Here is a 72,089-nt window from a genome sequence, read left to right on the forward strand (position 1 = left end):
TTGAGAAAGTGTTGTCATCCAAGATTTATTATTATTGCTCGCTAGTTGATTATGCCATTGACATGAGTAAACATGAGACCTAAACGTTATTGTGAATATGGTTAGTCCATAATCTTTGCTGAAAACTTGAATGCAGACTTTACATATTTACAACAACAAGAGCAAACAGAGATTGTTTTTCTTTATCACTTTCAGTTTGTCAACTGAATTGCTTGAGGACAAGCAAAGGTTTAAGCTTGGGGGAGTTGATATGTCTCCGTCGTATCTACTTTTCCAAACACTTTTGCCCTTGTTTTGGACTCTAACTTGCATGATTTGAATGGAACTAACCCAGACTGACGCTGTTTTCAGCAGACTTTCCATGGTGTTATTTATGTGCAGAAACAAAAGTTCTCGGAATGACCTGAAACTCCATGGAACTTATTTTAGGAAAATATTAAAAATATTGGCGAAAGAATCAAGGCCAGGGGGCCCACCACCTGTCCACGAGGGTGGGGGGCGCGCCTGCCCCCCCCCCCCGGCGCGCCCCCTACCTTGTGGGCCCCCTGTTGCTCCACCAACCTCAACTCCAACTCCATATATTCGTGTTCGGGGAGAAAAAATCAGAGAGAAAGATTCATCGCGTTTTACGATACGGAGCCGCCGCCAAGCCCTAAACTCTCTCGGGAGGGCTGATCTGGAGTCCGTTCGGGGCTCCGGAGAGGGGAATCCGTCGCCATCGTCATCATCAACCATCCTCCATCACCAATTTCATGTGCTCACCGCCGTGCGTGAGTAATTCCATCGTAGGCTTGCTGGACGGTGATGGGTTGGATGAGATTTACCATGTAATCGAGTTAGTTTTGTTAGGGTTTGATCCCTAGTATCCACTATGTTCTGAGATTGATGTTGCTATGACTTTGCTATGCTTAATGCTTGTCACTAGGGCCCGAGTGCCATGATTTCAGATCTGAACCTGTTATGCTTTCATGAATATATGTGAGTTCTTGATCCTATCTTGCAAGTCTATAGTCAGCTACTATGTGTTATGATCCGGCAACCCCGAAGTGACAATAATCGGGACCACTCCCGGTGATGACCATAGTTTGAGGAGTTCATGTATTCACTATGTGTTAATGCTTTGGTCCGGTACTCTATTAAAAGGAGGCCTTAATATCCCTTAGTTTCCGCTAGGACCCCGCTGCCACGGGAGGGTAGGACAAAAGATGTCATGCAAGTTCTTTTCCATAAGCACGTCTGACTATATTCGGAATACATGCCTACATTGCATTGATGAATTGGAGCTAGTTCTGTGTCACCCTATGTTATGAATGTTACATGATGAACCGCATCCGGCATAATTCTCCATCACCGATCCAATGCCTACGAGCTTTTCACATATTGTTCTCCGCTTATTTACTTTTCCGTAGCTACTGTTACAATCACTACAAAACCCAAAAATATTACTTTTGCTACTGTTGCCGTTACTTCCATATTACTTTTCTACTAAATACTTTGCTGCAGATACTAAGTTATCCAGGTGTGGTTGAATTGACAACTCAACTGCTAATACTTCAGAATATTCTTTGGCTCCCCTTGTGTCGAATCAATAAATTTGGGTTGAATACTCTACCCTCGAACACTGTTGCGATCCCATATACTTGTGGGTTATCACCCTCTCTCTCCCCTATGGTCCAAGAGGCCCAATACTTTTCCCGGTGGGTTCCGGTAACCCCTCGGTACTCCGATAAATATCCGAAACGCTCCGAAACTATTCCGGTGTCCGAATACTATCGTACGATATATCAATGTTTACCTCTCGACTCTTTTGAGACTCCTCGTCATGTCCGTGATCTCATCTGGGACTCCGAACAATCTTCGGTCGCCAAAACACATAACTCATAATACAAATCGTTATCGAACGTTAAGCGTGCGGACCCTACGGGTTCGAGAACTATGTAGACATGACCGAGACACATCTCCGGTCAATAACCAACAGCGGAACCTGGATGCTCATATTGGTTCCTACATATTCTACGAAGATCTTTATCGGTCAAACCGCAATGACAACATACGTTATTCCATTTGTCATCGGTATGTTACTTGCCCGAGATTCGATCATCGGTATCCTCATACCTAGTTCAATCTCGTTACCGGCAAGTCTCTTTACTCATTCCGTAATACATCATCCCGTAACTAACTCATTATTCACATTGCTTGAAAGGCTTCTTATGATGTGTGTTACCGAGAGGGCCTAGAGATACCTCTCCGATACCCGGAGTAACAAATCCTAATCACGATCTATGCCAACCCAACAAATACGTTCGGAGATACCTGTAGAGCCTCTTTATAATCACCCAGTTATGTTGTGACGTTTGATAGCACACAAGGTATTCCTCCGGTATCCGGGAGTTGCATAATCTCATAGTCAAAGCAGTATGTATAAGTCATGAAGAAAGCAATAGCAATAAAACTTAACGATCATTATGCTAAGCTAACGGATGGGTCTTGTCCATCACATCATTCTCCTAAGGATGTGATCCCGTGCATCAAATGACAACACATGTCTATGGTTAGGAAACTTAACCATCTTTGGTTAATGAGCTAGTCTAGTAGAGGCTTACTAGGGACACTGTGTTTTGTCTATGTATCCACACATGTATCAAGCTTCCGGTTAATACAATTCTAGCATGAATAATAAACATTTATCATGATATAAGGAAATATAAAATAACAACTTTATTATTTCCTCTAGGGCATATTTCCTTCAGTCTCCCACTTTCACTAGAGTCAATAATCTAGTTCACATCGCTATGTGATTAACACCCAAAGATTACTAAGGTGTGATCATGTTTTGCTTGAGATAGAAGTTTAGTCAACGGGTCTGCCACATTCAGATCCGTATGTATTTTGCTAATTTCTATGTCTACAATGCTCTGCACAGAGCTACTCTAGCTAATTGCTCCCACTTTCAATATGTATCCAGATTGAGACTCAGAGTCATCCACATCGGTGTCAAAGCTTGCACCAACGTAACTCTTTACGCCGAACTCTTTATCACCTCCATAACCGAGAAATATCTCCTTAGTCTTCTAAGGATAATTTTGACCGCTGTCCAGTGATCTACTCTTGGATCACTATTGTACCCCTTTGCCAAACTCATGGCAAGGTACATAATAGGTCTGGTATACAGCATGGCATACTTTATAGAACCTATGGCTGAGGCATAGGGAATGACTTTCATTCTCTCTCTATCTTCTGCCGTGGTCGGGTTTTGAGTCTTACTAAACTTCATACCTTACAACTCAGGCAAGAACTCCTTCTTTGACTGATCCATTTAGAACTCCTTCAAAATCTTATCAAGGTATGTACTCATCGAAAGTCTTATCAAGCGTCTTGATCTATCTCTATAGATCTTGATGCCCAATATGTAAGCAGCTTCACCGAGGTCTTTCTTTGAAAAATTCCTTTCAAACACTCCTTTATGCTTTCCAGAAAATTCTACATCATTTCCGATCAACAATATGTCATTCACATATACTTATCAGAAAGGTTGTAGTGCTCCCACTCACTTTCTTGTAAATACAGGCTTCACCGCAAGTCTATATAAAACTATATGCTTTGATCAACTCATCAAAGCGTATATTCCAACTCCGAGATGCTTGCACCAGTCCATAGATGGATCGCTGGAGTTTGCACATTTTGTTAGCACCTTTAGGATAGACAAAACCTTCTGGTTGCATCATATACAACTCTTCTTTAATAAATCCATTAAGGAATGTGGTTTTGATATCCATTTGCCAGATTTCATAAAATGCGGCAATTGCTAACATGATTCAGACAGACTTAACCATCGCTACGGGTGAGAAGGTCTCATCGTAGTCAACTCCTTGAACTTGTCGAAAACCTTTTGCGACAAGTCGGGCTTTGTAGACAGTAACATTACCATCAGCGTCAGTCCTCTTCTTGAAGATCCATTTATTCTCTATGGCTTGTCGATCATCAGGCAAGTCCACCAAAGTCCACACTTTGTTCTCATACATGGATCCTATCTTAGATTTCATGGCCTCAAGCCATTTTGTGGAATCTGGGCTCATCATCGCTTCCTCATAGTTCGTAGGTTCATCATGGTCCAGTAACATGACTTCCAGAACAGGATTACCGTACCACTCTGGTGCGGAATGTGCTCTGGTTGATCTCCGAGGTTCGGTAGTAACTTGATCCAAAGTTTCATGATCATTATCATTAGCTTCCTCTCTAGTTGGTGTAGGCATCACGGGAACGGTTTTCTGTGATGAGCTACTTTCCAATTCGAGAGAAGGTACAATTACCTCATCAAGTTCTACTTTCCTCCTACTCACTTCTTTCGAGAGAAACTCCTTCTCTAGAAAGGATCCATTCTTAGCAACAAAGATCTTGCCTTTGGATCTGTGATAGAAGGTGTAACCAACAGTTTCTTTTGGGTATCCTATGAAGACGCACTTCTCTGATTTGGGTTCGAGCTTATCAGGCTGAAGCTTTTTCACATAAGCATCGCAACCCCAAACTTTAAGAAACGATAGCTTAGGTTTCTTGTCAAACCATAGTTCATACGGTGCCTTCTCAATGGATTTAGATGGTGCCCTATTTAACGTGAATGAGTCTGTCTCTAATGCATAACCCCAAAACGATAGTGGTAAATCGGTAAGAGGCATCATAGATCGCACCATATCTAATAAAGTACGGTTACGACGTTCGGACACACCATTACGATGTGGTGTTCCAAGTGGCGTGAGTTGTGAAACTATTCCACATTGTTTTAAATGAAGGCCAAACTCGTAACTAAAATATTCGCCTCCACGATCAGATCGTAGAAACTTTATTTTCTTGTTACGATGATTCTCCACTTCACTCTGAAATTCTTTGAACTTTTCAAATGTTTCAGACTTGTGTTTCATCAAGTAGATATACCCATATCTGCTCAAATCATCTGTGAAGGTCAGAAAATAACGATACCCACCGCGAGCTTCAACACTCATCGGACCGCATACATCAGTATGTATTATTTCCAATAATTCATTAGCTCGCTCCATTGTTCCGGAGAACGGTGTCTTAGTCATCTTGCCCATGAGGCATGGTTCGCAAGTATCAAATGATTCATAATCAAGTGATTCGAAAAGCCCATGTGCATGGAGCTTCTTCATGCGCTTTACACCAATATGACCTAAACGACAGTGCCACAAATATGTTGCACTATCATTATCAACTTTGCATCTTTTGGCATCAATATTATGAATATGTGTATCACTACGATCGAGTTTCAACAAACCATTCACATTGGGTGTAAGACCATAGAAGGTTTTATTCATATAAACAGAACAACAATTATTCTTCGATTTAAATGAATAACCGTATTGCAATAAACATTATCAAATCATATTTATGCTCAACGCAAACACCAAATAACATTTATTTAGGTCCAACACTAATCCCGAATGTAGAGAGAGAGTGCGATGGTGATCTTATCAACCTTGGAATCACTTCCAACACACATCGTCACCTCGCCCTTAACTAGTATTTGTTCATTTTGCAACTCTTGTTTCGAGTTACTAATCTTAGCAACTGAACCGGTATCAAATACCCTGGGGTTACTATGAACACTAGTAAAGTACACATCAATAACATGTATATCAAATATACCTTTGTTCACTTTGCTATCCTTCTTATCCGCCAAGTATTTGGGGTAGTTCCGCTTCCAGTGGCCATTTCCTTTGCAGTAGAAGCACTTAGTTTTAGGCTTGGGTCTAGCTTTGGGCTTCTTCATGGGAGTGGCAACTTGCTTGCCCTTCATCTTGAAGTTCCCTTTCTTTCCCTTGCCCTTTTTCTTGAAACTAGTGGTCTTGTTAACCATCAACACTTGATGTTATTTCTTGATTTCTACTTTCGCCGATTTCAGCATCGCGAAGAGATTTGGAATTATTTTTGTCATCCCTTGCATTGTATAGTTCATCATGAAGTTCTAGTATCTTGGTGATAGTGACTAGAGAACTTTGTCAATCACTATCTTATCTGAAAGATTAACTCCCACTTGATTCAAGTGATTGTAATACCCAGACATTCTGAGCACATGCTCACTAGCTGAGCTATTCTCCTCCATCTTATAGGCAAAGTATTTGTCAAAGGTCTCATACCTCTCGACACGGGCATGACTCTGAAATACCAATTTCAGCTCTTGGAACATCTTATATGCTCCGTGGCGTTCAAAACCATTTTGAAGTCCCAGTTCTAAGCCGTAAAGCATGGTGCACTAAACTATCAAGTAGTCATCATACCGAGCTTGTCAAACGTTCATACCGTCTGCATCAGCTCCTACAACAGGTCTGTCACCTAGCGGTGCATCAAGGACATAATTCTTCTGTGCAGCAATGAGGATAATCCTCATATCACGGACCCTGTCCGCATTATTGATACTATCATCTTTCAACTTAGTTTTCTCTAGGAACATATCAAAATAAAACAGGGGAGCTATACGCGAGCTATTGATCTACAACATAGATATGCAAATACTATCAGGACTAAGTTCAGGATAAATTAAGTTCAATTAATCATATTACTTAAGAACTCCCACTTAGATAGACATCCCTCGAGTCATCTAAATGATCACGTGATCCAAATCAACGAAACCATGTCCGATCATCACGTGAGATGGAGTAGTTTTCAATGGTAAACATCTCTATGTTGATCATATATACTATATGATTCATGTTCAACCTTTCGGTCTCCAGTGTTCCGAGGCCATGTCTGTACATGCTAGGCTCGTCAAGTTTAACCCGAGTATTCTGCACGTGCAAAACTGTCTTGCACCCGTTGTATGTGAACGTAGAGCTTATCACACCCGATCATCACGTAGTGTCTCGGCACGACGAACTGCCGCAACGGTGCATACTCAGGGAGAACACTTATACCTTGAAATTTTAGTGAGGGGTCATCTTATAATGCTACCGCCGTACTAAGCAAAATAAGATGCATAAAAGATAAACATCACATGCAATAAAAATATGTGACATGATATGGCCATCATCATCTTGTGCCTTTGATCTCCATCTCTAAAGCATCGTCATGATCTCCATCGTCACCGGCTTAACACCTTGATCTCCATCGTAGCATCGTTGTCGTCTCGCCAACTATCGCTTCTACAACTATCGCTAACACATAGTGATAAAGTAAAGCAATTACATGGCGATTGCATTTCATACAATAAAGCGACAACCATAAGGCTCCTGCCAGTTGCCGATAACTTTTACAAAACATGATCATCTCATACAAAAACGTATATCACATCTCTTTGTGTTCGGTGGAACCAGTATCATGAACGTGGTCATGTAAGGTTGGTCCGGGCCGCTTCATCCAACAATACTGCCGAATCAAAATAAGACGTTGGTGGTAAGCAATATGACTATTATCGCCCACAACTCTTTGTGTTCTACTCGTGCATATCATCTACGCATAGAGCTGGCTCGGATGCCACTGTTGGGGAACGTAGCATGCAATTTCAAAAAAATTCCGATGATCACGCAAGATCTATCTAGGAGATGCATAGCAACGAGAGGGGGGGAGTGTGTCTACGTACCCTCGTAGACCGAAAGCAAAAGCGTTCGCTTAACGCGGTTGATGTAGTCGAGCGTCTTCGCGATCCAACCGATCAAGCACCGAACGTACGGAACCTCCGAGTTCTGCACACGTTCAGCTCGATGACGTCCCTCGAACTCTTGATCCAGCAAAGTGTCGAGGGAGTGTTTCGTCAGCACGACGGCGTGGTGACGGTGATGGTGATGTGATCCGCGCAGGGCTTCACCTAAGCACTACGACAATATGACCGGAGGAGTAAACTATGGAGAGGGGCACCGCACACGGCTAAGAGAACAATTGATGTGCTTTGGGGTGCCCCCTTGCCCCCGTATATAAAGGAGGAGAGGTAGGAGGCCGGCCCTAGGGGCGCGCCATGGGGGGAGGGGAACCGACTTGGACTCCTAGTCCTAGTCGGCCCTCCCTTCCTTCTTTCGGAGGGGGAAGGGGGAAGGAGAGGAGAGGGAGAAGGAAAGGGGGGCCCCGCCCCCTCCCCTTGTCCTATTCAGACTCCCCTTGGGGGGGCTCCACCCCCTTGTGGGCTGCCTTTTCTCTCCCCTATGGCCCATGAGGCCCAATACTTTCCCCGGCGGGTTCCGGTAACCCCTCGGTACTCTGATAAATATCTGAAACGCTCCAAAACTATTCCGGTGTCCGAATACTATCGTCCAATATGTCAATCTTTACCTCTCGACTATTTCGAGACTCCTCTTCATGTCTGTGATCTCATCCGGGACTCCGAACAATCTTCGGTCACCAAAACACATAACTCATAATACAAATCGTCATCGAACGTTAAGCGTGCGGACCCTACGGGTTCGAGAACTATGTAGACATGACCGAGACACATCTCCGGTCAATAAACAACAGCGCAACCTGGATGCTCATATTGGTTCCTACATATTCTACGAAGATCGTTATCGGCCAAACCGCAATGACAACATACGTTACTCCCTTTGTCATCGGTATGTTACTTGCTCGAGATTCGATCGTCGGTATCCTCATACCTAGTTCAATCTTGTTACCGGTAAGTCTCTTTACTCATTCCGTAATACATCATCCCATAACTAACTCATTAGTCACATTGCTTGCAAGGCTTCTTATGATGTGTATTATCGAGAGGGCCCAGAGATACCTCTCCGATACCCGGAGTGACAAATCCTAATCTCGATCTATGCCAACCCAATAAATACCTTCGAAGATACCTGTAGAGCATCTTTACAATCACCCAGTTATGTTGTGACGTTTGATAGCACACAAGGTATTCCTCCGGTATCCGGGAGTTGCATAATCTCATAGTCAAAGGAATATGTATAAGTCATCAAGAAAGCAATAGCAATAAAACTTAACGATCATTATGCTAAGCTAACGGATGGGTCTTGTCCATCACATCATTCTCCTAATGATGTGATCCCGTTCATCAAATGACAACACATGTCTATGGTTAGGAAACTTAACCATCTTTGATTAACGAGCTAGTCGAGTAGAGGCTTACTAGGGACACCGTGTTTTGTCTATGTATCCACACATGTATCAAGTTTCCGGTTAATACAATTCTAGCATGAATAATAAACATTTATCATGATATAAGGAAATATAAAATAAAAACTTTATTATTGCCTCTAGGGCATATTTCCTTCACATTTTGTGCTGCCTTCAAGACTTCAACAACGGTGTCCCGGAGGACGACAACGACAACGACGGCGCGGCACACTACCTCCGCCGCCGTTGGAAATAGTTTTTTGGGGGTTTAATACTGTATCTCGATCATATGAATATAAATTTGCAGTGTGACTGAATGAAAGATATGGTTTGAACGAACTTGCATTTTCCTCTCTTAATGTACAAACTTATCAAACGATTTTCTGTTGAAAAAAACGTCAATGGTTTTTAAATATAAAGCACTCATCGCAAACATTTTAGTTAGAACACCCATATGCAAACCGACAGCTTCCCCATGAAGCCAACGGAAAATGTGCCGAGCAGGATTTCTGCAGCTCTTGATCACAAACGTTTTAGATAGAACACCCGTATGCAAAGTGAGAGCTATGGTTTTCCCCCTTAAGTCAAGGGAAAATTCACAGTGCAGGATTTGTGCATCCCTTCAACGCAAACGGTTGTTTTGGATGACCCGTGTGCAACCACATACAAACAATTTGGTAAGATTTGCATATGTCATATTGGGTATGTTGCCATTTGTCAAACTGGAAAGATTGACATTTGTTAATCTAGTAACATTGCCATTTGTCAACCTTGTAACACTGCGATTTGTCAAAATATGCAGCTAAAAATCACTAGCACTATCTAATTTTTCCAACTAAAATTCAGTAATTAAGCATAGATTTCATTCATAGATTAAGCAGTCGTTCTTTATACAACTAGTTCAACTCGACAGCTGAACAGACCAAACTTTTCCCCAATTGTTGCCAACCATGTACTGAAATAGCTAGTTCAACTATATATACTAGCTAATTTTAAGTACGTTGTACAGTTCCACCACATCTATAGTCAGATGAACTCAACAAAATAGCCCCTAAATACTACTACGGAGGGGCTTTGTACTACTTCCGGCAGCCTCTCCTCTGCCGAGCGCGCTCAGTAAGAGGCGGAGGAGGAGGAGCCTATCGATGAGTTGGACAACTGCAATACGGTGCCTGCCGCTCCTGCACCTTCAGCGACGCTCACCTCGAACGCCCTCTGCCGCTCTAGATGACCCCTCTCAAAGCGGTGGTTCTCCTCGTAGATCTCCTGATTCCTTGCCTCCGAGGCGGCGTGTGCTGTGGCCACGGTGGCGGTAAGGCTCTTTGCGTGCTCGACGAGGCGCTCCTCCTCCTCCCGCAGGAAATCGGTGTAGCGCGCAAGGTTGCTGACGCACGTGTGGGCCTCCACCTCGGCCTCCCGCCTTCGGGCGGTGGTGGCGGAGCGGGTGATGACCCCGGCGGTCGACAGTGGACTGGCGGCCACGACGGCCGATAATGGGGTGGCGGCCACGACCACCACCTCCCGCCTTCGGGCCACGGTGGCGGAGCGGGTGATGGCTATGGTGACCGGCAGTGGGCTGGCAGCCACGACGGCCACCTCCCGCCTTCGGGCCGCGGCAGCAGAGCGGACGATGGCCCTGGCTTTCGACAGTGGTGTGGCGGCAACGGCGGCCGGCAACAGCTGCCGACGGGCAGCGGGGGCGGAGCGTGTGGTGGTTGTTCCGCGCACACCCAACAGGGATGCCATGCGCACTACACTACACCGGGGACTGCGCCACTGCCGTGGTGTAGCCTCCCAGCTGGAGCTGTCCTCTGATGACGGCGGAGTGGCTGAGCGACAACGATAGACCGGTGCAATTGGCGATTGTGGGAGAATCAGACGAGATAGGCTACAGGGAGGGGGAAAATGTGACGCACGACTCGCCGGCTGTGAGGGTTTATATAGCAGGCCGGTAAGCATTGCGATTTTGGGGGATTTCACCGAGTCGGGCGGGAAGCTTGCACGGGAACCTGTGAGGTTGCATGGGAACGGGCTCACCGACGATTCATTGGAGCCACTTCTAGCCACCGTTTGGCCAAAAGAACGCCCCCGCGTGCTGCGCAAGCTTGCATTGTAAGCCGTCTGCGGCAGCGGGGTGACAAGACGTGCGAGAGGAGGACGAAAGGCCACGTACACATACGGTTAATAAAAAAACATTTGCGATTTAATTACCTACAATACCCCCATCCTTGTTTATAAGTAGGATTTAACTAATAAAATACGAATGCATGTCGGCAAAGATTATATAGTTGGGTTTGTATTTGAACATAGTTTCCAATTATATAATTTTTATAACATGCAACATTTTGTTGGTTAAATTTAAGGGCAAAGTATGGCACAGAATATAAAGGGGACTATAGACCAAGACAGAGGTAGTAGCACACGGCCGCTCTCTGCGCAGCGACGCAACTGTCGGCCGGCTTGTAGGCGACCATTTCCTGCGTGTTCAACTGCTCTATGCGTGTGGTTGCTTGCGGTTGCGGCGGCCACGGCGCGCTCTGCTCACATCCCACCGAGCGCGCTCTGCTCTCGCATCCCTCCGGGTGCTCTGCCCTCGTCCCTCCATGCGTGCTCCCAGTGTTTGGGGTTGGCGCACGATCACGCACGTTCGTGTGCATGCGGTTGCGCCGGGCGCGGCGCGACGATGCAGTTACCCCCTGCAAAATGCCATGCAGACGCACCGAGAATCCAAGTCGTCCGGCCCCCATTTATTCCTGCGGCCATTTACCTTTCATCTCTCGCGTCACATGACACAATAAGCACACCCACGACGACACATACAGAGAGAACATCCAGCGGTTCCAATGGCGCTCCATGTGGCTCCAATGTCACTCCCAGCGTCCGACGATGACAACGGCGGTCAGTTCACCACGCATCACGTAGTGGACACCCACGTGAGGGGGAAGGCCCTCTCGGTAGTGTACACGAATGATCTGGTCTCGGTGGAGCGCTCCATCCAAACTATGGAGCAGTTCCTTGCCGAGGACAAGTACCAAGTGGTCGGCTTCGACCTCGAGTACACCATCGGTCGTGCCGGGCACGATCAGAAGGTTGCCATCGCCTAGTTATGTGTGCGACATGATGTCCTCGTCTACCACTACCACCTGGCCACAAGGCCTTGTGAGCATTTCTCCAGGTTTGTCAAGACCTCCGACTACAGTTTGGCTACGGTTGTCGGTGTCAAAACCGGTTGATCTCGGGTAGGGGGTCCCGAACTATGCGTGTGAGGATCAAAGGTAACATGATACGGGGGACACGATGTTTACCCAGGTTCGGGCCCTCTTGATGGAGGTAATACCCTACTTCCTGCTTGATTGACTTTGATGAGTATAGGGATTACAAGAGTTGATCTACCTCGAGATTGTAATGGCTAAACCCTAGATGCCTAGTCTGTATGATTTGTGATAGCCTCTACGCACTAACCCCTCCGGTTTATATAGACACCGGAGGGGGCTAGAGTTGTACAAAGTCGGTTTACAGAGAAAGGAAACTACACATCTGGCCGCCAAGCTTTCTATCCACGCAAAGGAGAGTCCCATCTGGACACGGGGGAAGGCCTCCTATCTTGTATCTTCACGGCCCATCAGTCCGGCCCATGTCACATAGCCCGGCCATCCGAGGACCCCTTAATCCAGGACTCCCTCAGTAGTCCCCGAACTTGCCTTCAATGATGATGTAGTATCCGGCTTTATGTCTTCAGCTTTGCAAGGCGGGTTCTCCATTATACTTCAGATTGACGATAGTTCGGCTCCACATTAAATATCATATTCTATTGATTCCTTGCTGCCGTCGCCTCGGCTTCCACGTGTCAAACGAATGCGAACGGTCTAGGTGTTTTTTTACAAATAACCCCTTGACCATGCAGGGAAGGCGTCTATTTAAGGAGATTAGATCTCGGATGCCATTCCACACCACGCGGAAATCCTTAGAACTCGCCATAGGAAATCGTCCAAACATGGCTGGCGCTCCTAGCTCTTCCTCATGTCCCCATGGCCCTCAAAAAGGCGACTGGGAAAGCTTCTCGATGTCCCGCGCCCATCTGAATAAACTTCAGATGCAGGGATTTCTTCCTCCCGTTGATCTAGTCTCCGTTCGGGCTGGATTAACTTCTCTCAATGGCGAAGCCCTGGCGGAGAATTTCCCCAATCTTTCTAAAGAGGAGCGGGTGTGCTTCATTTCCTTCCTTTTGAGAGGCGTAGGATTCCCTATCCACCCTTTCCTCAGAGGTCTCCTGGAGTATTATGGCCTCCAACTGCACAATCTGACGCCAGGCTCCATCCTGCAAATCGCGGGCTTCGTTGCTCTTTGCGAGCTGTTCCTAGGCTGTGAGGCTCATTTCGAGCTATGGCGAAAAAAATTCTGCCTCGTCCCCTGCTCCCAAAAGGGATCTGTATTCGAGGTGGGCGGCGCCAAAGTATGGCATATAGCCGGGACAGGATACCTGTCCGGCACTCCGAAGAAGGCATCCGAAGAGTGGCCCTCAGAATGGTTTTATATTGAAGACGTCTTTCTTCCGGACCCAATCCGGCGCGGTCTTCCCGAATTCTCCAATGCCAGCTGGCGTCCCCGAAGCCTCGAGGAAGAAAACAGTGCAGAGGTTGCGAGGTTAGCAAGCAAGATCAGAGTACTTGCCAACTCTGGGCTGTCTACAATCGAGGTAATGGAGATTTCAATAACGCGATGCGTTCAGCCGCTCCAATCTAGAGGTTTTCCTATGTGGAGTTACAACGGGGAGGACGATGCATCCCGTTGTCTACGCAAGGGTCCAGACAATTTTGCCGCCCTGGCCACCATCTTAGCTGACCTTTACAAATGGCAGAAGGAAGACTTCACTCACTTGAAATGTCGAGAAGGTTTTTCCATGTATCACCCCATCGACTGGGTGAGTTTTTTTATTATTGGCCTCACTCAACTTTTTCCGGAGTTATGCTAGTCGAATTTAATCCGTCTACTTTTAATAGGAGTGGAGAAAGGTCGTCGAGGGGGTCTACAGCCCCGCTCCACAGCCAGAGGACCATGTTCGAGACCTGGACCCGGATATGAAGAAGATCTGAATATATTTATAGAACTTAAGGAGGGAGTCTTTTATCAGGCGAGCTACGACGGCACGTAAGTGACCATTATAGCCGATTACCCCGGCCTTCTCCCCTCCTCCCACGTAAGTACCCAGGAGACGTCTCCTCAAAAAGAGTTTGCCCATTGCGCCTCACCCACCGCATTGTCTCATGCTCCGAAGGGGCGGCGCTCGTCTCGCCGAGCTGTATCAGAGGCGTCCTCTAAGAAGGCAACGCCCGCGCAGGGTGAGTCTTTGAAAAGAAGGGCAAACGGTGATACTAACAGGCCCCCGCCTTCACAAAAGAGGTGTAGTTTTTAACATGCACTCGACGGATAGACCGAATTGTGACGTTTTCCGCTGGGTCATTTTTTAGGAAGAGCATACGCCGGACTATATCCGGGGACCTCGCCGTCCATGCATCGACCAATCCGGCCCCGGAACCTGCCACAAGGACTAGGGTTGATACGGGCACAATGCCGGATTGTCATCTCCAAGAGGATTCAGATAATGTATCCGTCACCAATTACGAAGTGGAGAGCGCAATGAATCATCCGCGGCGGAAAGAGGCCATGCGCGACCCAAGTTTCACAGAAGAGGCGTTCAACACCCTCAGCTCTATGGATGCATATATCCGAGCTGCTCAGGATGGGCTTGTCGGAGCCACTCACCAGCTTCCAAAGGATATGCAGGTAAAAACTTTGAGTACATTCAATGATCATTTGCTAGTAGCCCCCGAGACTTGAAGCAGTTAGCCCAACTGATTTAAGGGTCGTTATATCATCAGGTACTTACGGCGAAAAATAACACACTGTCCAAGGAGCTTGAAGAATGTCGGACCAAGTTAATTGTTGTCACCGCCGAACTGGAAAATTTGAAGAAATCCCAGAAGGCACCTGAGGGTAAGCACAACAGTGTCCGGAAAATATGATTCTGTGCCAACAATGATTTTTAAATATGCATTGTTTTGTTTACAGCTGCAGGATCGGTAGATCAGTTGGAGGAGAGGCTGAAGGCTGCTCAGGCGGACAAACAACATGCCGAAGGGCAAGAAGCCGCTGGTCAACGTGTATTAACATGGACCATTAATGAGAAGAACAAGCTACAGGATGCAAACATCAAGCAAGCGAAGAGATAAAGGACATACGAGCCCAGTTGTCGGATGCCTTGAAGGAGAATAGAAAGCTAAAAGGCGGCATATTCAGTATGCCCTTTAACCTTACTTTCATACGGTCCCTGATGGAAAGGTTTACGAGATTATTCATGTAGATTTGTTAACTGGGCGGCCCGAGGGAGAAATGTCCGGATTTCAAGGCGACTTGCTGCAAGAGCTATCCAAAGTGCACGAGCGAGCTCGGAAAGCAATGAGGAACATGGCAAAGGCTTTATGGCCATCCGATTCTCCTCCAGAAATTATGGAGGAGCTCGTGAATTTATTCAAGGGAGCTTGTCTTTGTTTTGAGCTATGGAAGGCATCAACATGTTGAGAAGGTGCACGAGAAGCCTGGGCCATGGTGAAAACACGGTATACTGGACTTGATCCGAATCATATGGCTCGGGTCGGACCTCGGGGACCAGACGGACAAGAAATTCCGGTTAGCTTGGTGTACGACCAAGTAAAGACAGCCGCCAAATTTTCACAACAGTACTGTAAACTAGACAGCCTGATAGATGATATAGATAAAGAGTAGGCGTTTGATTCCATGTAACAATATACTTTATCATCAAACTTATCTTCGGCCAAAATTTAAAAGATTGTCATGGCAGACCTTCCGCTTCACCCTCCGAAACCCAAGGGTTGGAGTGTTTCCGAATACTATACCTGTGGGAAACACCAAGTATGTTTCGAAACCAGGAAATCTGGTCATAGTGCTTGAACAGACAAACTGTATTCGGGGACTTATGTTATATTACTTTTTAATGTAAGAAACATCTTCCAGAGAGAATATTTCCATTAAGGGTTCCTCTCCCTGGGTCAGCATGCATTATTTATGCATGACTAAGCCGTGATGTGAAAGAATCACAGGAGTTTTTGTACTTTGAGAGTTTATATTGCAACGAAGGCAGTTCGTCGTTTGTCCGCCGACAAATTATTCTCTTAAGAACGCTAGCTTTCGGCTTCACCCGTCTGAGGTACATGTCCGGATGACCCGGTTGTAACAATCACAGAGGTGCTCCCTTTTGCCCTAGCCGAACAAGGGGAACGTAGGGCATAAGCACAGGAGCCAGGCAACCCAGCTTGGCAAAAACTTAAGTCATAGAGGTGCATATAATGGCGAAGACAGGACGTATATGAGCAAACAACACATATATATGGCGAGCTTTATGCTCAAAATAATAATAAGCTTCTATTGAGAGAAGCCCCCAGTTATGGTGGGGTGTGTACATTTAAGGATGTATACCCCTCAAGTGTGTGGCTTACCCGAACACACGCTAGAAAATATATAAAAACGAAGAAAAAAAGAAAAAAGGAAAAAATTGAAAAGGAGAAAAAAAGGGACGCACAAAGGTGTATGTCCGGACTTAGGCGTAGAATCTTCGAAGCCGAGCAGCGTTCCATGGGTTCGGCTCTAAGCGATTATCCGATGCATTGTGAAGGCGATACGATACTCCAGTGAGAACTTCATCTATAATGAAGGGACCCTCCCATTTGGGCTTGAGCTTGTCCTTTTTCTTCTCTGGTAGGCGTAGAACGAGTTCGCCGATGTTATATGTCTTCGCCCACACTTCTCTGCTTTGGTATGTTCGAGCCTATTGTTGGTAGAATGCGGCACAGGCTTTTGCGACATCGCGCTCCTCCTCCAGGCCATCTAAGTCGTCCTGCCGATCGAGCTCGGCCTCTCTCTCCTCATACATGCGCACTCGAGGTGAGTCATGAATAATGTCGCAAGGCAAGACAGCCTCTGCGTCGTACACCATGAAGAATGGTGTGTATCTGGTTGTGCGGTTGGGCGTGGTTCGCAGCCCCCAGAGTACGGAGTCGAGCTCCTCGACCCAGTGTTTATCCAATTCCTTTAGGGATCGCACTAGTCTGGGTTTGATGCCACTAATTATCAAGCCATTGGCTCGTTCAACCTGACCGTTTGTTTGAGGGTGATATACGGAGGCGTAATCGAGTTTGATACCTAAATTAGCACACCAATTTTCCACCTCATCGGCTGTGAAATTAGAGCCATTGTCAGTAATAATGCTATGTGGGACACAATAACGGTGTACGACGCCGGAGATAAAATCTATCACCGGTCCGGCTTCAGCCGTTTTTACTGGTTTGGCCTCTATCCACTTAGTGAATTTATCCACCAGAACCAGTAAATATCTCTTCTTATGGCTTCCCCCTTTAAGGGGTCCGACCATGTCCAGCCCCCAGACTGCGAAAGGCCGAGTAATGGGGATTGTTCATAGGGCAGTGGGCGGCATATGGCTTTGATTAGCAAAAAGCTGGCATCCAACACAACTCTATACGAGGTCCTGTGCATCTGCTTGGGCCGTGGGCCAAAAGAAACCTGTACGGAAGGCCTTACTTACAAGGGCCCGAGCTGCGGCGTGATGGCCGCCAAGACCAGCTGTAGTTCAGCCAAGAGCTGTCGTCCCTCCACTTCGGAGATACACCTTTGAAGGACTCCAGTAGTACTTTTCTTATAGAGTTCTCCTTCATGAACTTTGTAGGCTTTCGAACGTCGAACTATGCGACGGGCCTCATTCTGGTCATCAGGGAGCTTCCGCCTATTAAGGTAGGCCAGGAAGGGTTTGGTCCATGGGGAAATTACCGCCATGATTACATGGGCGGAAGGCGTTGGTTCGGTGCCTGAGCCCCCGATGATATCTGAATCGTGTTCGGCATCCGGGGGTGTGATCGGCGCCGGACTGGAATTTCCGCTCTCATCCTGCCATACCACGAATAGCTTGAAAAGTCTTTCCACAAAGGTGTTAGGCGGGACGGGGTCGCATTTAGCGCCCATTCGAGCAAGGATGTCCGCTGCTTGATTACTGTCTCGGGCCACGTGATGAAACTCGAGCCCCTCAAACTGAGCTGATATTTTGAGTACGGCGTTGCGGTAAGCCACCATCTTTGGATCTTTTGCGTCGAATTCTCCATTTATTTGGGATATTGCGAGGTTCGAATCCCCGCACACCTCGAGGCGTTGTATGCCCATAGAAACAGCCATCCGGAGACCATGCAGTAGTGCTTCATATTCGGTTGTGTTATTGGAGTCTGTATACATGATTTGTAATACATAACGGACTGTGTCCCCTGTAGGGGATGTTAGGATGACACCGCCCCCAATCCAGCTAACATTTTAGAGCTGTCGAAGTACATCACCCAATTGGAGTATGTGTTGTACTCTTTAGGGAGTTCGGCTTCTGTCCATTCGGCGACAAAGTCGGCCAACACCTGAGATTTAATAGCTCAGCGCGGCTTGTATGTTATTTCAAATGGTAAGAGCTCGATAGCCCATTTGGCAATGCGTCCGGTGGCATCTCGATTGTTTATGATGTCATTGAGTGGTACCTCGGAGGCCACCGTGATCGAGCACTCTTGAAAGTAGTGTCGTAGCTTCCGCTATGCCGTGAAAACCGCATATGCTATCTTTTGATAGTGCGGGTATTGGGATTTGCATGGTGTGAGGACCGCCGATACATGGTATACTGGTTTTTGGAGTGGGAATTTGTGTCCCTCTTCCTCTCGTTTGACGACGAGCACGGCGCTCACCACCAGGTGAGTTGCAGATATGTACAGCAGCATAGGTTCGCCGATGTTTGGTGCGGGAAGGATTGGGTTGTTTGCTAACAAAAGTTTTTATTTCTTCCAACCCGGCTGTTGCCGCGTCCGTCCACTCAAAGTGGTCGGTACGTCGGAGCAGGCGATCGAGCGGCAGTGCCTTCTCTCCCAATCTGGAGATAAAGCAGCTCAAGGCTGACACGCACCCAGCTAGTTTTTGGACCTACTTTAGGTCTGTTGGTATTGCCAATTGTGATAGGGCTCGGATTTTGGCCGGATTTGCTTCTATTCCTCTATTGGAAACAATGAATCCGAGTAGCTTTCCGGTCGGAACGCCGAAAACGCATTTTTTCCGGATTGAGCCGTATGTCATATGTTCAGAAGTTGTCGAATGTAAAGCGTAAGTCATCCACCAATGATTCGACATGTTTGGTTTTGATGACTACATCATCTACGTATGCCTCCACTGTCTTGCCAATTTGTTTTTCCAGGCATGTTTGAATCATGCGCTGGTAAGTGGCGCCGGCGTTTTTGAGTCTGAAAGGCATAGTGTTGAAGCAGAAAGACCCATACGGAGTAATGAATGTCGTTGCGGCCTGATCGGATTCCTTCATCTTAATTTGATGGTATCCGGAGTACGCATCGAGGAAGCACAGTGAATCGTGTCCTGCGGTTGCATCAATGATTTGGTCAGTGCAGGATAGTGGGAAGGGGTCCTTAGGGCAGGCCTTGTTGAGGTCTTTGAAATCGACATAGAGGCGCCAGGATTTGTCCTTCTTTGGCACCATGACCAGGTTTGCTAGCCAGTCCGAGTGTTTGATCTCTCTGATGAACCCGGCCTCCAGTAGTTTGGCTAGCTCCTCCCCCATAGCTTGTCGCTTGGGTTCGGAAAATTGTCGCAGCGTTTGCTTGACTGGCTTGAACCCCTTTATTATATTGAGGCTGTGTTCGGCCAGTCCGCGTGGGATTCCTAGCATATCCGAAGGATGCCAAGCAAAGATGTCCCAATTCTCGCGCAGGAATGCTCTTAGAGCGGTGTCGACCATCAGATCTAGCTGTGCTCCAATGGCTGTTGTTTTATTAGGATCCATCCGGTGAACTTGAAATTTGACTATTTCATCTGCTGGCTTGAAAGAAGTGGACTTAGGCCTCTTATCGAGGATTACATCGTCTCTGTCCACTGTGGAGCGCAGAGCGGTGAGCTCCTCGGCCGCGAGGGCCTCGGATAATGCCTCGAGGGCCAGGGATGCGGTTTTGTTTTCGACACGGAGTGCTATGTCTGGATCACTGGTGATAGTTGAAAGAACATGCGGTGCCCCCATGTTTGGTTTTGGTAATTGATGACAATCTCTATGGACTAATGGTTGCCTTGAGTTATATTTGAAGGTTTTGTCCATAGGCTTTTCTTGGAGTACATTTGTTGGTTTCAAGGAGAGTTTGTGATGACCAAGGTGCTATTCAAGGAATTACCTAAAGATTGGTCTTGTGAGAGGTTGATCAAGACTAAGTAAAAGAGTGAATCAAGTTGATCAACACACAAAGCATAGAAGATGTACCGAGAGGGATCAAGCGATTCCATGGTATGGTAAGCATTGTTAATTACGCTTTGTGTACTAACCCATGATCTTTGTGAGAGTTCTTTGTGGGGTTAGGTTGCGGTGTGCAAGTTCAAGGAAGCATCACGAAGAGATCAAATGCTTGAAGCTTGTCGTCCATTGTGGTGACAATGGACTTGTGAAGATGTGCGAAAGAGTGGCTCACCCATAGTGGAGTATGGGGGAGCAATCAACTATTCTTCTTCGAGCCAACTCATTCAAGAAAGGTGGTCCATATTGAGGGAGTCAAGATCATCTTCATCTAGCTCAAGTGGACCATGTGCAAGGCAAAGGTTTGCCCTTGATAGGTTTTCTATTTTACCGGTCTCATGATGGTAGTTGGGAGACCGGGTTATAGGATCGATTGTCGTACTATCAAGGGGGGCTCTCGATGAGTAGCTTGATCATATCATTCGTAGAGAGCTTAAACCATTGCATCCTTGCATCATCTTTCTTGGTTCTTGTTTGCTTCTCTTTTTGAGTTTTGGAGCTTTTGGTCATCTTGTTGACAAGCTCGAGTTCATCGAAAACGGAGCTCACTTGCATCTTCTATGATGTTTTCGATGCTGGAGGTTATGCCGGTTCTTCTCTGTTGGAGGTTTCACTCCTCTATGTGTTAGGCATACCTCCCCTGCCTCTTCTTACTATAACCACTGTTTTGATGCCACTCGTTGTCTTGTACCCAACAAGCTTGAGTTTGCTCAATTCGGAGCTCATTTGCAGAAGTTATGGCAGTTCTGGTTTTATTGGATCCATCTGTTGTCTTTAGCTGCGTTTTGAAAGCATCCTATGTTTTCCTTGTCTATGCAAATATTGCTCTTGTTTGCCGAACTAGGGGGTGCGGTAGTACTGCTCGTTAGAGCGGTAGTACCGCAGGACCTTGCGGTAGTACCGCCCGCTGGTGCGGTAGTACCGCAAGGACCCACGGTAGTACCGCTTCTAGTAAGCGGTAGTACCGTGGTCCCTGCTTAGTTCCGCAGGTACACTGCAGTAAGGGGCGGATGTAATTTTTTACATCCGCGCCTCACGCGGTAGTACCGCGGCTGGCTTACGGTACTACCGCATCGGGTTTTTGCATCGACTCCAACTCTGCGGAAGTAGCCACGGATGTAATTTTTTATATCCGTGCCTTCCCATCCCTGGACAGCCCACTACCGCAAGGGGGAGCGGTAGTACCGCGCCAGCAGTACTACCGCCCTCTGACTTAGTGCATGTGTGGCTGTTCTGGTCTCTGCTGCGTGGGCGGTAGTACCGCGGGGCTCTGCGGTAGTACCGCGTGCCCCTGCGGTAGTACCGTGCCTCAGGTGCGGTAGTACCGCGCCTCAGGTGCGGTAGTACCACGCTGCGCAGGATGAGTTGGTGGATAACGGTTGGATTTTCCCCCTCCTATAAAAGGGGGTCTTCTTCCCCAATGAACCTTATCCTTTGAGCTCGTGTTCTTCCCCCATTGTTGAACTTCTTCGAGCTTGCTAACTCTTAATCCCTCCATGGATTCTTGCTAGTTTTTGAGGGAAAAGAGAGAGGAGATCTAGATCCACATTTCCACCAATCACTTTCTCCTCTATGTGAGGGGAAACCCTTGGATCTAGATCTTGGAGTTCTTGGTGTTCTCCTTCTTGTTCTTCCTCTCATTTTCCTCCCTAGCATTAGTTGCTTCGGTGGGATTTGAGAGAGAAGGACTTGGGCACTCCGTGTGCCCTTGCCATTGCATTTGGTGCATCGGTTTGAGTTCTCCACGGTGATACATGGAAGTTACAAGTTGAGAAGCTTATTACTCTTGGGTGCTTGGTACCCTTGAGCTTGTTCCTCTTGGGTGCTTGGGCGCCCTAGACGGTTGGTGGTGTTCGGAGCTCAATCATTGTGGTGTAAAGCTCCGGGCAAGCGTCGGGGTCTCCAATTAGGTTGTGGAGATCGCCCCGAGCAATTTGACTGGTTCCGGTGACCGCCCCCAAGAGTTGCCAAAGTGTACGGGTTCGGTGACCGCCCCCAAGGGTTGCCATTTGTACGGGTTCGGTGACCGCCCTCAAGGGTCCCTTAGTGGAATCACGGCATCTTGCATTGTGCAAGGGCGTGAGGAGATTATGGTGGCCCTAGTGGCTTCTTGGGGAGCATTGTGCCTCCACACCACTCCAAACGAAGATTAGCATCCGCAAGGGTGTGAACTTCGGGATACATCGTCGTCTCCGCGTGCCTCGGTTATCTCTTACCCGAGCCCTTTACTTATGCACTTCACTTTGTGATAGCCATATTGTTTCTTGTCATATATCTTGCTATCACCTAAGTAGTTTTTCTTGCTTAGCATAAGTTGTTGGTGCACATAGGTGAGCCTAGTTGTTGTAGGTTTTGTGCTTGACAAATTAACCGCTAGGTTTATTCCGCATTTGTTCAAGCCTCAACCGTAATTATTTTAAAGCACCTATTCACCCCCCCCTCTACGCGACATCCACGATCTTTCAATAGTAATAACTCCATTGGGCCTGGGCATTTTGAGTTTCATGTACCCGTAATGGGGTATGGCTTGAAAGCGTGTGAATGCCTCTCGCCCCAACAGGGCGTGATATCCGCTGTTGAAAGGTGCCATGTGGAAGATTAACTCTTCGGACCTGTAGTTCTCCGGCGTGCCGAATACCACATCGAGTTAATTTTCCCCGAGCATCGCACTTCTCGACTGGGGATAATGCCTCGAAAGGTTGTGCTGCTCTGCTCCATGCGGCTCTTGTCCATTTGCATTTTATTGAGCGTGTCCTCATAGATGAGGTTCAGTCCGCTGCCGCCGTCCATGAGCACTTTAGTGAGCCGAAAGTTGTCCACAATTGGGTTTAGAACCAAAGCGGCTGGTGCTCGGACTGATCGGGCCCTTGGTTCGTCATTAGCGTTGAAAGTTATCGCCATATCATTCCAAGGATTTATTGCGGCTACTTGGTTGACTAAGGCGAGGTCACGGAGCGCCCTTTTGCGCCGATTATTTGAAAAAAAGGTCTCGAAGGCCATAAATACATTGAGATCGTTATCCTCCGAAGAGTACTTCTCTGGGGTAGTGTTGGTGAGGATGGCCTCACCGCTCTTAGCCACCTGCCGGAGTACCCAACATGCCCGAAGGCTATGTGTTGGTTCGGAATTCGGCATCGTGTGTATCCGACAGGGTTTGTCGAGCCATTCATCAAGGACAGTTTTGTGTCCCATTAAGGGCTTAATTTTCTTGTCCATGGAATGATGATTAGGTGCCCCATGAGGGTGCATTCTTTTTGCCCGTCCGGGGGGTGGCTTAAAGGCAAGCGGTTTCCACCGGGCTGTCTGGGCTTTCCAAGTGCTTTCCATTGCGCAATACTTCTGTACTATGTGTGCCAAATCTGCAAAGTGCCGTATGCGGCGTCGGTTGAGGGCATTGAGGATCCCCTCGTCCGTACAGTTGTCGCAAAATACTGACACCGCGTCGTCGTCGCAGCAATCTTTGATCTTGTTTTTAACAAGGAGGAATCCGGCCCAGAAGTGATGGACTGTTTCCTGAGGTTGCTGCCGCACATACATTAGATCGCATATGTCCGAAGGCCCGGAGTTGCTTGGGGAGTATTGCTTGTGGTGGGTGGGCGGGCTTAAATCCGAACCCTGACCCACTGTGGGATCCAGAGCTTGAAGGATTTTTGAGGTCACCGGCCTAGGATCCGGAGTGTCCTGGGAGTTTTCAGGCTCAACGCCTGGTTCTATGTTCAGAGGATAGATGGTCTCTTCTCGAAGATGGGTGTCTGGCTCGCAAGGCTCGACGATCCGAACATAGCTTGTTCTCAGTATAGGAGGAGAGGTGTCCTCAGCTTGCTTCTCCACAACCGTCACCACATGGGTGACAGGCGGGGACCTGATTTCCCTCTGATCGAGTTTAAGCCCAATCGGATCATAATCTGTTGCGACCCCTAGGGCGGCGATGCAATCTAGCAGTTCGTTCAAAGACAAGAAATCTGTCAGATCCATCTTATCAAAGTTTTCGGGGCCGATGCGGAGATGATTTTTGGCAATCTGGGGGACCGCCTTTGGCTTAACGGCCGAGTGGGCACCCATGGTAAAACTGCCAACCTGGAGGATCTGCCCAGGAACTAGGGCCCTTCCAGAGGTGATTTTGTCATTGACGACAAGGCGAGCCATCGATCCTTCTATTGGAGACACAGAGGAACTCTCAACTGGCTGATCTCGGGTAGGGGGTCCCAAACTATGCGTCTGACGATCGAAGGTAACAGGAGACGGGGGACACGATGTTTACCCAAGTTCGGGCCCTCTTGATGGAGGTAATACCCTACTTCCTTCTTGATTGACTTTGATGAGTATAGGGATTACAAGAGTTGATCTACCTCGAGATCGTAATGGCTAAACCCTAGATGCCTAGCCTGTATGATTTGTGATAGCCTCTACGGACTAACCCCTCCGGTTTATATAGACATCGGAGGGGGCTAGAGTTGTACAAAGTCGGTTTACAGAGAAAGGAAACTACACATCTCGCCGCCAAGCTTGCTATCCACGCAAAGGAGAGTCCCATCCGGACACGGGGGAAGGCCTTCTATCTTGTATCTTCACGACCCATCAGTCTGGCCCATGTCACATAGCCCGGCCATCCGAGGACCCCTTAATCCAGGACTCCCTCAACGGTGGACACCACCAATGATCTAAAACGCTCAACATTTCGGGTTTAAAATGCCCGAATCTTGTCAACATCCAGGAGCACTACAAGGTCTGTGGAAGCGACAACAACAAACTGAACTCCCTGGTTGACCTCGCCTCGGCCATCATCGGCCCCTACTACATGAAGATGCAGGATGAGAGCAAGAAGTGATGGGTAACGTAGTATTTCAAAAAAAATCCTATGATCACACAAGATCTATCTAGGAGAAGCATAGCAACGAGCGGGGAGAGTGTGTCCATGTACCCCCGTAGACCGAAAGCGGAAGCGTTTAGTAATGCGGTTGATGTAGTTGAACGTCTTCGCGATCCAACCGATCCAAGTACCGAACGTATGGCACCTCCGTGTTCAGCACACGTTCAACTCGATGACGTCCCTCGATCTCTTGATCCAGTTGAGGAAGAGTGAGAGTTCCGTCAGCACGATGGCATGGCGACGGTGATGATGAAGTTACTGGCGCAGGGCTTCGTCTAAGCACTACGACGATATGACCGAGGTGTGTAACTGTGGAGGGGGGCACCGCACATGGCTAAGACAATTGTCTGTTGTTCCTTTGGGGTGCCCCCTGCCCCCGTATATAAATGAGGGGAGGAGGAGGCTGGCCAACAAGGGGCGTGCCAGGGAAAGGGGAGTCCTACTAGGACTCCGGTCCTAGTAGGATTCGACCCCAACCCTTTTTTCCTTCTATCGGAGGGGGAAAAGGGGAAGGAGAGGGAGTAGGAGAAGGAAAGGGGGTGGCGCCCCCTCCCCAAGTCCAATTCAGCCTCCTCCCTTGTGGGGGGCGCACCAGCCGCTTGTGGGCTGGTTAGCCTCCCTCCTATGGCCCATAAGGCCCATATCTTTTCCCGGGGGGTTCCGGTAATCTCCCGGTACTCCGAAAAAATGCCCGAATCACTCGGAACCATTCCGATGTCCGAATGCAACCTTCCAATATATGAATCTTTACCTCTCGGCCATTTCGAGACTCCTTGTCATGTCTGTAATCTCATCCGAGACTCCGAACAAACTTCAGTCATCAAATCACATAACTCATAATACAAATCGTCATCGAACGTTAAGTGTGCGGACCCTACGGGTTCGAGAACTTTGTAGACATGACCGAGACACATCTTCGGTCAATAACCAATAGCGGAACCTGGATGCTCATATTGGCTCCTACATATTCTACGAAGACTTTATCGGTCAAACCGCATAACAACATACATTGTTCCCTTTGTCATCGGTATGTTACTTGCCCGAGATTCGATCATCGGTATCATCATACCTAGTTCAATCTCGTTACTGGCAAGTCTCTTTACTCATTCCGTAATGCACCATCCCGTGACTAACTCATTGGTCACATTGCTTGCAAGGCTTATAGTGATGTGCATTACCGAGAGGGCCCAGAGATACCTCTCCGATACACGGAGTGACAAATCCCAATCTCGATCTATGCCAACCTAACAAACACCTTCGGAGACATCTGTAGAGCATCTTTATAATCACCCAGTTACATTGTGACGTTTGATAGCACACAAGGTGTTCCTCCGGTATTCGGGAGTTGCATAATCGCATAGTCAGAGGAACATGTATAACTCATGATGAAAGCAATAGCAATAAAACTAAAAGATCATTATGCTAAGCTAACGGACGAGTCTTGTCCATCACATCATTCTCTAATGATGTGATCCCGTTCATCAAATGACAACACATGTCTATGGTCAGGAAACATAACCATCTTTGATAACGAGCTAGTCAAGTAGAGGCATACTAGGGACACTCTATTTTGTCTATGTATTCACACATGTACTAAGTTTCCGGTTAATACAATTCTAGCATGAATAATAAACATTTACCATGATATAAGGAAATACAAATAACAACTTTATTATTGCCTCTAGGGCAAATTTCCTTCAGTCTCCCACTTGCACTAGAGTCAATAATCTAGTTCACATCGCCATGTGATTTAACACCAATAGTTCACATCGCCATGTGACTAATATCCAAAGGGTTTTACTAGAGTTAATAATCTAGTTCACATCGCTATGTGATTAACACCCAAAGAGTACTAAGGTGTGATCTGTTGGGGAACGTAGCAGAAATTCAAAATTTTCTACGCATCACCAAGATCAATCTATGGAGTAATCTAGCAACGAGGGGAAGGGGAGTGCATCTACATACCCTTGTAGATCGCGATGCGGAAGCGTTGCAAGAACGCGGATGAAGGAGTCGTACTCGTAGAGATTCAGATCGCGGTTGATTCCGATCTAAGCGCGGAACCACGGCGCCTCCGCGTTCAACACACGTGCAGCCCGGTGACGTCTCCCACGCCCTGATCCAGCAAGGAGAGAGGGAGAGGTTGGGGAAGACTCCGTCCAGCAGCAGCACAACGGCATGGCGGTGATGGAGGAGCGTGGCAATCCCGCAGGGTTTCGCCAAGCACCGCGGGAGAGGAGGAGGACATGGAGGAGGGGGGGCTGCGCCGCCCTCCCACCCCCCACATATATATAGGGGCAAGGGAGAGGGGGGCCGGCCCCCTCAGATCCAATCTGAGGAGGGGGCGGCGGCCAGGGGGGTTGCCTTGCCCCCCAAGGCAAGGGGGGCGCCTCCCCTTAGGGTTCCCCCAAACCCCAGGCGCATGGGCCCTGGGAGGGAAGGCGCCCAGCCCACTAAGGGGCTGGTCCCTCTCCACATACAGCCCATAGGGCCTTCCGGGGCTGGTGGCCCTTCCCGGTGGACCCCCGGAACCCTCCGGTGGTCCCGGTACATTACCGGTGACACCCGAAACTCTTCCGGTGGCCAAAACGGGACTTCCCATATATAAATCTTTACCTCCGGACCATTCTGAAACTCCTCGTGACGTCCGGGATCTCATCCGGGACTATGAACAACATTCGGTAACCACATATATCTATTCCCTATAACCCTAGCGTCATCGAACCTTAAGTGTGTAGACCCTATGGGTTCGGGAACCATGCAGACATGACCGAGACGTTCTCCGGCCAATAACCAACAGCGGGATCTGGATACCCATGTTGGCTCCCACATGTTCCACGATGATCTCATCGGATGAACCACGATGTCGGGGATTCAATCAATCCCGTATACAATTCCCTTTGTCAATCGGTATGTTACTTGCCCGAGATTCGATCGTCGGTATCCCGATACCTTGTTCAATCTCGTTACCGGCAAGTCTCTTTACTCGTTCCGTAACACATCATCCCGTGATCAACTCCTTGGTCACATTGTGCACATTATGATGATGTCCTACCGAGTGGGCCCAGAGATACCTCTCCGTTTACACGGAGTGACAAATCCCAGTCTCAATTCGTGCCAACCCAACAGACACTTTGGGAGATACCTGTAGTGCACCTTTATAGACACCCAGTTACGTTGTGACGTTTGGTACACCCAAAGCATTCCTACGGTATCCGGGAGTTGCACAATCTCATGGTCTAAGGAAATGATACTTGACATTAGAAAAGCTCTTAGCAAACGAACTACACGATCTTGTGCTAGGCTTAGGATTGGGTCTTGTCCATCACATCATTCTCCTAATGATGTGATCCCGTTATCAACGACATCCAATGTCCATGGTCAGGAAACCGTAACCATCTATTGATCAATGAGCTAGTCCACTAGAGGCTTACTAGGGACATGGTGTTGTCTATGCATCCACACATGTATCTGAGTTTCCTATCAATACAATTCTAGCATGGATAATAAACGATTATCATGAACAAGGAAATATAATAATAACCAATTTATTATTGCCTCTAGGGCATATTTCCAACAGTCTCCCACTTGCACTAGAGTCAATAATCTAGTTCACATCACCATGTGATTAACACTCACAGGTCACATCACCATGTGACCAGCATCCAAAGAGTTTACTAGAGTCAACAATCTAGTTCACATCACTATGTGATTAACACTCAATGAGTTCTGGTTTGATCATGTTATGCTTGTGAGAGAGGTTATTAGTCAACGGGTCTGAACCTTTCAGATCCGTGTGTGCTTTACGAACATCTATGTCATCTTGTGGATGCTACCACGCGCTACTTGGAGCCATTTCAAATAACTGCTCTACTATACGAATCCGGTTTACTACTCAGAGTCATCCGGATTAGTGTCAAAGTTCGCATCGACGTAACCCTATACGACGAACTCCTTTTCACCTCCATAATCAAGAAAATTCCTTAGTCCACTAGATACTAAAGATAAGTTCGACCGCTGTCATGTGATCCATTCCCGGATCACTATTGTACCCCTTGACCAACTCATGGCAAGGCACACTTCATGTGCGGTACACAGCATAGCATACTGTAGAGCCTACGTCTAAAGCATAGGGGACGACCTTCGTCCTTTCTCTCTCTTCTGCTGTGGTTAGGTCTTGAGTCTTACTCAATACTCACACCTTGTAACACAGCCAAGAACTCCTTCTTTGCTGATCTATTTTGAAATCTTTCAAAATCATGTCAAGGTGTGCGTTCTTTGAAAGTATCATCAGGCGTCTTGATCTATCTCTATAGATCTTGATGCCCAATATGTAAGCAGCTTTATCCAGGTCTTCCTTTGAAAAACTCCTTTCAAACAACCCTTTATGCTTTCCAAAATTTTTACATCATTTCGGATCAACAATATGTCATTCACATATACTTATCAGAAATGTTGTAGCGCTCCCACTCACTTTATTGTAAATACAAGTTTCTAACAAACTTTGTATAAACCCAAAAACTTTGATCACTCCATCAAAGCGTATATTCTGACTCTGAGATGCTTGCTCTAGTCCATGGAAGGATCGCTGGAGCTAGCATACCTTTTAGCATCCTTAGGATCGACAAAACCTTTCTGATTGTATCACATACAACCTTTCCTTACGAAAACTGGTAAGGAAACTTGTTTTGACATCCATCTGCCAGATTTCACAAATGCAGCTAATGCTAACATGATTCCGACGGACTTAAGCATCGCTACGGATGAGAAAACCTCATCGTAGTCAACTCCTCGAACTTGTGAAAATGCTCTTTGCCACAAGTCGAGCTTCATAGATGGTAACATTACCGTCCACGTCCGTCTTCTTCTTAAAGATCCATTTATCTCAATGGCTTGCCGATCATCGGGCAAGTTCACCAAAGTCCATGCTTTGTTCTGATACATGGATCCTATCTCGGATTTCATGGCTTCTAACCATTTGTCGGAATATGGGCCCACCATCGCTTCTCCATAGCTCGTAGGTTCAGTATTGTCTAACAACATGATATCTAAGACAGGATTACCGTACCACTCAAGAGTAGTACATATCCTTGTCGACCTACGAGGTTTGGTAGTGACTTGATCCGAAGTTTCATGATCACTATCATAAGCTTCCACTTCAATTGGTGTAGGTGCCACAGGAACAACTTCCTGTGCCCTACTACACACTAGTTGAAGTGACGGTTCAATAACCTTATCAAGTCTCCACCATCCTCCCACTCAATCTTTCGAGAGAAACTTTTCCTCGAGAAAGGACTCGTTTCTAGAAGCAATTACTTTTGCTTCCAGATCTGAAATAGGAGGTATACCCAACTGTTTTGGGTATTCTATGAAGATGCATTTATCCGCTTTGGGTTCGAGCTTATTAGTCTGAAACTTTTTCACATAAGCATCGCAGCCCCAAACTTTTAAGAAACGACAACTTAGGTTTCTCTAAACGATGTCGTCTCAACGGAATTGCGTGGTGCCCTATTTAAAGTGAATGCGGTTGTCTCTAATGCCTAACCCATAAACGATAGTGGTAATTCGATAAGAGACATCATGGTATGCACCATATCCAATAGGGTGTAGTTATGATGTTCGGAGACACCATCACACTGTGGTGTTCCAGGCGGTATTAATTGTGAAACACTTTCCACAAAGTCTTAATTGTGTGCCAAACTCGTAACTCAGATATCTCTATGATCATATCATAGAAATTTTATCCTCTTGTCACGACGATCTTCAACTTCACTCTGAAATTACTTGAACCTTTCAATAATTCAGACTTGTGTTTCATCGAGTAAATATTCTCAGCATCTACTCAAATCATCTGTGAAGTAAGAACATATCGATATCCACTGCGTGCCTCAGCACTCATTGGACTGCACACATCAAATGTATTACTTCCAACAAGTTGCTCTCTTGTTCCATCTTACTGAAAACGAGGCCTTTCAGTCATCTTGCCCATGTGGTATGATTTGCATGTCCCAAGTGATTCAAAATCAAGTGAGTCCAAACGATCCATCTGCATGGAGTTTCTTCATGCATATATACCAATAGACATGGTTCGCATGTCTCAATCTTTTCAAAACCGAGTGAGTCCAAAGATCCATCTACATGGAGCTTCTTCATGCGTTCTATACCAATATGACTCAAATGGCAGTGCCACAAGTATGTGGTACTATCATTACTATTTTATATCTTTTGGCACGAACATGTGTATCACTGTGATCGAGATTCATTTTAGGTGCAAGACCATTGAAGGTATTATTCAAATAAACAGAGTAACCATTATTCTCCTTAAATGAATAACCGTATTGCGATAAACATAATCCAATCATGTTTATGCTCAACGCAAACACCAAATAACAATTATTTAGTTTTAACACCAATCTCGATGGTAGAGAGAGCATGTGATGCTTGATCACATCAACCTTGGAAACACTTCCAACACACATCGTCATCTCACCTTTAGCTAGTCTCTGTTTATTCCGCAGCTTTTATTTCGAGTTACTAACACTTAGCAACCGAACCGGTATCTAATACCCTGGTGCTGCTAGGAGTACTAGTAAAGTACACATTCATATAATGTATATCCAATATACTTCTGTCGACCTTGCCTGCCTTCTCATCTACCAAGTATCTGGGGTAGTTCTGCTTCAGTGACCGTTCCCCTCATTACAGAAGCACTTAGTCTCGGGTTTGGGTTCAACCTTGGGATTCTTCACTAGAGCAGCAAATCATTTGCTGTTTCATGAAGTATCCCTTTTGCCCTTGCCCTTCTTGAAACTAGTGGTTTTACTAACCATCAACAATTGATGCTCCTTCTTGATTTCTACTTTCGCGGTGTCAAACATCGCGAGTTGCTCAAGGATCATCATGTGTATCCATGATATGTTATAGTTTATCACGAAGCTCTAATAGCTTGGTGGCAGTGACTATGGAGAACCATCACTATCTCATCTGGAAGATTAACTCCCACTCGATTCAAGCGATTGTAGTACTCAGACAATCTGAGCACATGCTCAACGATTGAGCTTTTCTCCCTTAGTTTGCAGGCTTAAGAAACTTGTTAGGGGTCTCATACCTCTTGACGTGGGCATTAGTCTGAAATCCCAATTTCAGTCTTTGGAACATCTCATATATTCTGTGACGTTTCAAAACGTCTTTGGTGCCACAATTCTGAACCGTTAGCATTACGCACTGAACTATCACGTAGTCATCAAAACGTGTATGTCAGATGTTTCACAACATCTACAGACGACGCTGAGGTTCAGCACACCGAGCGGTGCATTAAGGACATAAGCCTTCTGTGCAGCAATGAGGACAATCCTCAGTTTACGGACCCGGTCCGCATAATTGCTACTATCAACTTTCAACTAAATTTTCTCTAGGAACATATCTTAGACAGTAGAACTAAAGCGTAAGCTATGACATAATTTGCAAAGACCTTTTGACTATGTTCATGATAATTAAGTTCATCTGATTAATGAACTCCCACTCAGATAGACATCCCTCTAGTCATCTAAGTGATACATGATCCGAGTCAAACTAGGCCGTGTCCGATCATCACGTGAGACAGACTAGTCATCATCGGTGAACATCTCCATGTTGATCGCATCTACTATACGACTCATGTTCGACCTTTCGATCTCTTGTGTTCCGAGGCCATGTATGTACATGCTAGGCTCGTCAAGTCAACCTAAGTGTTTCGCATGTGTTCCGAGGGCATGTCTGTACATGCTAGGCTCGTCAACACCCGTTGTATTCGAACGTTAGAATCTATCACACCCGATCATCACGTGGTGCTTCGAAACAATGAACCTTCGCAACGGTGCACAGTTAGGGGGAACACGTCTCTTGAAATTTTAGTGAGGGATCATCTTATTTATGCTACCGTCGTTCTAAGCAAATAAGATGTAAACATGACAAACATCACATGCAAATCATAAAGTGACGTGATATGGCCAATATCATCCTGTGCCTTTGATCTCCATCTTCGAGGCGCGGCATGATCACCTTCGTCACCGGCATGACACCATGATCTCCATCATTGTGTCTTCATGAAGTTGTCTCGCCAACTATTACTTCTAGTACTATGGCTAACGGTTAGCAATAAAGTAAAGTAATTACATGGCGTTTTCATTGACACGCAGGTCATACAATAAATTAAGACAACTCCTATGGCTCCTGCCGGTTGTCATACTCATCGACATGCAAGTCGTGATTCCTATTACAAGAACATGATCAATCTCATACATCACATATATCATTCATCACATCCTTTTGGCCATATCACATCACATAGCATACCCTGCAAAAACAAGTTAGACGTCCTCTAATTGTTGTTGCATGTTTTACGTGGCTGCTATGGGATTCTAGCAAGAACGTTTCTTACCTACGCAAAAGCCACAACGTGATATGCCAATTTCTATTTACCCTTCATAAGGACCCTTTTCATCGAATCCAATCCGACTAAAGTGGGAGAGACAGACACCTGCTAGCCACCTTATGCAACTAGTGCATGTCAGTCGGTGGAACCTGTCTCACGTAAGTGTACGTGTAAGGTCGGTCCGGGCCGCTTCATCCCACGATGCCGCCGAATCAAGATAAGACTAGTAACGGCAAGTAAATTGACAAAATCGACGCCCACAACTACTTTGTGTTCTACTCGTGCATAGAAACTACGCATAGACCTAGCTCTGATACCACTGTTGGGGAATGTAGCAGAAATTCAAAATTTTCTACGCATCACCAAGATCAAACTATGGAGTAATCTAGCAACGAGGGGAAGGGGAGTGCATCTACATACCTTTGTAGATCGCGATGCGGAAGCGTTGCAAGAACGCGGATGAAGGAGTCGTACTCGTAGCGATTCAGATCGCGGTTGATTCCGATCTAAGCGCGGAACCACGGCGCCTCCGCGTTCAACACACGTGCAGCCCGGTGACGTCTCCCACGCCTTGATCCAGCAAGGAGAGAGGGAGAGGTTGGGGAAGACTCCGTCCAGCAGCAGCACAACGGCATGGCGGTGATGGAGGAGCGTGGCAATCCCGCAGGGCTTCGCCAAGCACCGCGGGAGAGGAGGAGGACATGGAGGAGGGGGGGCTACGCCAGAACTTGGGTTGCTGCTGCCCTCCCACCCCCCACATATATATAGGGGCAAGGGAGAGGGGGGCCGGCCCCCTCAGATCCAATCTGAGGAGGGGCCGGTGGCCAGGGGGGTTGCCTTGCCCCCCAAGGCAAGGGGGGCACCTCCCCTTAGGGTTCCCCCAAACCCCAGGCGCATGGGCCCTGGGAGGGAAGGCGCCCAGCCCACTAAGGGGCTGGTCCCTCTCCACATACAGCCCATAGGGCCCTCCAGGGCTGGTGGCCTCTCCCGGTGGACCCCCGGAGCCCTCCGGTGGTCCCGGTACATTACCGGTGACACCCGAAACTCTTCCGGTGGCCAAAACGGGACTTCCCATATATAAATCTTTACCTCCGGACCATTCCGGAACTCCTAGTGACGTCCGGGATCTCATCCGGGACTCGGAACAACATTCGGTAACCACGTATATCTATTCCCTATAACCCTAGCGTCATCGAACCTTAAGTGTGTAGACCCTACGGGTTCGGGAACCATGCAGACATGACCGAGACGTTCTCAGGCCAATAACCAACAGCGGGATCTGGATACCCATGTTGGCTCCCACATGTTCCACGATGATCTCATCGGATGAACCACGATGTCGGGGATTCAATCAATCCCGTATACAATTCCCTTTGTCAATCGGTATGTTACTTGCCCGAGATTCGATCGTCGGTATCCCGATACCTTGTTCAATCTCGTTACCGGCAAGTCTCTTTACTCGTTCCGTAACACATCATCCCGTGATCAACTCCTTGGTCACATTGTGCACATTATGATGATGTCCTACCGAGTGGGCCCAGAGATACCTCTCCGTTTACACGGAGTGACAAATCCCAGTCTTGATTCATGCCAACCCAACAGACACTTTGGGAGATACCTGTAGTGCACCTTTATAGCCACCCGGTTACGTTGTGACGTTTGGTACACCCAAAGCATTCCTACGGTATCCGGGAGTTGCACAATCTCATGGTCTAAGGAAATGATACTTGACATTAGAAAAGCTCTTAGCAAACGAACTACACGATCTTGTGCTAGGCTTAGGATTGGGTCTTGTCCATCACATCATTCTCCTAATGATGTGATCCTGTTATCAACGACATCCAATGTCCATGGTCAGGAAACCGTAACCATCTATTGATCAACGAGCTAGTCAACTAGAGGCTTACTAGGGACATGGTGTTGTCTATGTATCCACACATGTATCTGAGTTTCCTATCAATACAATTCTAGCATGGATAATAAACGATTATCATGAACAAGGAAATATAATAATAACCAATTTATTATTGCCTCTAGGGCATATTTCCAACATGATCATGTTTTGCTTGTGAGAGAAGCTTAGTCAATGGGTCTGTCATATTCAGAGCCGTATGTATTTTGCAAATTTTCTATGTCTACAATGCTTTGTATGGATCTACTCTAGCTAATTGCTCCCACTTTCAATATGTATCCAAATTGAGACTCAGAGTCATCCGGATCGGTGTAAAAGCTTGCATCAGTGTAACTCTTTACGACGAACTCTTTATCACCTAAATAACCGAGAAATATCTCCTTTAGTCTTCTAAGGGTAATTTTGACCGCTGTCAATTGATCCACTCCTGGATCAATATCATACCCCCTTGCCAAACTCGTGGCAAGGTACACAATAGGTTTGGTACATAGCATAGCATACTTTATAGAAACTATGGCTGAGGCATAGGGAATGACTTTCATTCTCTTTCTATTTTCTGCCGTGGTCGTGTTTTGAGTCTTACTCAACTTTACACCTTGCAATACAGGCAAGACTCCTTCTTTGATTGTTCCATTTTGAGCTACTTCAAAATCTTGTCAAGGTATGTACTCATTCAAAAATCTTATCAAGCGTCTTGATCTATCTCTATAGATTTTGATGCCCAATATGTAAGCAGCTTCACCGAGGTCTTTCTTTGAAAAACTCCTTTCAAACAGTCCTTTATGCTTTCTAGGAAATTCTACATCATTTCCGATCAACAATATGCCATTCACATATACTTATCAGAAAGTCTCTAGTGCTCCCACTCAGTTTCTTGTAAATACAAGCTTCACCACAAGTCTGTATAAAACCATATGCTTTGATCACCTTATCAAAGCGTATATTCCAACTCCGAGATGCTTGCACCAGTCCATAGATGGATCGCTGGAGCTTGCACACTTTGTTAGCACCTTTAGGATTGACAAAACCTTCTTGTTGCATCATATACAACTCTTCTTTAAGAAATCCATTAAGGAATGTAGTTTTTGACATCCATTTGCCAGATTTCATGAAATGTGGCAATTGCTAACATGATTCGGACAGACTTTAAGCATCGATACGAGTAAGAAAATCTCATCGTAGTCAACATCTTGAACTTGTCAAAAACCCTTTTCGACAAGTCGAGCTTTGTAGATAGTAACACTACTATCAGCGTCCGTCTTCCTCTTGAAGATCCATTTTATTCTCTACGGCTTGTCGATCATCGGTCAAGTCAACCAAAGTCCATACTTAGTTCTCATACATGGATCCTATCTCAGATTTCATGGCCTCAAACCATTTTGCGGAATCTGAGCTCATCATCGCTTCCTCATAGTTCGTAGGTTCGTCATGGTCAAGTAACATGACCTCCAGAACATGATTGCCGTACCACTCTGGTGCGGACCTTACTCTGGTTGACCTACGAGGTTCGGTAGTAACTTGATCTGAAGTTTCATGATCATCATCATTAGCTTCCTCACTAATTGGTGAAGGCATCACCGGACCTGATTTCTGTGATGAACTACTTTCCAACTCGAGAGAAGGTACAATTACCTCATCAAGTTCTACTTTCCTCCCACTCACTTCTTTCGAGAGAAACTCCTTCTCTAGAAAGGGTCCATTCTAAGCAATGAATATCTTGCTTTCGGATCTGTGATAGAAGGTGTACCCAACAGTCTCCTTTTGGTATCCTATGAAGACGCATTTCTCCGATTTGGGTTTGAGCTTATCAGGTTGAAGCTTTTTCACATAAGCATCACAGTCCCAAACTTTAAGAAACGACAGCTTAGGTTTCTTGCCAAACCACAGTTCATATGGTGTCGTCTCAACAGATTTAGATGGTGCCCTATTTAACGTGAATGCCGTTGTCTCTAATGCATAACCCCAAAACGGGAGTGATAAATCAGTAAGAGACATCATAGATCGCACCATATCTAATAAGGTACGGTTATGACGTTCGGACACACCATTACACTGTGGTGTTCCAGGTGGCGTGAGTTGCGAAACTATTCCACATCGTTTCAAATGAAGACCAAACTCGTAACTCAAATATTCGTCTCCGCAATCAGATCGTAGAAACTTTATTTTCTTGTTATGATGATTTTCCACTTCACTGTGAAATTCTTTGGACTTTTCAAATGTTTCAGACTTATGTTTCATCAAGTAGATATACCCACATCTGCTCAAATCATCTGTGAAGGTTAGAAAATAACGATACCCGTCGTGAGCCTCAACACTCATCGGATCGCATACATCAGTATGTATTGTTCCGGAGAACGGAGTCTTAGTCATCTTGCCCATGAGGCATGGTTCACAATCATCAAGTGATTCATAATCAAGTGATTCCAAAAGCCCATCAGCGTGGAGTTTCTTCATGCGCTTTACACCAATATGACCTGAACGGCAATGCCACAAATATGTTGCACTATCATTATCAACTTTGCATCTTTTGGCATCAATATTATGAATATGTGTATCACTACGATCGAGATTCAATAAACCATTCACCTTGGGTGTATGACCACAGAAGGTTTTATTCATGTAAACAGAATAACAATTATTCTTTGACTTAAATGAATAACCGTATTGCAATAAACATGATCCAATCATATTATGCTCAACACAAACACCAAATAACATTTATTTTAGGTTCAACACTAATCCCGAAGGTAAAGGGAATGTGCGATTGTGATCTTATCAACCTTGGAATCACTTCCAACACACATCGTCACCTTGCCCTCAACTAGTCTTTGTTCATTTTGTAACTCCTGTTTTGAGTTAATAATCATAGCAACTGAACCAGTATGGAATACCCAGGGGCTACTATGAACACTAGTAAAGCACACATCAAGAACATGTATATCATATATACTTTTGTTCACTTTGCCATCCTTCTTATCCGCCAAGTATTTGGGGCAGTTCCGCTTCCAATGACCATTTCCTTCGCAGTAGAAGCACTCAGTTTCAGGCTTGTGTCTATCTTTGGGATTCTTCATGGGAGTGGCAACTTGCTTGCCATTCTTCTTGAAGTTCCCTTTCTTTCCCTTGCCCTTTTACTTGAAACTAGTGGTTGTCAACCATCAACATTTAAAGCTTTTCTTGATTTCTACCTTCGTCGATTTCAGCATCACGAAGAGCTCGAGAATCGTTTTCGTCATCCCTTGCATATTATAGTTCATCACAAGTTCCAGTAACTTGGTGATAGTGACTAGTGAACTCTGTCAATCACTATTTTATCTGAAAGATTAACTCCCACTTGATTCAAGCGATTGTAGTACTCAGACAACCTAAGCACATGCTCACTGGTTGAGCTATTCTCCTCCATCTTGTAGGCAAAGTACTTGTCAGAGGTCTCATACCTCTTGACTCGGGCATGAGTCTGAAATACTAATTTCAGCTCTTGGAACATCTTATATACTCCGTGGCGTTCAAAACATTTTTGAAGTCCCGGTTCTAAGCCGTAAAGCATGGCGCACTAAACTATCAAGTAGTTATCATACCGAGCTTGCCAAACGTTCATAACGTCTATATCTGCTCCTGCAATAGGTCCGTCACCTAGCGGTGCATCAAGGACATAATTCTTTTGTGCATCAATGAGGATAATCCTCAGATCACGGACCTAGTCCGCATCATTGCTACTATCATCTTTCAACACAGTTTTTCTCTAGGAACATATCAAAAATAAACGGGGAGCTACATCGTGAGCTATTGATCTACAACATAGTTATGCAAATACTATCAGGTACTATGTTCATGATAAATTAAAGTTCAATTCATCATATTACTTAAGAACTCCCACTTAGATAGACATCCCTCTAGTCATCTAAATGATCATGTGATCCATATCAACTAAACCATGTCCGATCATCACGTGAGATGGAGAAGTTTTCAGTAGTGAACATCACTATGTTGATCATATCTACTACTCCCTCCGTCCCATAATATAAGAGCGTTTTTTACACTAGTGTAGTGTAAAAAACGCTCTTATATTATGGGACGGAGGGAGTATATGATTCACGCTCGACCTTTCGGTCTCAGTGTTCTGAGGCCATATCTGCATATGCTAGGCTCGTCAAGTTTAACCCGAGTACTCTGCGTGTGCAAATCTGGCTTGCACCCGTTGTATGTGAACGTAGAGCTTATCACACCCGATCATCACATGGTGTCTCAGCACGAAGAACTGTCGCAACGGTGCATACTCAGGGAGAACACTTATACCTTGAAATTTAGTGGGAGATCATCTTATAATGCTACCGCCGTACTAAGCAAAATAAGATGCATAAAGGATAAACATCACATGCAATCAATATAAGTGATATGATATGGCCATCATCATCTTGTGCCTTTGATCTCCATCTCCAAAGCACCGTCATGATCACCATCGTCACCAGCTTGACACCTTGATCTCCATCGAAGCATAGTTGTCGTCTCGCCAACTATTGCTTCTACGACTATCGCTACCGCTTAGTGATAAAGTAAAGCAATTACATGGCGATTGCATTTCATACAATAAAGCGACAACCATAAGGCTCCTGCCAGTTGCCGATAACTGTTACAAAACATGATCATCTCATACAACAATTTATATATCATCATGTCTTGACCATATCACATCACAGCAAGCCCCTGCAAAAACAAGTTAGACGTCCTCTACTTTGTTGTTGCAAGTTTTACGTGGATGCTACGGGCTTCTAGCAAGAACCGTTCTTACCTACGCATCAAAACCACAACGATTTTTCGTCAAGTGTGCTGTTTTAACCTTCAACAAGGACCGGGCGTAGTCACACTCGATTCAACTAAACCTGAAGAAACAGACACCCACTAGCCACCTGTGTGCGAAGCACGGCGGTAGAACCAGTCTCATGAACACGGTGATGTAATTTCGGTCTGGGCCGCTTCATCCAACAATACCGCCGAATCAAAGTATGACATGCTCGTAAGCAGTATGATTATTATCGCCCATAACTCTTTGTGTTCTACTCGTGCATATAACATCTACGCATAGACCTGGCTCGGATGCCACTGATGGGTAACGTAGTATTTCAAAAATATTCCTATGATCACGCAAGATCTATCTAGGAGAAGCATAGCAACGAGCGGGGAGAGTGTGTCCACGTACCCTCGTAGACCGAAAGCGGAAGCGTTTAGTAACGCGGTTGATGTAGTCGAACGTCTTCGCGATCCAACCGATCCAAGTACCGAACGTACGGCACCTCCGCGTTCAGCACACGTTCAGCTCGATGACGTCCCTCGATCTCTTGATCCAGTTGAGGACGAGTGAGAGTTCAGTCAGCACAACGGCGTGGCGACGGTGATGATGAAGTTACCGGCGCAGGGCTTCGCCTAAGCACTACGACGATATGACCGAGGAATGTGACTGTGGAGGGGGCACCGCACATGGCTAAGACAATTGTCCATTGTTCCTTTGGGGTGCCCCCTGCCCACGTATATAAAGGAGGGGGGAGGAGGCCGGCCAACAAGGGGCGCGCCAGGGAGAGGGGAGTACTACTAGGACTCCGGTCCTAGTAGGATTCGGCCCCAACCCTTTTTTCCTTCTACCGGAGGGGGAAAGGGGGAAGGAAAGGGAGTAGGAGAAGGAAAGGGGGGGTGGCGCCCCCTCCCCAAGTCCAATTCAACCTCCTCCCTTGTGGGGGGCGCACCAGCCCCTTGTGGGTTGGTTAGCCTCCCTCCTATGGCCCATAAGGCCCATTCTTTCCCCGGGGGGTTCCGGTAACCTCCCGGTACTACGAAAAAATGCCCGAATCACTCGGAACCATTCCGATGTCCGAATGCAACCTTCCAATATATGCATCTTTACCTATCGACCATTTCGAGACTCCTCGTCATGTCCGTAATCTCATCCGGGACTCCGAAAAAACTTCAGTCATCAAATCACATAACTCATAATACAAATCGTCATCGAACTTTAAGCGTGCGGACCCTACGGGTTCGAGAACTATGTAGACATGACCGAGACACATCTCCGGTCAATAACCAATAGCGGAACCTGGATGCTCATATTGGCTCCTACATATTCTACGAAGATCTTTATCAGTCAAACCGCATAACAACATACGTTGTTCCCTTTGTCATCGGTATGTTGCTTGCCCGAGATTCGATCGTCGGTATCATCATACCTAGTTCAATCTCGTTACTGGCAAGTCTCTTTACTCGTTCCGTAATGCATCATCCCGTGACTAACTCATTAGTCACATTGCTTGCAAGGCTTATAGTGATGTGCATTACCGAGAGGGCCCAGAGATACCTCTCCGATACACGGAGTGACAAATCCTAATCTCGATCTATGCCAACCCAACAAACACCTTCGGAGACATCTGTAGAGCATCTTTATAATCACCCAGTTACGTTGTGACGTTTGATAGCACACAAGGTGTTCCTCCGGTATTCGGGAGTTGCATAATCTCATAGTCAGAGGAACATGTATAACTCATGATGAAAGCAATAGCAATAAAACTAAACGATCATTATGATAAGTTAATGGACTGGTCTTGTCCATCACATCATTCTCTAATGATGTGATCCCGTTCATCAAATGACAACACATGTCTATGGTCAGGAAACATAACCATCTTTGATTAACGAGCTAGTCAAGTAGAGACATACTAGGGACACTCTATTTTATCTATGTATTCACACATGTACTAAGTTTCTGGTTAATACAATTCTAGCATGAATAATAAACATTTACCATGATATAAGGAAATATAAATAACAACTTTATTATTGCCTCTAAGGCATATTTCCTTCAAAAAGGACAGGAACGCCTGGCACAGTGTCTGGCATGAGATACTGGATGAACAACACGTCAAGTACACGGCCAAGGACGCGTACACAAGCTACGAGATGTACAGGCGGATCGTTGACATGAGGAAGTGTCTTCTTCCTGCCCCGGGCGAGGGATCGAGCCACAGAGCAGTGGCGGGAGCGTCACAAGAAGTAGATGACTAGACGATCGTTTCTCCTACTTTAGAATGCATGCAATTGTTTATTGAGGTATGTGCGAATGATCTGTATAGTCACTTATGTAATTGGATGTTTATTTCTGTTATATATACATGTTATTCTTCTGTAGACAGAGCAAATCACACGGCTTATTAGCAGCATTCGTTTGTGTTATTATTGATCTTCGCACACATTTCTGATTACGAACCTGTTTGCAGCGTATCAACATATCTTGTTCAGTTGAACCATTTTCATTGTGTTGCCTAATCACACACAGTTCATCCTAGTGAACTGTATGCCGTATATCGCACATACCCTCATCTGGCTGCTCGTTTCTGTTGTTCTGCATCATCGCAAACAGTTCTTCTGGATTAACCGTTTGCCACTCATCGCACACGCAAATCTAATATGAACCGTGTTTGATGTCGTCGCCATCGCAAACGTTTTGCATCTTTTTTGACGGTTTTATTACATCACCGTTTGTGATTGATGCATCACACACAGTTTCGTCAAAGGGTCTCTGATTCGACTGTCGCGATTGGACCATCCTGCAGTAGGGAGTGGTACTTTTAAAAACACGACATGGTGATGAAAATGTCTTCTATATATTGCGAAGTTATGTTCTAATTTGCTTTAGCAGTAGAATTAATGAAGATAGGTAAAGAGTTGTGCCTTTTTAATTAGCATGAATTTATACATCAGGCTAGCTTTGAACTGAAATTTTGCCTTCTTGTTCAATGACTATCTATGACCTGAATGACGCCTTCCTGAATTACATTGGTCTTCCCTATGGTGGTTGTGCACACATGGCACACAAGAGTCCTTCTCTACTTTATTTCATCGGTGTTAAAGAGGCAAGTTTCGATACTGCTGCCAATGCCTGCAATCTTTGTAGACGTGCGAGCTCTCTCTCCCTGCCATGTAATTTTGAATTAGTAATGTTTATTTATACTCGATATAAGGAGTATAATGAGATGGATGTTTGGTTGAAGGAATTGAAATTGGTAACCACCTACAATAATTGATGACAAATATGGTCGCTGGAGTTTTAGTCGTATCATTTTTTTATATTACAACATTTTTAAACATCTTTATTGCCTCTCTTATGTTAATACATAATTATTTTTGTTTATTTTATTGTTATATATTTTTCATATGACGAATGATGATTTTTTCAATCAATAATACGTGCATTTGCACGTGCACGATTACTAGTCTCCAGAAAGATATCTCGGCGCCGCATTTGTTTTTTTCGGTTGGGTTTGGCGACGAAGCCCTTGGTTGGAGAAAGAAGCCGCATCCATTTGGAGCCCATCAGGCCCATCGTTTAGCGGCTTCACGCCGCACAGCGCACCGCCGCCGAGCCCCCGACGCCGATGACGCTGCTGCACGCGCGCGGCAAGACCACCGCGGCGCAGCACGTGGCGGCGCGGCACCTCGACCACACGTTCGAGAAGCTCGTGGCCTCCAGCCTCCCGCTCGTGGCGGCGTCGCCGCTGCTCGATGCGCTCCGGGCATCGCCCGAGCCGCTCGCGCTCCCGGACCTCGCCCGCCGCCTCCCTCTCCGCCTCCACCGCCGCGGCCCGCTCCACTTCCTCCGCCTCTTCCCGCGCGTTTTCGACCTCCGCCCCCCTCTCCCGCTCTCCCTATCGCTGACCGCGCCTGCCGCCTCACTCCTTGCCGTCGCATCCTCTCCCGACGCCGCCGCGCGGACGCTCCACCGCCTCCTCGCCATGTCCACATCCCGCTCCGTTCCTCTCCGTGCCGTGTTCCGCGTCTGGCGCGAGCTCGCTCTACCCGACGACTTCGAGGACTCCGTCGTCGCGCAGCATCCCCACCTCTTCCGCCTCGCCCCCAACCCCGCCGAGCCTAGAACCCACGTTCTACACCTCGTCGCAGATCCGGCGAAGGAGGAGTTCACTCCGGCGGTGGATAAGAAGCGGCCGGAGAAGTACGCTTTCCGGCTGCAGTTCCCGCCGGGGTTCAGGCTGGCCAAGGAGTATCGGAAGAAGGTGAAGGAGTGGCAGCTGCTGCCATATGTTGGGCCGTACGAGGTAGTGGATCAGAAGGTTGGCGCGAGCAAGAGAGTATCGAAGATGGCGAGGAGGAAGATGGAGAAGAGGGCAGTCGGAATAGCACACGAGTTTCTGAGCTTGACCGTGGAGAAGATGGTAGAGGTGGAGAAGTTCAGCCAGTTCCGGAAGTGGTTTGGGATCGACGTGAATGTCAGGGACGTATTCTTGGATCACCCTGGGATATTTTACCTCTCGGCGAAGGGAAAGCGGCATACAGTGTTCCTGCGGGAAGCATATGATCGTGGCAAGCTTGTTGAGCCTAATGATGTTTCAGAGGCGCGAAGAAAGCTTGTTGAGCTCATGCTCTTGCGTCGCCATGGCCTTGGGAACGCCAATTCAAATGCCAATATGTCTTCAAGTGCCAATGCTGATGCCAAAGAGAGCGATGACGATTTACAGGAACTGGAGCTCTACTAGTGTGATGTATCTGTGAAGCTGCAGGACGGGACAACAAGGAGGTTGTGCAATTCATGGATATCCTGGTTTAGCGTAACCTGTTAAGCAGGTGTTAGCCCAACTTGGATGGCAAATATGTTAGTGGTGCAGATCCGTATTGATGATGACGATGGATGTTTCTTCAGGGATGGTAGTCAATTGGCATTATATGCTAGCCAGTATACTCAAAACTCAGATTACGTCTCCCTGAGCTAGGCATGTCTGTAGGTCAAGAGTGAAGTTCAGTAGCACTTAGCTGATCGGTAATGTATCTTTATCCTGATTGAAAAAGTTTTGAAAGCTCATGTTGTGTCAATTAAGTTTGATAGGTCAAGACTCAAGACTGAAGCTCAGTAGCACCTTGATTGGTAATACATCTTAAGTGATGAGTTTTGTTTCAGTTCCTTGGTATTGCTTATTGTTGTTTCGTCACTGTGACATGCCTAATGAAGGACCTCAGTTGTGCAATATGCTAACCTAGACCAACAACTACAGTAAATTTTCAGTTTATCCACCAGATTATTCTTTCTGCAGGATAATTGTGTAGATGCAGATAAGGAAAGCTTTGAATTGTTATTGGTATGATGCTTATTTGGGCTTTTCTGAAATCCACTTTATGTTTTCCTAGTTTATCTTGAAATTTGTAAGTCCTGATTAAGTTGATAGGCACCTGTAAATATTTGAGATGGAACCTGATTTGCATTATATGGTGTATGTGCTTATGCAATTGTATACTGCATGTAGTTGGACGTCTTCTGTATTCTGGCTTATCCATGGACCATTGTAGAATATCATAGTTGGCACGTATGATATACACTCAAGTGCTCCGGTAGAATATTCAGTATTGTACTAAGGAAGCCTGGTGCATCTAATTGTTGTTAGCTCCCGGATTTTCATGCTCTTCAATCTGTTCCGGTCGCCTTCTTGTTACTGACAAGTGCTTAATACACGAAAAAGTCCTTGCATGTACTTTCCCTTATCCTTCTAGCTTGATGATTTTTTCTTCATGTCAAAGTTTATATTTAATTTAACATGTCAAGTTGTCATCAAACAGGTTTATGCTGTAACTCCGAGGAAAAGCTTTAGATATGAAGGGCCTTGACTCTTATATGAATTGTCAAATACTCCCTCCGTAAAGAGGGGGTACTACCTGGTTTCTCTGGGGATGGTCTGAACTGAAGCCAGTTTACAGAAACCAATGAGTTCGTCAGTGTTACTGATACTGACAGTTCTGAGCTGAAGGAGCTCAACAGGGGTGCAAATCATGGTATTCCTGATGCTTTGGAGAGGGCTACGGACAAAATGCAGCTATTCTTGAAGAGACAAAAGTTGTAGTTTTGCACAATTAGCTGTGTTATTCAGTTGTCAGTCTACCAGTTCATTATCTCAACTTATAAATTTGGACTCTGGCCAGGCTATTACTGCTGAGCTTTAATGTCGGGGTGTGAGATCAGGTTATCCTGGTAATATCTGCATTTAAGCTGACAGGAAGAATTCAACCAGCCTCTAACACTATTCTCAAGTTTGTAACAACATATCTTTTGTTGGCTCAAGGCTAATTTGACATGGAGGGTGGCGATTCTGTGCAAAAACCTAGAAGTCTGTCCAACTGAAACTACATACAGTACGCCACTGTTATCCTATATCACGTTTCTTCTACTTTCATCACTGCTACTACATATTTCCTGTTTCCTCTTCTAAATCTTGACTGTCTATACAGGGGGCAACACGGCTGCAGGGTTAGAAGGGAGTAAGGATGTTCAGAAGTGAAACTCTAGACTGCAGCAGTCTTCTGAAAACCTTCTCACTTCCGGTCTCCAGCCCACCAATGGATTCCTCTAGCTTCTCTAGCCTCTCCAACGCCACCATCGCTGTCTCTGGTGCTGCCTTCTTGGCGGACGGCCTGACACTCAGCCTGGCCAGCCACTTGTTTGAAGGCACTTGCATGTCCGGTGACATTGCTGCACACTCCATGAAGATGGTCTCCGATGCTTCCACAGTGGCCACGGCTACATCTGCCACAATGCCGATCACCTCATTGTTCGTGGTATCCAATGGCCTCAACGTGCCTCTGGCGGCATGTCGCATCATGGTGACGAGGCGGCACAGCTCCTTCTCTGTCCGCCTGTGTACACGGAGCGATGCAGCGACCATCATGCCGTCCCCGCGCCTAGTGCCGACCTGCTGCTCCGCCACGCTCTGCTTGAGCGTGACGAGCGCCGACAGGAATGTGCCGTAGGCGTCAGCGAGCACAAGGATCCTTTCGAGGATTTGGTCGCAGGCGGCGGTGGCTGTGTGGAGTGCTGCCACAGCCTGCGGCAGCGCCAGGAGCTCACCGAGCGCTGCCAGGACGGCATCGACGAGGGCAATGCCGGAGGACTGACCGCCGGTTGCTCTGGCCGACCATGACCTGAGCGTGCGGATGCTGTCGTCCAGGTGCGCCATGATGGGGTGCGGGTGTTCGTGTGGCAGGCTGGCCGATCGGGCGTGCGCCGTGGCAGCCGTGGTCTTCCCCGCTGGTCTCATTGCTAGATGCATCCTGCGATGAGTGCTGCTCTGCTGGTACGCTGCGGCTGCTTGTCTCGTCGGTTTCTCGATGCGTTTGTGAGTGGAGCTCCAGTAGCAACGGGGCAGCCTATAAATGGTACGTGGCCGAGCTGGTGGGTCGCTCGAAGAAAATACGAAAGAAATCTGTGCCACTTGTGAGTTGGTGCGGCGCTAAACGAGCTGCTGTTTTCTGGATCCCGGCATGACGGCAAAACTGCTGGTTGGACTTTTGGATACGTTGAATCCAAAACAACTCGCATCCGTGCGTTAGAGCTTATAAAAATTATGGGTTCTTATCAGCAACTCGTTTTTTTTTAACACTTATCAGCAACTCGTTAACTAACGAGATGAATACGATGAGCAAGCTACTTGGTACCATGATGATGAAGTACACGAATGTATTACATGATTATCATGTTCCCGACCCGTTTATTGGGAACTATTTATATGTTCAAAATTTCATAACCTCTTTGTATGAACTGGGGAGTATGAAGACAAATTCGTGTCCCGTCAATCGTATGGCATCGAATCACTGGATTAACACCCTTCCCCGATCATACAAAGAGGTTATCCTGCTTGTCTGGGCCTTCAACTCTTCATCCAATGGTCAGAAAGATCACAAAGTCAGAGGTGCGTCCGGTTTTGTTGGGGCCTCTGTTTTCACGAGAAGTGCGGCCAAAACCAGGATTGTGGAACGAGTTTAGGTTGGGAACAATACAATACGCTCAACCACCAAAAGCAAGACTCCGTAAGCTAAGCGAACCACTTGCGTAATCCAGCACTAATCTAACAAGCCTACACCCTCTACGCCATATAGATGGAACCAGCACACTCTGTCCGGATGATGTTTGGCTTGATACAGCGGCAGCCGAACCAGCTTCCAAGATGCCAGCCGTTGATGCATTTTAGGATAGTGCATGTACCCATGATTGATTAAGTGCTACCCATGATTGATCAGCATACAACTATACGCTCTAATACTTAACAAGCCTAATGTGTGTCTACCTTTGCGTTACTCTATATGTCCTACGTGCAGATGATATATTCTAATCTCTCGCACTTGATATATGTCCCTCAATCTCTCGCACTTGTTGCCGCTGCTAGATGGAGCGGAGGTCGATCGTACGAGGGCTCCTTCCCCTCCCGACCCCGCGGGGCCGCACCGGGCGGCCACCACCCAACCTTCCCTTGTCCCCCGTGCACCTCCCCTCCCTTCGCCGCCGTCGGCAACGTCACCGGGCGAAGGCCCTATGGCGCAGCGGTGGCGGACCTCCTCTGGCGTCCCGAGATCTGAGGCGGCGGCGGCCTGACCTGGACCTCCTTGTGACGAGGATGGCGAGCAGCGGCGGCCGGGGTGCGTCGGGAGGGATCTGCTGCATCCGGTGGGATTGGCAGGAGATGACGGCAGCGGTAGCCGGGGCGCATCCCGGGCTCGATCTAGGACCTTCGTGTCCAGGCGAGCGGCTGCTGTTTCGTCCTCGATCTGTTGCATCTCGTCGGCTTCGGGGATGGCTTGCGGTAGCACTCCAGGTCTACATCGCATCACGAGGATTATGGATGTGCTGGTCATCTCCTACGTCGGAGGTGGTCGGCCTGAGGCTGGGTGACCGGATCTCCAGATCTGTAATCTAGTCCGGTTGCTAGTCGGGGAGACATAGTTGCCGGTGAAAATTGAGCCGATGGTGGCGTTCTGCGCCGTTACCTTCATGAAGGCATCGTTCTGTAACTACTTCGACCCACTCGTGCTGCTTCGGGAGAAACCCTAGGATCTGGTTTTCCAGATCGGATGATGGCGGCACTGCGGTGTCGTTTCTCTCTTGGGAGCATCGTTTGTGGAGCAACGCTGAAAGTCAGAGGTAGGAGGTGGAGCGGCTTCGTCTTGCACGGAGCTTCGGTGGAGATGTCAAGTCATGCCTGGCCGACAGGTGCTACGCTTTGTCATGCCTGGTCGGCAGGTGCTACGCACGACAGATCTTCCAGAGACATCAAGCTGTGTCGGCTGGTGGTACTTGACGGCATGGTGCTGAGGTGTACCGGCGGCGCCCGTGACGTGCTCAGTAGTTCGCGCGCAGGGAGGTGGTGACGTCGACGGCAGCTAGACCGAGCAAGGATGATACATCAGTACAACTCTGAAGATGGAGTGGTGACAGTTGGCAGCGGCGGCCTTTGAGAGCACGCCAGACCAGTGTGTGCCCCATACCCGACAAGTGGCTTGATTGGGGTCTCAGGTCTTAGATGTAAGGCTTGGTTACGAGGTCTGTGGTATTAGGCCCGAACTATCAGCATACCTTCATCAACGGGATAGGAGTAGCCACAAATGTTGTCTAGATGGTGGCTTCAGACTTACTGTTATATTTCTTTGTAAGGTTTTTTTAAATAATTAATAAAGTGGGTATATGCATGGTTCAGATGCTGAGACGGGGTCGATCGTGGCTAGGGGTGCAGGATGTACAGCGCAGTGAATTTGTACCGCTACTAATCATGTCAACAAGGACAATTAATGTTGTGGGACCTGTTTTACACTAATGCTACATCTACGTAATTGAGTTACGTGTTTAACGTAAAGAGCAACGTGGAGGCCATTGATTGGAGATAGAGGGAGGCAGGACCCCACCCCGGTTAAATTACGTAAGTGTTTACCTACCTTCATGTAGATGAAGCATTGTTGCCTGTTTTGTATTGCAGATAGACATCAGTTTAGCCTTAGGGTATTCAAAATATTTAGTTATCGGGTGTGCTAAATCTTAATTGATTAAGACTTCACGAAGTCTCAATCAATGTTATATCTATGAGATTATGTTTTCTTTTTTCTTTTTATATGTTTTGTGACTTGACTAAGTTTCAGTCGACTGAGATCTAGCCACACCCGTTTGTTATAGGACATGCTTGGTTTGCGCTAAAGATTGCCTTGCTAAAGATTTGGCTTGCCAAAATTTTGGTTGCCTTGCTTGCAAATGGATGTGCCAATATTGCTTAGAAAAATGAACTAGAGCATTGGCATGCTAAAAAAATGGTATCCATCCAAACAAAGGCCAATATTTTAGTCATGGCGAAAAATTGGTAGGGCATACTCTAGTCACAATCCCAACACACCAATAATGCAACCGTAAGTTTTTTTTATAAGAAAAATGAACTATGCTCGGTATTTATTTTAAAGCGTATATCCGCTTGGGTTGAGACCGTTTCTTTTATTTTCTTTTATATTACAGTTTTTCCTCTTTATTATTTGCCAATGAGTATTCTGGTGGCAATGGAATTTCATGATACTAAAAATGAAGACATATCACATTTTTTAAAACTTTAACGGAATCTAACCAGGCCTGTCCATTGGCATTTTAAGTGTATTTCATGAAATATTTCTTTTGATATCTTGTTGGTTCAATGTTTTGATATTATAAAATGGATGCAAAAGATTTGCATCATCCAATAATTAAGAAGATGAAAGACAAATATTTATAAAAAGAATAGGGCAAAGATACAAAGGCCAATGCTTTCTCAAAATTACCATAATGTTTGTTAGAATGTATGACCAATATGTATTCGTATAGGATCAATTTACATTGTTTCTTAGCACCCACAGTTTCCTAAAGCTTGCCCTCGCACTTGATGTCGGCCAAAGGGAAGGGCAGCGGCATAGAGTTGTTATGAAAGATCTATGTGTTTGTCGGGTTCCACATGATCTAATTAGTAAGCCTCTAAGCCTAGTCATTCCTTAATCTTTCATATTTGTATTATGTTAATAAAATATTTGTATTATTGTATTTTAATGATTTATTTCAGGAATATGTACTATTTTGCATATTCAGGTCCATGGCTATCAGTGGAAGATTATTGATGAGACCTACAAATAACTTTTTCTAGTTGTTGTCCTCATAAGCTCATAGTTTGTAATTTCCAGGTATTTTAGTAAATCCAACATTCGCATTGAGTATAAGACAACCGCACTACAAAGAGGGGCACAAGAAAATTCTTTGGTTTAAATTCCACGAATATATGATAAGCCAAAGTTATCCATAGTCCACCCCTAGCCAATCCTTGTATGAGTTACTCAAATCGTCGGTACTTCCGAAGGTTGTCTTCCAGTACTACTGAGACAATAAGGGTTATTCGTGCTTAGAGGTCAAATCCAAACTCAACTGTTTCGTTGTTTTTGTTCTGGAACTGCCGACCCTGGTATTTCACTTTGACATATCTCATGTCTTCTACGCGCACTTCTGAGTATCACACTTCATAGGCACTTATACTCGGTTTGATTCTTTACTGGTCACAATATAAGTTTGGTACCTCTGCTTGTTTTTGTACGGAAGTTGCTAGCTATGATTAGCTTTGTTCTGCAGATTACTCAATCTTGCAGTGGTTGTGTTTTGTGTGGTACTATCGAGCAATAGGTTTTCCTGGTACTTCCTAGCCGTTCTATCCCTGCAGAAAAGTTTCTACCTTTTCTGTTTTTGGAACCACCGGTCATAGCATCGGTACGTTCGAGTAATTTATTTCTGCAGGTTTCCGACCACTGTCCCGCCGTTCAATTTTTTTATATGGCTCGGTGGTTCTGCTAGTTTACTATGTTATTTCTTTCTAATGGTTAGATTTTTGCCCCCCCCCCCCCTCTATATATTCTCTACCATACCCCTCGTGTTGGCAATCACTTCATTCATCATAACCGTTTTATCCCACTCCATGTCAACTACTCTACTCCACCCATATGACATTCCACTCCTTTCAATCCATCAACCACATATAGAAAGAGAGATCCAAGGCAAGAGAAGAAGAAAGAATCGTTGGATGATTCCGCGATTCACTTCTTCATTCTTTGACGGCCAAGAACTTCCTTTTATTGAATTCCTACACCTCAAGATCGTCTCTTTTACCACATTCTTATTCTTGTGCGAGAGTGTTTCTTTTGATTCTCGATAGGAGTTCTGATTGGAAATCTTTCAAGGAGTTCTTAGTGAGTGAATTTGCTTTGCTTATCACTTTGGGATGATGAGCACATCATACACAATTAGGAGCCACTTGTGAACCTATAAAGTTCTATGTGTAAAGGACGCAATAGCTTGTACGAGCCTGATGGGGCTTCTAAGAGTAAGCCATGATGGAATGGGTGGTGGGCTATAGAAGCAAGATTCTTGAATCATAGACCCTCTTGGTTCGAAGTCTCCATCAACATAGATGCGGGATAGCACCAACCAACCGAACCATGGGAAAAATTCTCACATCACGAGTGTTTGCAGTCTCTAAACCCTCTCCTTACTTGCTTGCAAGATTGTTACTTTTCCACCGCTTACTTTTAATCTCCTTTTTGCTAAGTACTTGTGGATGTCTAGTCATTGTTGATAGTTGCAATATTCGCCATTTGCTGACAGCTTGTAATTTTTCGATAAAGAGTGACTTTATTGATTCAAAATGGAGCATCAAGAGGATACAAAAAATGAGCACACCCAGCCTCTGCATAGCTAATATGCACACATCCAACATCAATGCACGGACACAAAAACACGCCGGCAAACAACCAATAGCTTGTAATAGATGGCGGTCATCCACATCATCATTTAGGTGCACATGGCTGAGTTGCGACCAAAGCTGCATGCATATGTGTGCCAAAGATATGCCATTGCTCTATCAATTTTCATAATCCAAGCACCATCATGCATTGCTTGCTTCACCTTGCACTTCTTCCTTTTGAATGCCTCAAAGATAAGCAGTATAATGTTCTTTGTTTTGTTTTTCCGTTATCTCTCATAGTAGAACCCGATCCATTTTTGGATAGAATGAGAAAAAATGTAGGCTATGTGTAGAGCGAGGTTTAAATGAATTGGTTATGTTACAGTTTTGCTAAGCCTCAGTTGACTGTGACTTCGTTATGTCTCTGTCGATGCTATATTCTTTTGATCTTGCATGGAGATTCGCACAAAATTTTCTTTTCAGTTTTTTCTTTCTTCTTCTTATATACTATATCACTTGATTGAGACTTGGTTAAGTCTCAGTCGACTGAGCCCTAGACACACCCTATATGTTAATAATGGAAAACTCAAGAGTGAGTTAGCTTAAAGAAAATTTGAGATGATTACCCAATAAAGTTGCCATTCTCTTGTAACTAAAGTTGTCATCAAAAAACGTGTGGGCGAAATTGCTTCGTGCCACACATGTGACGCTATCATTTGGGAATAAAAGTAGTGTCCCTATCATACGTTCTTTCTGAGCCATCGTGGAATTTGCTTGTTCTTTTTAGAGCAGATCTCATCGAGTAAATGAAGTTGAAGGGAAATAATTGTGCAGCAAGCGTAAGTTCATGAGAATGAAACAACATGTAACACTGTGCAACTCTACGTACAGATTCACTCTAGTCTTTGGCTACAAGGTATTATGGATGTTCAGGAGTGAAACTCTAGTCTGAAGCAGACTACTAAACACCTTCTCGCTCCCACTCTCGAGCTCGCCAATGCGTTCCTCAAGCCTCTCCAATGCTGCCGCCGTCTCTGGCAGTGACACCGCCTTCTTGGCCACATGCACGACCAGCAGCCTCGCCAGCCACGCGTTCGAGCGCACCGTCTCGACCACTGCCGATACGTCCGGGGACATTGTCGCACACCACAGGAAGATGGCCTCCGACGCCGACGCCGTGGCCGCCGCCGCCTCCGCCACCACGCCGGTGACCTCACCGTCCGCGGCATGCACCGGCGCCAGCATGGTGTGCCTCGAGGCGTGCCGCATCGCCGCGGCGAGGCCGAACAGCTCCTTCTCTGCGCGCCTGCGTGCCCGGAGCGACGCGGCGACCATCACGCCGTCCCCGAGCCGGACGCCCGCCCGCAACTGCGCGACGCTCTGCTTGAGCGCGAGCAGCGCCTGCTCGAACGAGCCGTACGCGTCGGCGAGCGTGAGGAACCGATCGCAGGCGGACGCGTCGTGGCGGAGGGCCGCCGCGGCCTGCGGCAGCGCGAGGAACTCGCCGAGCACGGCCAGGACGGCCTCCACGTGCGCGAGCCCCGAAGTCCCGTCCGTGGCGGAGGCCGACCACGCCCTGAGCGCGCGGACGCCGGCGTCGAGGCGCGTGTGGACGGGGTGGCACTGGCAGTGGCACGGATGGCTCGCCGACCGGGCGTGCGCGGCCTTCCTCCTCCCCGCGGCCGCGGTGCCTCTGAGAGCGAAGTGCATCATGCCACGAGTATCAGCAGCGGTTGCACGTTGGTTTTCTTGGCGCGCTGGTGGGTGGAATCGAGGGGACAAGGACGTGAGCTTATATGACCGTGCCCGCCCGCCAGAGCGCCGTGGTTTGCCGCAACTTGCGGCGTCGAAGGAAAAGCTTTCGTCCGTGTGGGAGCTGGCGCAGCGCTGGGCTGCTGTTTTCTGTACTGCGGCGCGGGGCAAAACTACTCCGTAGTAGTGGTACGCACATACTCCTACACCGGACTTGACTCTGCCACACAGAACTTGGTACGGAACAGCTTTGCATGCACACGTACTCTGGACGTAGTACTGCATATTCTCGTGAAGTAGGATTGCGTTGACAAGATTGGTTCAATGATAAGGTGGGAATGAACTGTCAACGTTGCTTGGGTCACCAAGATCCGTACGATGATAGGGGTGGGAGTGAACTGTCAACCTCGCTCGAGTCATGGGATCGCCCCAGACATTCCAGGTTGAAGGGCCTCTGTTTTGACGGCCGAAACCAGAACCTGCGGCTGGCTCCGTACTAAGCCTATGTGCTTTTCTTTTTGAGAAATACCAGGTTCCGTGATCTTAGTATATGTAATCACTTCCTTCGTATCAAAATGTAAGAAGCTTTTTAGACTAGTTTAGTCTTAGAAAAATCTTATATTTTAATGAATAGTACTCCCTTCGTAAAGAAATATAAAAGTGTTTAGATCAATAAAAACGCTCTTATATTTTTTACAGAGGGAGCATTTCTCATTCTAGAAAATGTAGTATTCCTCAAAAAAATATATGAAAAAACTGAGACATTCCGGCTCGAAGGGGCTCTGTTTTGACGGCCGAAACCGGAGCCTCTTTGAGGCTGCCTCGGTACTAGTCCTATGTGCTTATTTTAAGCAATACATCGGCCACACATCTATTTATCTGCAGATTTATTGATGAACTGAATATGGATCAGCCGAGGAGCACCCCAACCAATGTGGTAGCAGGTAGAGCAAGGGCGAGACCGAAGGCACCTCCACCAAGTTTCATGAAAATCCAGAAATAAGAGACGAAAGTCTCACCGAGCCTCCTCAGCAATTTGGATTCCTGGCCGTTGGATCTGGCCGCTTGATATATTTTCGGCCGTTGGATCCAGAGGTGGGAGGAGCTGGGCCGTCGGATCGGAGAGGGGTAACTGTAGAAATGAATAGTTACCTCCCGCTGTAAAAGATCTCATGCCACCGCGCGTAATTCCAGCCCCCTAGGGCATTTTAGTCATTTCACTGTTGGGTATAAAATATCGGCAGCTCCTCCCGTAGAACCCTAGCCGCCTCTTCTCTCCCCTTCCCAGCCGCTCGCCCCGTCTCGCCCGCCCCACCCCGCCCGTCCCGCTCGCCGTGGCCGTGGCCGATGACCGCGGCCCCGTCGGCCCGCCCCGCCGCCTCCCCCCCCCCCCCCCCCCCCGCCCGTCCCGCTCGCCGTGGCCGATGACCGCGCCACCAGGGACCGTGGCCACTCGATGAGGAGGCCTGGACCTTGGCGCAGAGCCGTGCCCCCGTGCGGCGGCGGCGGCAGATCCCTCCTCATCGCAGTGCCATCCCTCCTGCCGGTGCCACGCCGCGTCGCGATGCCGCTGGCTCGATCTCCTTGTCCCCTCCTCTCCTGTCAAGCGCACGACCTCCGCCAAGGCCGCACCCGAGGCCGACCAGGAGGCCACGGTCACCAAGTGCCCACGCAAGGGCACCACATCCGGGAAGAAGAAGTTGGCGCCCGAGGCGGCGGTGGGCAAGAAGCAGCAGAATTTGTGAGAGGCTAGGGTTTGTCTCTGTCGAGGGAACTGCAGGTCGACCCCTTCTCTCCCTCCTTTCTCTTTTCTTGTTTGTCTGTAGGCTTGGGCTTGTAGGTTTTGTCTTCTCAGTCTGGAAATGTTGTTGGATTCGGACTATATTCCAAAGATGGCCACTTTTCTGAGGCCTTTTGTGCTTCCTTCTTTGGAATCGATGGGAGAGAGAAGGGTTTAGCTAGGTTCCAAATATTGGGATATTTTGGATCTGCCGCTTGACTAGGTTCCAAAAAATGGACTTTTGTTGTTGCCTTGTTAGCTTTAGGTGGTTTGCATAAAATGTGCTTTTGTTGTTCACAAGGGACTTGGTCCTGCTTAGGTTCTTGAAGTCGTTTAGTAATTAGGAGGCACTCTTATGATGTGTATTGGGATTAGTGTTTGGGATTGTGGATGTGCTGCTAAGAAGGTGTGTACAGTGAATTATGTGGGCTTTAGTTTGGTTTGATCCAGTTTCTTCCTTGGGTTAGGGTTAGGTTTGGATGCAATAAACTATGTGCCCTTTGGTTTATACTGGTGCATTATAGTTTACCTTGGGGATCAGCAAAGTCGCATTGTTGGTTAAGTAGAAGATGTGGGATCTATGCCTGCTGTGGGGTTCCAGTTCTTTGGATCAAAGTGTTGTTTTCAGGTGCTAGATTAATTTGTTTCTTGCTTAGCCTTATAGTCACAAGACAAATATGTCATGGTTGCGGTTGTTTGATTAATTTGATCATTGCTTAGCCATATAGTCACAGGCCAGATAGATCACATGGTTGATTAGAAAAGAACATTGAGGTATCTTATAATAGTGAAGTAGAAAATATCTTCTACTCTTTGAGTAATACTAAATGTTGGGTTAAACTTCTTTTACCAGTCCGCCATGTCTCTACATTTTCATCTATGATATATATTGTCTATTTATGAATTAGCTAAGACGGGGCAGGGGGTGCGGTAGGCCGCACTTTCTACACTGCTGGCCAAAGCATCTGTGGGGGCCCCCAAGGTTGCCGGCGACCGGACGCGACCACCTCTTCCGATGTCATAGTCGCCCTCGTCCCCACCCCCACGCCACACTTCCGAACAGTTCGCATGCCTCGCCCTCGCCCCTTGTTACTTTAGCTTCGCTGGTTCCTTTTTCTTTGTACTCAGGGTGTGCTGGTTAATTTTTTTCCATACTCCATACTGCACAGTTAGCCACCATCATCCATGTGTGAAGATTGATAGCCGCATTTAATTACACCATAAGTTCTAGATGTGATTTTTAAGCTACTTTATTAACCTCGAAAGCAATAGCTGGCTAGCTTTCAATTGTTCTGAAGTATGATGCTGGATTTGACCATTTACAATTAGAATGAAGGGGAACATACAGGAAATGCACCGATGTTTGTTGGCCACTGTGCACATATATTTGTTTTTCTGTTGTGACTTGGAGATCTTGCAGCCTTAAAAATATGTCTCAGATTTAAGAATGTGTAAACAGTGGCCAAGTAGCAGGTTTTCATCATCCCATGAATTATAGGAGATGCGGCTGTAGTTTTTAAGATGTATAGGAAAAGGCACTAGCCTAGGACTGGTTATTGCATTCTTAGTTAGGCTTTGTGTAGTTAAGAAAATTGTAGTATGTGCGCTGATGTTGTCTTTGTACCAGTCAAAATGATGCGGGTTGTCCAAAGCACTGCAACACTTTTTTTACAGTGATTCCTTTGTTGAATGTATGTTCCAGGTGGCAGCAGATCCTCTTCTAATGGCGTCGGAATAAATTCTCAGGTGAACCCAGATGGCCTTATATTTGGAGGCGTTGAAAGAGGATGCCTAAATACGCATGAATAAAGGCAAATGATAAATACATTTGTTTCATTTTCTGATCCCACTGATCATGTTAAGCAATGTGCCTACAACGACTACTGTATGCGATGAGTTTTTCTAAGCTGTGTTCCATCTCTTAGTCTTGATACATATGATTAGTGCCCATGTAAATCAGTCAAGACAGTGTGCATATTTTCTGGTTATTTGGATAGTGCTAAGATACTCGGAGAAATGTTTTTGAACTAGGAGCTCATTATAATTTATTTTCATAGGAGTTCAGATACCGGCAGTGCTTACGTGTGTATGTATAGCTTATGAAAGGCATACATATAGTCATACTCTTGTAGGGTTGCTACCTGCTGAAACATGGGATTGTTATCCATATTATCTTTATGCACCTCATGGAAATTCTATACATTAGTCTGCTCAGGGGTCATTATGATTTGATCATTTAAGTTGGGCAATCCCTCTTACTCTTATGTGCTGGAGTTCTCGATCTAGGCAATGAACTAGAATTCTGTGTGTATTTTAGCTTAAGCAATGTAGGATTCAGTAATGGATGTTGGAGCAACATCTTTCAGAATGTAATTAATTAATTTTACTTCTCGCGAAGTATATTTCTTTTGTTTCAATAAGAATTATGCACAACTCGATATTTAAAGGTGCATTTGTCTAAGTTTCTTTATTTCAAAACTGCATATGCAGGAGAGGCTCACACTGAGGGAGGGCTAAATTGTGAGATATCCTTGTTTGGTCCTTTCCGTATACCTACAAGGCATGAACCAAGATGGCATGGTTTATCATTGACCTCAATGCTTCCATGGAACTTTGGTTTCAGGTGATAACATGAATATATACTTTTTATGGTTTGGCTAGATGGTCCTTCTAGATTTTGTCTGATTGTGTACAAGTGGTCGGGTTATAATTACCAAAACCTCCTATTTTCGACCGTGGCAGTTACTACCTTAAACAACGCTGATCTTCTTTTAGTACTATAGGTGTTTCCCACTGCCGCCACGTCCGCCCAGCTAGCGCGTCACATCTGCCACTTCTCCTCAACGGTTTTAACATAGGTAGCACGTGGGTTGTGCCTATGTGAGCCATGACGGTGCTGAAGGAAATATGCCCTAGAGGCAATAATAAAGTTATTATTTATTTCCTCATATCATGATAAATGTTTATTATTCATGCTAGAATTGTATTAACCGGAAACATAATACATGTGTGAATACATAGACGAACATAGTGTCACTAGTATGCCTCTACTTGACTAGCTCGTTAATCAAAGATGGTTGAGTTTCCTAGCCATGGACATGAGTTGTCATTTGATTAACGGGATCACATCATTAGGAGAATGATATGATTGACTTGACCCATTCCGTTAGCTTAACACTTGATCGTTTAGTATGTTGCTATTGCTTTCTTCATGACTTATACATGTTCCTATGACTATGAGATTATGCAACTCCCGTTTATCGGAGGAACACTTTGTGTGCTACCAAACGTCACAATGTAACTGGGTGATTATAAAGGTGCTCTACAGGTGTCTCCGAAGGTACTTGTTGAGTTGGCGTATTTCGAGATTAGGATTTGTCACTCCGATTGTCAGAGAGGTATCTCTAGGCCCTCTCGGTAATGCACATCACTATAAGCCTTGCAAGCAATGTGACTAATGAGTTAGTTGCGGGATGATGCATTACAGAACGAGTAAAGAGACTTGCCGGTAACGAGATTGAACTAGGTGTTGAGATACCGACGATCGAGTCTCGGGCGAGTAACATACCGATGACAAAGGGAACAACGTATGTTGTTATGCGGTTTGACCGATAAAGATCTTCGTAGAATATGTAGGAGCCAATATGAGCATCCAGGTTCCGCTATTGGTTATTGACCGGAGACGTGTCTCGGTCATGTCTACATAGTTCTCGAACCCGTAAGGTCCGCACGCTTAAAGTTCGGTGACAATCGGTATTATGAGTTTTGTGTTTTGATGTACCGAAGGTAGTTCAGAGTCCCGGATATGATCACGGACATGACGAGGAGTCTCGAAATGGTCGAGACATAAAGATTGATATATTGGAAGCCTATATTTGGACGTCGGAAGTGTTCCGGGTGAAATCGGGATTTTACCGGAGTACCAGGAGGTTACCGGAACCCCCGCCCCCCCGGATGTAATGGGCCTATTGGGCCTTAGTGGAGAAGAGAGAGGGCAGCCAGGAGGTGGCGCGCGGCCGCCCTTGCCCCAGTCCGAATAGGACAAGGGAAGGGGGCGGCGGCCCCCCCTCTCCTTCCTTCTCTCCACCTCCTCCTTCCCCCTTCTCCTACTCCTACTAGGAAAGGAGGAGTCCTACTCCTGGTGGGAGTAGGACTCCCCCCTGGCGCGCCCTCCTTGGCCGGCCGCCTCTCCCCCCTTGCTCCTTTATATACTGGGGCAGGGGGGCACCTCTAGACACACAAGTTGATCTGTTGATCTATTCCAGCCGTGTGCGGTGCCCCCCCTCCACCATAATCCACCTCGATCATATCATAGCGGTGCTTAGGCGAAGCCCTGCGTCGGTAGCAACATCATCACCGTCACCATGCCGTCGTGCTGACGGAACTCTCCCTCGAAGCTCTGCTGGATCAGAGTTCGTGGGACGTCATCGAGCTGAACGTGTGCTGAACTCGGAGGTGCCGTACGTTCGGTACTTGGATCGGTCGGATCGTGAAGACGTACGACTACATCAACCGCGTTGTGCTAACGCTTCCGCTTTCAGTCTACGAGGGTACGTGGATACACTCTCCCCTCTCGTTGCTATGCATCACCATGATACTGCGTGTGCGTAGGATTTTTTTTGAAATTACTACGTTCCCCAACAGTGGTATCAGAGCCTGGTTTTATGCGTAGATGTTATATGCATGAGTAGAACACAAGTGAGTTGTGGGCAATACAAGTCATACTGCTTACCAGCATGTCATACTTTGGTTCGGCGGTATTGTTGGATGAAGCGGCCTGGACCGACATTACACGTACGCTTACACGAGACTGGTTCTACCGACGTGCTTTGCACATAGGTGGCTGGCGGGTGTCAGTTTCTCCAACTTTAGTTGAACCGAGTGTGGCTACGCCCGGTCCTTGAGAAGGTTAAAACAACACTAACTGACGAACTATCATTGTGGTTTTGATGCGTAGGTAAGAACGGTTCTTGCTCAGCCCGTAGCAGCCACGTAAAACTTGCAACAACAAAGTAGAGGACGTCTAACTTGTTTTTGCAGGGCATGTTGTGATGTGATATGGTCAAGACATGATGCTATATTTTATTGTATGAGATGATCATGTTTTGCAACCGAGTTATCGGCAACTGGCAGGAGCCATATGGTTGTCGCTTTATTGTATGCAATGCAATCGCCCTGTAATGCTTTACTTTATCACTAAGCGGTAGCGATAGTCGTGGAAGCAAAAGTTGGTGAGACGACAACGATGCTACGATGGAGATCAAGGTGTCGCACCGGTGATGATGGTGATCATGACGGTGCTTCGGAGATGGAGATCACAAGCATAAGATGATGATGGCCATATCATATCACTTATATTGATTGCATGTGATGTTTATCCTTTATGCATCTTATTTTGCTTTGGTTGACGGTAGCATTATAAGATGATCTCTCACTAAATTTCAAGATAAAACTGTTCTCCTTGAGTATGCACCGTTGCCAAAGTTCGTCGTGCGGAGACACCACGTGATGATCGGGTGTGATAAGCTCTACGTTCATCTACAACGGGTGCAAGCCAGTTTTGCACTCGCAAAATACTCGGGTTAAACTTGACGAGCCTAGCATATGCAGATATGGCCTCGGAACACTGTGACCGAAAGGTCGAGCGTGAATCATATAGAAGATATGATCAACATAGTGATGTTCACCATTGAAAACTACTCCATCTCACGTGATGATCGGACATGGTTTAGTTGATTTGGATCACGTGATCACTTAGATGATTAGAGGGATATCTATCTAAGTGGGAGTTCTTAAGTAATATAATTAATTGAACTTAAATTTATCATAAACTTAGTACCTGACAGTATTTTGCTTGTCTATGTGGTTGTAGATAGATGGCCCGTGCTATTGTTCCGTTAAATTTTAATGTGTTCCTTGAGAAAGCAAAGTTGAAAGATGATGGTAGCAATTACACGGACTGGATCCGTAACTTGAGGATTATCCTCATTGCTGCACAGAAGAATTACGTCCTGGAAGCACCGCTGGGTGCCAGGCCTGCTGCAGATGCAACTGACGACGTTAGGAACGTCTGGCAGAGCAAAGCTGATGACAACTCGATAGTTCAGTGTGCCATGCTTTACGACTTAGAACCGGGACTTCAACGACGTTTTGAACGTCATGGAGCATATGAGATGTTCCAGGAGTTGAAGTTAATATTTCAAGCGAATGCCCGGATTGAGAGATATGAAGTCTCCAATAAGTTCTACAGATGCAAGATAGAGGAGAATAGTTCTGTTAGTGAACATATACTCAAAATGTCTAGGTATAACAATCACTTGATTCAACTGGGAGTTAAATCTTCCGGATGATAGTGTCATTGACAGAATTCTTCAAGCACTGCCACCAAGCTACAAGAACTTCGTGATGAACTATAATATGCAAGGGATGCATAAGACAATTCCCGAGCTCTTCGCAATGCTAAAGGCTGCGGAGGTAGAAATCAAGAAGGAGCATCAAGTGTTGATGGTCAACAAGACCACCAGTTTCAAGAAAAAGGGTAAAGGGAAGAAGAAGGGGAACTTCAAGAAGAACGGCAAACAAGTTGCTGCTCAAGAGAAGAAACCCAAGTCTGGACCTAAGCCTGAGACTGAGTGCTTCTACTGCAAGCAGACTGGTCACTGGAAGCGGAACTACCCCAAGTATTTGGCGGATAAGAAGGATGGCAAGGTTAACAAAGGTATATGTGATATACATCTTATTGATGTGTACCTTACTAGAGCTCGCAGTAGCACCTGGGTATTTGATACTGGTTCTGTTGCTAATATTTGCAACTCGAAACAGGGACTACGAATTAAGCGAAGACTGGCTAAGGACGAGGTGACGATGCGCGTGGGAAATGGTTCCAAAGTCGATGTGATCACCGTCGGCACGCTACCTCTACATCAACCTTCGGGATTAGTTTTAGACCTAAATAATTGTTATTTGGTGCCAGCATTGAGCATGAACATTATATCTGGATCTTGTTTGATGCGAGACGGCAATTCATTTAAATCTGACAATAATGGTTGTTCTATTTATATGAGTAATATCTTTTATGGTCATGCACCCTTGAAGAGTGGTCTATTTTTGTTAAATCTCGATAGTAGTGATACACATATTCATAATGTTGAAGCCAAAAGAGGCAGAGTTGATAATGATAGTTCAACTTATTTGTGGCACTGCCGTTTGGGTCATATTGGTGTAAAGCGCATGAAGAAACTCCATACTGATGGACTTTTGGAATCACTTGATTATGAATCACTTGGTACTTGCGAACCATGCCTTATGGGCAAGATGACTAAAACGCCGTTCTCCGGAGCAATGGAGCGAGCAACAGATTTGTTGGAGATCATACATACTGATGTATGTGGTCCGATGAATATTAAGGCTCGCGGCGGGTATCGTTATTTTCTCACCTTCACAGATGATTTGAGCAGATATGGGTGTATCTACGTAATGAAACATAAGTCTGAAACATTTGAAAAGTTCAAAGAATTTCAGAGTGAAGTGGAAAATCATCGTAACAAGAAAATAAAGTTTCTACGATCTGATCGTGGAGGAGAATATTTGAGTTACGAGTTTGGTCTACTTTTGAAACAATGCGGAATAGTTTCGCAACTCACGCCACCCGGAACACCACAGCGTAATGGTGTGTCCGAACGTCGTAATCGTACTTTACTGGATATGGTGCGATCTATGATGTCTCTTACTGATTTACCGCTATCGTTTTGGGGTTATGCTTTAGAGATGGCAGCATTCACGTTAAATAGGGCACCATCGAAATCCGTTGAGACGACACCTTATGAATTGTGGTTTGGCAAGAAACCAAAGTTGTCGTTTCTTAAAGTTTGTTGCTGCGATGCTTATGTGAAAAAGCTTCAACGTGATAAGCTCGAACCCAAATCGGAGAAATGTGTCTTCATAGGATACCCAAAGGAAACTGTTGGGTAACCTTCTATCACAGATCCGAAGGCAAGACATTCGTTGCTAAGAATGGATCCTTCCTAGAGAAGGAGTTTCTCTTGAAAGAAGTGAGTGGGAGGAAAGTAGAACTTGATGAGGTAACTGTACCTGCTCCCTTATTGGAAAATAGTTCATCACAGAAATCGGGTCCTGTGACACCTACACCAATTAGTGAGGAAGCTAATGATATTGATCATGAAACTTCAGATCAAGTTACTACCGAACCTCGTAGGTCAACTAGAGTAAGATCCGCACCAGAGTGGTACGGTAATCCTATTCTGGAGGTCATGTTACTTGACCAAGGCGAACCTACGAACTATGAAGAAGCGATGGTGAGCCCAGATTCCGCAAAATGGCTTGAGGCCATGAAATCTGAGATGGGATCCATGTATGAGAACAAAGTGTGGACTTTGGTTGACTTGCCCGATGATCGGCAAGCCATTGAGAATAAATGGATCTTCAAGAAGAAGACTGACGCTGACGGTAATGTTACTATCTATAAAGCTCGACTTGTTGCGAAAGGTTTTCGACAAGTTCAAGGGATTGACTACGATGAGACTTTCTCACCCGTAGCGATGCTTAAGTCTGTCCGAATCATGTTAGCAATTGCCACATTTTATGATTATGAAATTTGGAAAATGGATGTCAAAACTGCATTCCTGAATGGATTTCTGGAAGAAGAGTTGTATATGATGCAACCAGACGGTTTTGTCGATCCAAAGGGAGCTAACAAATTGTGCAAGCTCCAGCGATCCATTTATGGACTGGTGCAAGCCTCTCGGAGTTGGAATAAACGTTTTGATAGTGTGATCAAAGCATATGGTTTTATACAGACTTTTGGAGAAGCCTGTATATACAAGAAAGTGAGTGGGAGCTCTGTAGCATTTCTGATATTATATGTGGATGACATATTGCTGATTGGAAATGATATAGAATTTCTGGATAGCATAAAAGGATATTTGAATACGAGTTTTTCAATGAAAGACCTCGGTGAAGCTGCTTACATATTAGGCATCAAGATCTATAGAGATAGATCAAGAAGGTTGATAGGACTTTCACAAAGCACATACCTTGACAAAGTTTTGAAGAAGTTCAAAATGGATCAAGCAAAGAAAGGGTTTTTGCCTGTGTTACAAGGTGTGAAGTTGAGTCAGACTCAATGCCCGACCACTGCAGAAGATAAAGAGAAAATGAAAGATGTTCCCTATGCTTCAGCCATAGGCTCTATCATGTATGCAATGATGTGTACCAGACCTGATGTGTGTCTTGCTATTAGCCTAGCAGGGAGGTACCAAAGTAATCAAGGAGTGGATCACTGGACATCGGTCAAGAACATCCTGAAATACCTGAAAAAGACTAAGGATATGTTTCTCGTTTATGGAGGTGACAAAGAGCTAGTCGTAAATGGTTACGTTAATGCAAGCTTTGACACTGATCCAGACGATTCTAAATCGCAAACCGGATACGTGTTTACATTGAACGGTGGAGCTATCAGTTGGTGCAGTTCTAAACAAAGCGTCGTGGCGGGATCTATGTGTGAAGCGGAGTACATAGCTGCTTCAGAAGCAGCAAATGAAGGAGTCTGGATGAAGGAGTTCATATCCGATCTAGGTGTCATACCTAGTGCATCGGGTCCAATGAAAATCTTTTGTGACAATACTGGTGCAATTGCCTTGGCAAAGGAATCCAGATTTCACAAGAGGACCAAGCACATCAAGAGACGCTTCAATTCCATCCGGGGCCAAGTCCAGGTGGGAGACATAGAGATTTGCAAGATACATACGGATCTGAATGTTGCAGACCCGTTGACTAAGCCTCTTCCACGAGCAAAACATGATCAGCACCAAAACTCCATGGGTGTTAGAATCATTACTGTATAATCTAGATTATTGACTCTAGTGCAAGTGGGAGACTGAAGGAAATATGCCCTAGAGGAAATAATAAAGTTATTATTTATTTCCTCATATCATGATAAATGTTTATTATTCATGCTAGAATTGTATTAACCGGAAACATAATACATGTGTGAATACATAGACAAACATAGTGTCACTAGTATGCCTCTACTTGACTAGCTTGTTAATCAAAGATGGTTGAGTTTCCTAGCCATGGACATGAGTTGTCATTTGATTAACGGGATCACATCATTAGGAGAATGATGTGATTGACTTGACCCATTCCGTTAGCTTAACACTTGATCGTTTAGTATGTTGCTATTGCTTTCGTCATGACTTATACATGTTCCTATGACTATGAGATTATGCAAATCCCGTTTACCGGAGGAACACTTTGTGTGCTACCAAACATCACAACGTAACTGGGTGATTATAAAGGTTCTCTACAGGTGTCTCCGAAGGTACTTGTCGAGTTGGCGTATTTTGAGATTAGGATTTGTCACTCCGATTGTCGGAGAGGTATCTCTGGGCCCTCTCGGTAATGCACATCACTATAAGCCTTGCAAGCAATGTGACTAATGAGTTAGTTGTGGCATGATGCATTACGGAACGAGTAAAGAGACTTGCCGGTAACGAGATTGAACTAGGTATTGAGATACCGACGATCGAATCTCGGGCGAGTAACATACCGATGACAAGGGACAACGTATGTTGTTATGCGGTTTGACCGATAAAGATCTTCGTAGAATATGTAGGAGCCAACATGAGCATCCAGGTTCCGCTATTGGTTATTGACCGGAGACGTGTCTCAGTCATGTCTACATATTTCTAGAACCCGTAGGGTCCGCACGCTTAAAGTTCGGTGACGATCGGTATTATGAGTTTTGTGTTTTGATGTACCAAAGTTAGTTCGGAGTCCCGGATATGATCACGGACATGACGAGGAGTCTCGAAATGGTTGAGACATAAAGATTGATATATTGGAAGCCTATATTTGGACGTCGGAAGTGTTCCGGGTGAAATCAGGATTTTACCGGAACCCCCCCCCCCCCGGGGATGTAATGGGCCTATTGGGCCTTAGTGGAGAAGAGAGAGGGCAGCCAGGAGGTGGCGCGCGACCCCCCTTGCCCCAGTCCGAATAGGACAAGGGAAGGGGGCGGCGGCCCCCCTCTCCTTCCTTCTCTCCACCTCCTCCTTCCCCCTTCTCCTACTCCTACTAGGAAAGGAGGAGTCCTACTCCCGGTGGGAGTAGGACTCCCCCCCTTGGCGCGCCCTCCTTGGCCGGCCGCCTCTCCCCCCTTGCTCCTTTATATACGGGGGCAGGGGGCACCTCTAGACACACAAGTTGATCTGTTGATCTATTCCAGCCGTGTGCGGTGCCCCCCTCCACCATAATCCACCTCGATCATATTGTAGCGGTGCTTAGGCGAAGCCCTGCGCCGATAGCAACATCATCACCATCACCACACCGTCGTGCTGACGGAACTCTCCCTCGAAGCTCTGCTAGATCGGAGTTCTTGGGACGTCATCGAGCTGAACGTGTGCTGAACTCGGAGGTGCCGTACGTTCGTTACTTGGATCGGTCGGATCATGAAGATGTACGACTACATCAACCGCGTTGTGATAACGCTTCCGCTTTCAGTCTACGAGGGTACATGGACACACTCTCCCCTCTCGTTGCTATGCATCACCATGATCCTGCGCGTGCGTAGGAATTTTTTTGAAATTACTACGTTCCCCAACAGTTGCTGCCCGCGCCCCTGCCTCATTCGTGAGCATCACCAAGCACTAGGAGTCTAGGACTGACATATAACTGGAGTATTGAGTACTGAGTTTCAATACACCACGTCGATTAACCTCTGTCCAAGGCGAACATGAGAATGATACTCTAGATATGGTCCCACTTATTCTGGTTCATAAAATGCAGTAGGTAAGGAATTCATTTATTTTAGTTCCTAGATTACCTCGCCGTCGCCGCCGCCTGCGCTCGCCCACGCGTTTTGCAATGAATATTAGTATCTGAAAAGGCTGACCAGTTTTGCAATGAATATTTATATTTTCCATTACATTTGGTCATAAGATTTTACTTTGCTTTGCCAGGAGAGTTTCACTTCATGTAGCGGCGTGGATGTGCGGGGAAGTGGTTCCTCGCCGGCTGGACGGCGTTCAGGCGCAACCCCGGCGCCCACTGAGTACTGCCTCGGCTACAACCTCCCTCGGTGATCTCCAACTTCCTCCTGCTCCTCTGCTTTGGCTACTGTATGGGACATGGCCGGCTATGATGATCAAATATGGCTGATATAGGCATGCTCTCAAGCAATCGAGGCACCTGTGGGTATTAAGTTGGACCCCCCCCCCCTCGGTTCTTTGAGCCGTTTTGATCACGTTCTTATTTTAGTGGCTCTGTCCTTGCATGGCCATTTCTGATGAGTGGTAACCATCCAGAAATAGGAGAAGAAGGCCTCACCGAGCCTCCTCAGCAATTTGGATCCTGGGCCGTTGGATTCGGTGAAGAAGGCCTCAGCAAGCCTCCTCAGCGATTTGGATTCCTGGCCGTTGGATCTGGCTGCTTGATGTACGTTCGGCCGTTGTATCGAGAGGTGGGAGGAGCTGGGCCGTCGGATCGGAGAGGGGTAACTGTAGGAATGAATAGTTACTGCCTCCACGCGCTGCCGCTTACTTCGCCTGTTCGACCTGGACCCGCTGACCTGTGGGGCCGCTCGCGGGTGGGCCGCATTGGTCAGTGACCGTGGCTGTGTGCGTGGCATGTTCGTGCTGTCGCGCGCACCGGCGGGTAAATATCCCGCGCCACCGCACGTAATATCTTGCCCCCACCGAGGGTATTTCGGTCTTTTCGCGTCCAGGCCTCGTGCGTGGTGGGCGGTGGTTGGCCCGTGCGGCTATGGGGTGGGGGAGGGCAGCGTCTTGCCTCTCCTCTCGCTGCCGATGCTCGTGGCGGAGGCTATTCTTTTTAGGGCGATGATGATTAACCGTGGCTGAAATAAGTGTGCCTTTGAGCAATTGAGGCACCTGTGGGTATCAAGTTGGATCCTCCCTGTTGTCTCTAGAATCCTTTTTGATCTTGTGATACCTGTTGTCCTATCCTTGGATGGTCATTCTTGTTGAGTGATAACCAGGGCAGCTCCACTGTATAAACAGATTGATCTGGTGATAAGAGATGACGGGGGCAGGTTATATGATCAAGGAAAGTCGAATCTGAGCCCACTATGCAATGAACCTTGAACCCTTTTTATTTGTATTTAAAGGTGTTGCTTATTTATGCTTCAGTGTTTATAGCTGTCTTATGTAAAGATTTCTTGTCTCTCATACCTTTATTGCATTTAAGTTGTTCTTGATCTTTTATTGTTTGTTGTTGGTCCTTGATTTAATCTGGTTAAGAGTAAGTTGCACTTTGTTATACTAGAAAGACTCGTTCCCAGCAAGTTAACGGTTGAATGGCTTATTTTAATTCGGTGTGATACTATTACTTCAATTTTTCAGCAAGTTATTTTTTCTTACATGCTACAAATAATAATGCTACAGGATTTTTGAGTGTTTTTTGGAGATAATGTTGGATTGTTCATGTAAAGGGTGTGTGAGGTAGCATGTCCCATGTTGTTGTCTGTATCCATAGACAATTTTTCGACTGTTTTGATTAAGTTGTTGGGTTAATCCGAGCCATTGAGCGGCCATTTCATTTTGTTTTCTGTATAGCTTGTGCTGAAGCTTTCCCCAATTTTGTCTGTAAGCCCTGCATTTTTTGGATCGCACACTAGACTAAATGTAGTGAATTTTGAAGGATGTGTATTTTGTTGGCTTTGTAATTTATTTCCTTGCTAAATAAGCATTTGGGGTTATTTTGTTTTGTTGCTACCTTCTAGACGACGGGCGAGCGGGCGGATCTGTGGACGGCATCACCACAACCATATTCTGATGGTCTGATCTCGAGGTGAAAATATTCTCTTTGTCTCTCATTTATGTTAGTTGAATAGTTACTTGATTTGATGTTGGTTAGCGTACTGCATGCTATTTCTAATTTTTTTAGTCCCATTCGCAACTACAACTTGCACGATAAGGACGATCGGATAATTCTAATTTCTAATTTGTGTTAGTCCCATGGATGGTAACAATCTTTTACTATTTCTTATTGTATACTATCGTATAGTGCCTCCCTACTTGCTCAAAATCAAATGTACATCTATGAGAAGGTACAAATTAAGGTCGGTACGATAGCAGTAGATTGGCATGTTTGCAGGAAAAAATAGCCATGTAAGTTCAAAAGAACGTCTTTAACTATTGCTGCTATATGCTTTGTATATTTCCTCTCTGGTTCCTTCAAAATCGGAGAGAGCCAAGGTCTCCATTGTTGATTTTGAAGGAAGCAGAGAGGACAGAAAATGTATATAGCAGGAATATGTTAAAATATGTTCTTTTGAACTTACATGTTGACGACGTCCTTGATGGCGAGTAAATAGTTAAATGATGTTCGCTTGATGGCGAGTAAATAGTTTGGCATGCTCCAGTTTATGGAGTACTCTTGGAAACTTATTCTTCCTATCTTTATTTTTAAGGAGTTTAGAATCTAGATACAAATGATTACGTAAGGATACAACCCTTGAAAACTATGTATATTCTTATAGGTAAATGAGCGAAATACTTACTGTTGGCCATTCAATTAGTGAAATTGAAGTAAGACCTTCAATTGAGACACCAAAAATGTTATTTACGGTGAGCGCTTCCAATCTGCCGGATTCTCTTGGTTACTTGTGCATGCCATTATTAAAAGATGAATTTGCATCATAAAACTCTTCATAAATTATTGCTAATTGTAGGAGAAATGTTCTGCTTGATATTATTCTCCAAATGGTTAATTTGCTCTGTATACAAAAATTTAGATTGTCATTCTGCTAATTTTGCTTCTTCTATTTTAGGACAATTGTACTCATTATGCTGTCTGTAAGGAGAAGTTTGTTTGCCCTATGGATTTTTTTTATAACAAGCTATTCTTACCAGGCCCACAAAACTTTAACTGGGCTCTGCCCATTTACGGGAGATGTGCAATAGGCGAGGATACAAAGTGACGAGTCCTTTGATGGTGCTCGGTTTTCTCCTTTCCATGGTGCCACGCCTCAATCCACTGCTCACAACCACAACGAGCTCGAATCGATTGAGGAACGAGTCCTGCGGACGTTTCTCAGGATCAATCTTCGGCCATGTTCGGTATGTTATTAGCTCCCGTCCATTCCTTTCTCTATTGCTCTCTTCCAAGATATGTTATGCTTCTACGAGCATGTCATGAGAAGTAGGCGCAATACATGGGCGTTCAGAGCACTCGCGACTTCCATTCGGTTCAGTGTGGAGGTTTTATTTGTCCTTGCAGCATGTACTCTCCAGTCTCCTCTCGCCTCCTCTACCCTTCCTGGCTGCTCTCTTTCCCTTCCGCTTTCTCTTATTCAGAATGCCTTTGCTTTTTTTTGCGG

General features: G+C 46.1%; 3 protein-coding genes across 3 annotated transcripts; 1 reads left to right on the top strand and 2 right to left on the bottom strand.

Moving 5' to 3' along the window:
• The first annotated feature begins 43,960 nt into the window (after positions 1 to 43,960).
• On the top strand, positions 43,961 to 45,610 carry LOC109732818 (protein ROOT PRIMORDIUM DEFECTIVE 1). The gene has a single exon (XM_020292017.4). The coding sequence runs from the start codon at positions 44,077 to 44,079 to the stop codon at positions 45,190 to 45,192; it is 1,116 nt and encodes a 371-aa protein (XP_020147606.1). The 5' UTR covers positions 43,961 to 44,076; the 3' UTR covers positions 45,193 to 45,610.
• Positions 45,611 to 46,931: 1,321 nt separating this feature from the next.
• LOC109732819 (uncharacterized) lies at positions 46,932 to 48,019 on the bottom strand. The gene has a single exon (XM_020292018.4). The coding sequence runs from the start codon at positions 47,746 to 47,748 to the stop codon at positions 46,951 to 46,953; it is 798 nt and encodes a 265-aa protein (XP_020147607.1). The 5' UTR covers positions 47,749 to 48,019; the 3' UTR covers positions 46,932 to 46,950.
• Positions 48,020 to 54,025: 6,006 nt separating this feature from the next.
• LOC109732816 (uncharacterized) lies at positions 54,026 to 54,942 on the bottom strand. The gene has a single exon (XM_020292015.4). It carries the CDS (start codon positions 54,910 to 54,912, stop codon positions 54,109 to 54,111), a length of 804 nt encoding a protein of 267 aa, XP_020147604.1. The 5' UTR covers positions 54,913 to 54,942; the 3' UTR covers positions 54,026 to 54,108.
• Positions 54,943 to 72,089: the final 17,147 nt, after the last annotated feature.

The sequence above is a fragment of the Aegilops tauschii genome, chromosome 1 (assembly GCF_002575655.3).
Source record: "Aegilops tauschii subsp. strangulata cultivar AL8/78 chromosome 1, Aet v6.0, whole genome shotgun sequence".
Lineage (NCBI taxonomy): Eukaryota > Viridiplantae > Streptophyta > Magnoliopsida > Poales > Poaceae > Aegilops > Aegilops tauschii.

Bases quoted from the DNA above. Each gene is read 5' to 3' on its own strand.
- LOC109732818 (XM_020292017.4), top strand. From the start codon at position 44,077: ATGACGCTGCTGCACGCGCGCGGCAAGACCACCGCGGCGCAGCACGTG.
- LOC109732819 (XM_020292018.4), bottom strand. From the start codon at position 47,748: ATGCATCTAGCAATGAGACCAGCGGGGAAGACCACGGCTGCCACGGCG.
- LOC109732816 (XM_020292015.4), bottom strand. From the start codon at position 54,912: ATGATGCACTTCGCTCTCAGAGGCACCGCGGCCGCGGGGAGGAGGAAG.